Raw genomic sequence first — 71,344 nt, forward strand, 5'->3', positions numbered from 1 at the left:
TACATGTAGAATCACATATATATTTGGGCCCACAACAAAAAAAAAGATCTGGTAATATAATTCCTATAACCTCAGAACTGGGTTTTCTATCCCTCCCACTATTTAGAAGTGATCTGATGTGATCCTTCTTCTTATTTCTACAAAGCCTAAAATAAAGGGATTAAAATCATAGTAAGTGTCATGGTTTTTTTGTTTTAATTAATGGTGATCTGCAAGCAAAGCAAGTACAATCGAAGACACCAGGCTTTGCAACAGGATGAAGCAGAGTGTCTCCAAGTAACAGTAAATTAGGATAATACCAGCCTCCTTTGAAAGTACCTAATGCAGAAGCCTCCTGCTCAGTAGGAGCAGAGGCTATTGTCGTAGTTGACTCATAGTGCTACAAAGGTTCAACAAAACAAAGCAGATGACACACTGTTAAACTTTTTCAGGGTACCTTGCACACCACGCACCCCAGCATCAGCTCAGCTTAGTATGTCAGCTCTGCTGCACAAAAATTGCTCCCCGAGTGCAGCAATCACCTTAGCAGATCTAACTACTGCCTCTTAGTTATTCTGTGGGAATTTGCTATATGCAACGAACAATCATGACAGGCTTCAAGGGTGGTCTCTCTCTGCAGTGCAACTGGCAATGGAGAAAGATCTGTGCATGGACTTCTGTGAAAGAAAAAATTCACCCCCACTAACAAAGGAAAAAAATATCGGTACCTGATCTCCCTCTTGTCTTTGTGATGGTCTCTTTGAAATGGCCGCTGCAAACTGCTAACAGAACAAGTGCAGCATTTCTGAGCATGTGCACTGTCTCTTTTTAACCTTCTCTGAAAGAGGTTATTACTATGGGGAGATTTCTGCCATGGCAACAATGCAGAGCACTGCAGCACACAGCACAGATTTAAAGAGGAACACTGTGTCTCCCAAGTCCAGGGAAAGAAAATTCTGCCTTGACATGTGAGTTCCAGCAGCCACTTACCTGCTCCAGGTAAGGTTTTTAAAGCTGGGCCACTTGATTCATCTCCCTGGAAGTCTGCTGAATGGTTCTCCCAAAGTCTGCTCATCTGGTGCCTGATTGAAGCAACTTGCTTCCCTAGTGCCTGAAAATAACCATGACAAATTACACCTCCTTCACGTGAAACCAGGAAGAGCCATGGGGTCCCACTCAGGAACTGCAGGACACGTCACAGGTGAGACTTTGTGAAGGCTAGGAATTGTTCAGCCCAGTCTGCCATTCGAATGGTTCTGAGTTACAGGGGTCATAACCACTCACGCCTGCTTTCCTGGGTGTTTCTGTCATCCCAGTCTTGGGGCTGCAGGAACAGCTGCAGGAGTGCAGACCCTTAAACTCCCAGTGGGACTTGAGGCCGAACCCAGAGTAAACTTCACCCCCCTTTTCCATCCTGCATCTCTGTTCCCCTCTGCTTCAGTGGCCCATGAGCTATACTCCAGAACAACACCAACAGCGCTTGTGCTGAACGCAATACAATAATGGAACAGAGATTATAAAAGTGCTTTTGTCAAAGCAAAGCAAAGCTAAGTTCAGGGGTTGCATCTACCCCACAAAACACATTTCCCATCACAAATGAGACACTAGCAGTTCTTGTTCCAGAGAGAATGAGCACAGCTGAGGGCAGACACAGCACTGAGGAACATGCACAGAACTTCAAAGTGACCGTGCTCTGTATTTGCTTTAGCCAGTTCAATAGGGACTCAATCTTAAATGCTTTTATGGTGAGAGTTGGGGGCACTCAGTGTCCAGGAAGGTCAGGCACACAACCTTTTTTTTTTTATTCATGCAGAAGCTTCTTCTCAGAACTATGACTAAATTGCTGGCTAACATTTTTCTTATCAGCATGCTCTATAAATTGTCTCTCCTGTACAGCCCCAGGGGAACAGTTTGCTCCCATTAATTCAACATTTTAAGATTCTAAAATCTCAGGTTGTTCAGTGTGTAACCATGCTGCTATATGAAGTTGCAGTATCCATAAGCAGAGTCAGGAGGGGATTAATTATAGTACTGCCATCTTCATACATCACAAAAACAGAAAGAAGGAGAAAACAATTTTTAGAGGCTGTTCTTTTGGGCAAACAAGATTTAGCGTTGTTCTTGCAGAGATAAGCACACAGGATTTGGTCTGATTAAGTATCTGACTATACATAAATTACAAATACAGAACTTTATTCATGATCATTCTCAGCCATCTAATCTCATACCTTGGCCTCTCTTCCTGATAAACAACATTGATATTCACACACACACACACACACACACACACACATATATGCCTTTTCTTAACCTGTGGACTTGATCATTCCCAGTAAATCTTACCCTGTTCTCCCAAATCCTGTCCTTTCTCTATCACAACACTAACACCAAGCAGCCAGCTCTGGTAGCTTGGGTGTTATCACTGATTCATTCTTCTAGACCCATGCAATGGGCTTCTGACTCCATTAAATACAGTTTAAAAACTCTATTTCTACCATTCTCAGCTGTCAATTTCCTTGTTTTAAGCATCTCATACAAGCTATTGTGACCTCCCTTTTTTAGCTTTGTTCTAAATCTACTTGTCCTGCAAGGAACAACTTCCTTTTCAGTGATTTAACCACAGTTCCTCTTTATTCACTTCTCCCCACTCAGTACTGTGTTAAGCTTCACTGAAACTAGTATTTTCTGAACTGGAAAATAACAGTTTACCACTGAGGAGATTTTCCACAGAGGAGGTAGAGAGTCCATTTTAGGATATTCCTTATTTGAAAAATGTTTTGAAAAAAATTATTTTGACAATTTTCAAATTGATAATTTCTGGCTTTCTGTTTCAAAATTATTTTCTTTTTAAACCTAAACAGGGTATAAATACATTTCATGCTCTGTTCTTGGAATTGCGGCATGGGAGCAGCTCTTTTGTTAAGCGTATTGGGGCACAACCCCATCAGAACATTACAACCCCGATAAAATCTTTCCTTCTCTTATTTCCCTCATGAACAAAGCATGAGTGGTATAGATGCGAGCCCAAGGGCGCTCCAAAACTGGAAGTACAGACCAGAACTGGGACAATATGGCACCTGCACAACCGCCCTCAGTGGCGAGTTCACTCGTGTGCCCAAAGTTGCGCATCGGTGGTGGCCGTGTGGCACTTTGGGCTGAGCGTGAAAAGTGACAACTGGGGGAAAGCTGGAACGTCCTGACTCCCGTGCTGCCCCAGGAGACCGTTCATGAGGTAAGATGAGAGAATTTATAGGTTTTTTTTATAATGAAGTCAAACACAATGGAATTTTTTTCTGAGATCACCACCAGCTAAAAAGCATCAAAGCACTGTTTCTGAGATTTCAATTTTTCATCTTGATAGCACGTGTTTTGATACTATAAATATTTCTGTGGGATTGGGAGAAAAGCTCAAGCCTTTACCTCTAAGCCTCTCCGCTGCTTGGTCTCTCCTCGGCTCTTAAATCTAATACCCTGTCACAGCAGAAAATTTTCTTCCCTCACTAAAGATAACAGATTCTGTCACTTCTCCTGCAGACACTTTTATGCCTTCTCACAGCCTGCCCTCTAAATCATGGTAAAAATCTCTCCACAAGGTACCATCTTGTCTTCCATCAAATCCTCTTTTAAGCTTTACCTCTGCCACGAATCCTACAAAGCGCTGCTGCCTGGCAGAGCCTGGGGAGGACGCTGGCTGTGACTGCTGATGGTATGTAAATGTGCTCGTTACACTGATATCTCACTGCCTCACACCTCTCTGTGAGTCCCCCCCTTGTCATCCCACCATAATCCCAGGCAGCGATAGCTGGAGGGCAGGGGCTGTGTTTGCACTTGCTGGCACAGCACCACAAGGCTGCAGCGTTGATTGAGGCCTTCAGGCAGATGTGATGAATAATAATGTCAAACTACCTAAAGCTGATCACATTGTCCCACACTCTGATATATGAGCTATTCATAGAGCAAGCCTCTTATTATTCTCCTTCCAGTTTACAGCTCCTGGGAAGTGTCAGAGTGACCAGATTCAGAAATTATGCCTTCCTTTGTTCCCTGAACAGGTCTCGTGTATCTTGGCAGTGGCAAATAAATGCAATTGTTCCTCCTTCCATTTTACTCACCAGTAATTCTAGGAATAATTTCCTTGTCAATAATTCAAATTCCTGCAGTCCCTATCTGTCAGAGTATGGCTCATCTGAAATCATTCTAGGCCCTAAAAATCTTGAGTTTCAGTGCAACACTAAGGCTGGGCTCATATCCAAGTCTGACTTTTCCACACAGCTCTTAAGGGAGACCTGCACTGTCAGAACTACTTACTGCTTTTTGGATGAGATGCTAAACCGAGGTCAAATCTCTCAGCACCTCTCTGGGAGTTGAGAAGCATTTAAAAATCCCATGGCAATATTCAGGAAGGGTTAGTGTTAGCTGAGCTATCCTTGGCTTGCACTGTCCCTATCCACTGTCCTGCACACGCATCTTTGGGGAAATAAGCTGTGTTCCAAGCTGTGCATGAGCTATTTCTAGGTACAACAGTTGCAACTATAACTAGTTTGTTAAGTCCACAGGGATGTCTTGAGTACATTGCAGCAACTACACAAATACGCACGCATATGAATGGGCTTTGAACCTGAGGGGAACAAACTGCTATCTTTCCCAGCTCCCCATTCTAGAACCAGACTTCAGAGTCCAGGGGCCTCTTCTAACATGGGTGGCCTAGAAAAGAAAAGACTTCTTAGCTGAGAAAGCAGTGCACCATTAGCCAGTTTCCTTGCAAAGGCTGCCTTGAAAACTAGCAACTGAGGAAACTAAAGGAAATGAGACCACTAAAATTGGAAGCTTATCAATGACCCTTTTTTCCCCAAAAGATATTTATTATCCAAAGTTTGCACAAGGACTCTCAAACTTCAGAATCCAGAAGAGACATAGTCAGAGGGCTCCAGTTCCATTCCCTGCTCTAGGAATAAACTACTTTGCAGTCACCTGAGACTGATCCAGGATGACTTTTATGACAGCAATACCTGGATCTCACTGATAATCAATCATTCTGACATTAATATCTCTATGATTTAATGGCTCAAAGATGCATGTATCTTCACACATCTATGTCTGAAAACAGTATCTTTCACCTGAGTTCATGTTTACAAGGTATTTGCAAGCTGACAGATGTGGCTTCTCCTTCTTACAATTTTTTTCTCCTTGTGACAGAGCCACAAATTGCAAGCTGGTTAGTGCAGTACTATCCTGACGTTGCACTAACTTACTTCACAGTTTCCAGCTCTCATGTCTGCCTTCTAAATACCCTGTGAATGAATTTCTCATTTGTGATGCAGGGATGTTTTTAGACACTAGTCAGTAACAAATGAGCAATTAATGTTCCTTAAGTATCATTATAGTGGTCACAATCTTGAACAAGATGCTAGAGAACAGACCAGAACCCCCTCTGGTAAAAACGTGGCTAGTTACAGCATAAGCGACTGAGTTAAGAATCAATGATCAGAGCTGAGACAGACTCCCATCCTCAGGAGGTCTAGAACTCGATCTAGGTGGGGATCAAGGAGTGACACACACTCCTTAACAGATTACACTCCCTGACTCTTCAAGCTCACCTGGTTATCATTATAAAAGGGAGACACAGTGTCCACCAGGGAAGAAAGGGTTATTTGTTCCTTAGAGAACTTTTTCTAACTGTTGGCAAAAAAAAAAGTGTAGGTCTACAACCCTCAAAACAACAGTTTGTGTTCTTCTGAATGAAAAAGCATGAAGAATTCTATGTTAGTCTTCTCATTTACTAAGTTACAGTTAGTAGTACCAACTAATGCCAACCTGTTTTAGCATCCTCAGTGCCAAACATGCTGTCCAAATGCACTGCAGGGCACTTCCCACCCTGGAGGTGATCGCCTTCCTACACTCTGACATCAGGCGTAGTTTCTAAGCAATGCATTTTTTAATTTCTAGCATACTGGCAAGTATCTTTGCTTTCTTCCACACCTGTCCTCCTGGTTATGTTATTGGCTTTCACTGCACACTGTTGTAAATCACATGAATTTATGCAGAAAGATAGTGTCTGGGCTCTAGATAGTATAAGATCCCCATCCAGTTTTAGGCAGCCAAATCCATAGCAGCTCTGCTTTAAGACTGTTCATTTGGGGTCCACTTCCAACACCTGTTAGAATACACAAGGCAGTAAGTATCTCATGACCCAGCAATATCAAACCCACCTTATGAAACACAACAGCAGTTCAGCAGCTCTGAGACTATGCAGAATGCACTTTAAGACAGCTGAGAACAAATCAATCTTGTTGAAGGTATTTGTCTGCACAAGTAGTTTCAGAAGAAATATGGTGAATCCAGTCTGACCAGAATCAGAAAACGCTGAAAAATCTTTCTCTCAATAAAAGCCTTTCAATTACCAGCAGCCTCCCAGGAGGTTGAAATGCTGAAATGCTCCACTGAAATTCTTTTTCTCCTGAACTCTTTCTAATCTTCACATCTACTCACTTAAAAACCAGCAAAAATCCCTACCATGGACAAAAAGCTGTATTCTAAGGGGCTGAGGATGTAGAAGGGAAACAAATATGCCCTGATGATAAGTGTACTAAAAAACTCTAAAACAGATGTATATATATTAAAGCCATGCTGGATTGCACTTTGAGCAACCTGATCTAGGGAGAGATGTCCCTGACGATGGCATCGGGGCTGGACTAGATGATCTTTAAAGGTCCCTTCCAACCCAAACCATTCTATGATTCTATGATTAATAGATGGTAGAAAATCTTAGAAAACTGAAAATCCAGGAAACGGAGCATTTTCCTCTTATGGACAAAAAATAAGAAGCTGCCCATCCATATAAAGAAAACTCTTTGTATTCCCATCCCTCTCCATGGAAGGGCAAAATTCATCTATGACTCATTTACTGGTATGAGAAGGACATAACAATTAATTTAATTTTGTCAAGTAGGCTGAAGGACATGTGGGGAACAGCCCCACATACAGGTCAGATCGAAGGGAGATTTCGTTTTGTGGAGAAAAAAGCAAGAACAGTCAAGCAGGATGCAGACAAAAGGGGGAAGCTGAAGTTAACATAGGAACGAAGCAAAAGTGGTATGAGGTAAGAAAATAGGTTGGATAAGGGAGAGAAAACAAAAAGGGCTAGTTTAGCTGGAAAAGTGGAGGAAAGATCCATTTTCTTAAATGTTTCAAGTCCTCGGATAAGATTGGTATAATTGTGATGGACAAGAATGCTTTATATTTGGAGGTCAAAAACAAACAATTTTTTTTTAGACCCTCTCAGAAATGTCAATTGTGATATACAGCACTCTAAGGAAGAAACAGATATCCTGACTTTGAAGGTCTAGAACTGATGCATGAACGACAGTGTTGCTCAAGGGATGTAGACATCAGGCGACACATGATAAGGAGTGGGATGTCATCATGTACCTTTGTTGCATGACGTACTCTAGATATGTCCCATTACCATGACTTATGTGGATTACTATTTTTAGAAATGTAAACCTCAGTAAATCAAGAAAAACAGGATTTTCACTGTTATACTGGAAACCAGAACTGTTAGAAAGCCATAAACACATCTGTCTGATAGGTGAATCCACCTGCCAAAACAGCTGAACACTTCCTCCAAAACTCAGCACTGCCTGAGTGGGAGTTGGACAGGTGCTTATACAATTTTAATAGCTTGAAACAGTGCTTATGTTTAAAAGCAGGAGCAGGTTATTTACAATGCAGCCAAATTTTCAAGGTGAGGAGGAAGAGAAATCACAGAAGATACTTTACTGGGTGCTTAGAGATGTGCACAGGACAGTACAGCAGCTGAGAGAAAAGGAAAGAGGTGTCTGTCAGCTAAACTCTTCCCTTTCTTACTTTGCCTCAGTTCCTTTCCTATATTCCTCTTGTCTCTTACACAACATCTGCCGTAATTATTCATTCTCTCTATCTCTGACTCTTAGTTCTTTATCCCCTGTTTCACATTCTTTGTTCTCTCAGGCCCTGATATTCTCCTGCAATCCAGTGCTCAGCTGCAGCGTGTGAATACCGACCCCTGGTTTGGGCCCTCAGCTGAGTGACAGCAGTTTAGCGACCCTCCAAAGAACCAGTTTCTTATACATCTCTCCACCACCTTATCCCTCTGATAAAATGCTATTGTTCTCTAGAAAGATGGCTGGAGCAAATGCACAGGCTTCTCATCCCCTTGTAGTTGATAGTCTGGCATAGCATGCCAGAACAGATCATAGAATGCTTTGTAAAGGGCAACGTGGAGCGTCACTGAATGACTACACACTTGTCCCATCTGCCAGAATTAGCATCAGCTCAGATGGCTTTCTACTCCTAACATGGCTAGCTCCAAGCAGTGCAGACTGTAAACAAGAATGCAGATGAAGGTAAAACAAAGAGAGGCTCCTGTTTTTAAAAGTCATGTAACCACCCTGAGAACTTCAAACATGAGTGGAGGTCTCTCAAAATATTGTGGAAATCATCGGTGGCGTAGGTTCCCTGAGATCAGTCAATAAATCAGTACGGGTACTGGGACTGTGCTGAATCAGTGCGTATCAGCTACTTGGGACAGTAAGACACAAACATACACTTTTTTTAAAAGGAATGTTATAGGTAGGAGGGGGCTGAGAGAAAAATCTGCCCAAATGCCCCAAAATAAGAGCTGGCTCCAAGTCATACCCCCAGCTATTAGCAGGCGGCCCTAAGGTGCTGAAAAGGCCCTCACTAGAGGTTCTCCACCTTTTCCACACTGAGACCCATTTTGTCTTTTCTAGGACTTTCTACTTATTTTTAGGGATATGGGAAAGACGAGGCAGTAACCACCTGGTTATTCCTCTTCATTCCTTCTGGATGAGGAGTCTGCAACAGGGAGGACTGCCCTGTCCCCAGGAATGTGGGCACCCCACTGCACCATCCTGAATTATTTTAAGTGCTATGTTTGAATCTGTGATAATGCACAAACTATTTCTCATCTCCACATCTCAAAGAAGGAAAGAAAAGAACAAGGCAGAGCTCTCAGTTGCATAAATACTTTTCTCTTGGCAAGGAATCTTCTCTGGGCAGGCATCCTGCATTTTTATCCCAGACAGCAGCATCCTTTCCTCAGAAAGCATGTATCTTTAACTTAGTTTCCCACTACATTCTGGAAATTGCATCAGGAGGGAGAAAAAAGAGATTATGTGAGGGTTAAAAGATCCAATTTTTCAGAGCATAAATTCCTGCAATGTCTATGCTAATGGTGCACTTGTGATATGCTAATTTTGCTAACATGAGCAGCCACCTCTCAAGAGTTCCTGTGTAATCTAATATAACCCTAAATCACTATGAGGCAATGTCTCTCATCTAGGGCATGTAGTTGTCATATGGGGAGATTTTTTAATAAGCAGTTTGAAATAAATATCTTTCAAGATTTAAAAAAAAAATACGTTAGCGGATTTATGTCAACTTTACAATATAGTTGAGGCAAAGAAAGGTTTTCAAGTAACATTAGATGAAGCATCCTTTTGACAAAGGGGTACTAGGGCTCTACAGTGTTTGAAAAAGCACGCACTATACATGGCAGATAAATGTGGCTACAGCGTACTAGGATGTTAAAACTGAATTAGATTAGAACTTTGTGATCTTCACTTAACCTCTCCAACCGCTAATTCTTTCATAGACTGTCCCACAACAGAAGCTCATTGAAGGAAATCACTTTTAACACTGTTGCACTGGTGTGAAAACAAAACAAGCCTACCATTCCTCCTTGGTTCCAGTGGGTTTTTTCAGCCTGAAGCATTCCCACTTGGCTCAGCTGTTTTTGTATTTAAACTTGAATGGTTTTCAGTCAAAAACAAAGAACATCTGTTCGGCAATTTTAAAGCTAGAAGTATTTAACATTTTTCCCTTGATGTGCAAGATTTGATTCACTGCCCTGTTGTATTGATGTTACTGGAGAGGCTTTACACATGATTTAGAAGACAGATCAGCAATGCAGGACACCCAAGATGGCAAGCGGGCAGACAACATGCTGCTGGGCCAGTGCAGGGCCAGGAGGCACGTGCTTCTTTAGAGAGGCATTTGTGAGAGGCAGTAGATATCAGTTCAAATTGAGTTCTGAGCTCAGCAAGAGCTGCTGCCTTCCAGAGGGCTAGAGTACCTCCCATTAACCAACTGAAGGACTTTGTTTCCTTGAGAGGCAGGATTGCCTGGTTCCAGCAAGGTTTCTGCAGGAATAGATACCCTCTTTTTGAGGAGATAAAAATGAAGCACTTCCAGACCAGCACTGTAGCCCTCTTTACTCTGAAGCTCAGGAGTGCCTCTCCTCATCATATCATTATATCACTTAGACCTCCAAAGCTGCTTTTCTGGTCCAGGCATGATGAAAAAAAAAAAAAAATAGGTAAAAGCATATGCATATTCTGAAATTTAAAATTCTGAAAGAGAGGAAAATATTTGCTGTTTTACTATCAATTATTTTATTAGTTGAACTGTTTCTGCTTACTCAACTATTTTATTATTGGAGAAAGTGTCAGATGTATCTTTTTTAAAAGGATGTAATTAAGCACAGTCAGGAGTCATTAGATTATTCAAAAAGCCTGCTGCTTACCATTAACTAATAGCAACTACCAAAACAAGGGGCTTTTTTAAATGGACTAGGCCTACCTCTAACTGCAAAAGTATCTTGGACGGCAAAGGCACTTAGAGATTCCATCTTTATGCTATAGAATGATGTACTCAGCAATTAGTTCCCTCCAAGCTGGAGTTGAAAATTGCCTTTCCAAACACCAAAATTAACAGAGGATTAAACTGTCATGTTTTGCATAAAAATGAGCTTTGAAGATTGCTTATGCCGTGAGTCACTTCTTATCTTGAGATCAGCCATTTAAATCTGATGCAGGTTGTGCTTTTTTGCTAGTACTTTTTATCTAGGTGGAAAAGAGACTGGATATTGTGGTGTGGGATGTTTCTGAATCAGTGAATTCTGGCTTGTCTGTCTTCCAACCAGTGATAAACTGCAAATGCCATTGGAGAAAAAGGAGGGTATAACGGTAGCAGAAGTGGTAACTCTCCAGAATAAAGCAAATACAGCATTAAGACCCCATCTTCATCTGAGACAGACAAATGTTAAAAAATACCTTTGTTGCACCAGCAAAAAAAGCCATAAGAAAATGTTTGGGCGCTGTTCATGTCACACCATACTATGTTGGCATTTCCATTTGACACGCAGACTTGTCAGTTTTGAGCGTAGCTGTGAACTACAGATGCTTTTAAAATAGGGATAGAGGAAAATAGATTCCCATTCAAAATAGAACCTGTGGTGAATGTCTATTCCAGGGCTAAAAAGGTCTGAGATTTACTACTCATACAGACAATTTTCCAGCTGCACTAACACTGAGGGAGGGAGAAAACATACTGAGGTGCTCTCTGTCCTTTATCTTTCAAGCTGGTTTTGAAATCTCCGAACAGAAATATTTCCTCTGTTTCTAGAGACCAGCTGTTCAATGAGAGGTGGGAAATGGAGGGAGCAACAGACAAGCAGCTTTGAAATCTGCTCATATTGGCATGACTGAATTGTATTAACTCATCCCTTGGCTGACAGCATGTAAAATATAAGACAATTCACAGAGGATTTTCCCACTTGTGCATTTGTAAGTACACAGAACAAAATTGGTTATAGTCCCTTTTTGCTGTCTCTGCAATGACAGACATTAAATCAAGTGTGACTGGTGAGGGGCATCCTTCGTTCTGAGTAGCAGATTTGCAGTGGCTGGGGCCCATCATGCGTGCCACCTTTTGCTGGTTATCATCTCCTTCAGAAGCCAACACTGACCCTGCGGAAAGGTGACTGAACTGAGGATAGATTAAACAGGAGGGCAAGTTGCAGGCACTGACAGGCCAGGAGCAGCCACTCACACAATGGAGAGCAACAGAAATACTGCACAGCAAAGCACCCACCAGGTACTGTGCTGCTGAGGAGCATCTTGATACAACCACCACATCACAATCTTCCAGCCTCCCTCGAGGGCATCTCTACTCATGACAGACCCAGACTAAAGCCTGGAAATCCTCCTCCATATGTGCTTTTAGATGGCCTCATTGCTATGCATATTTTAGTACTTTGCATTCGTGTGCTGGGCCAACATCACATAAAATCTTCATATAAGCATTCTTGTCCCTCTTCTACTCTTATGAGGGAGAATGTGATATTTGGGGAGCTTTTTTAGTTAAGTGTATGATGCTTCTGTGTCAGACACAGCAGGCCAAAAACTTGCTTCTCCATTTGGAGGGATGAGTAATAATTTAAGATGATCCTTAAGTCTGTGAGCTACTCCCCAAAAATGCATCTACGCTGGCAGTTATGACTGAGATAAAGGATCCCATGCTCTCAGCCACCTAAGCAACCTTCCCTGCATCTGTATCTTGCTTGTCAGCAGCAGCTTCTACATCCTTCTCCTTAATTCTCCATCCAGCCCCATCTACAAATTGTCTTTCTCCATTAAGTCTGATGGAGAGGAAAGACAGGAGGTATAGTGCCATGTGGGATTGCTGCTTACCCCTACTCATACTTACAAGCTGCAGCACCCAGATGAACTAAATATATAACTTCAGAAAAGCTTCTGGACTCAGACTGGATGGCTGCTGAGGCTTGTACTTAGAGCACTTCTTTATAAGCATCTACCAAGTTGGAGCTTGAAAGTGACCCTAAATTTCTCTGTAATTATCAGATATATTCTTACCCTTTCTGTACATTTATACTTCAGCTGGCAAATGGGGCTAACTGAAGTTCTCAACTCTCTCAAGTTGAAAGGCTTTGTTTACCCTTGTGGTAAAAAGCTTCATAGCCCTCAAGAACGGTACTGTTATCCCCTGCCAGTGTCATTTACAGTTCCCAGGCCAGGCTACAGAGCAAATGGGAAATCATGACTGAGACCCTGAGTTTGAGTATGGGAAGCCAGTGTAGAGAGCAGAAATTGGTTTGACATGCGTGTGGGTGTTTTGAGTTAAGGACACATGCTGCAGTGTTCTGTAGCAGTCAGTCATGTTTCCTGAGGACCTGTGTCATTGCGCCAAGTATACAGTACCGCTGCAGATCTGAGAGCATGTTACACTTCAGAATGCTTTCCTCTGCCTCCAGATCCCTTTACCGGCCAAAATGGGAAATGGGTGCCTCTGGGCATCTTTCCAGAAGCCTCTGATGCATTCATGCAGCAAAATTCAGCTTGTACATTCATGTCCTTTTCACCTTGGTATTTGCACTGCATAGCATATTTGCCCTACCTTTGCTTCTCCTTTGGATGCCCACTGGCCTTTTGTCTATTTACCAAAGCATGAAGTACCCAAGTAGGAACAAAACTGAGTTAAAGTCTGGCAGATCAATAGTATCTGCCAGATAATATTGGCTCAGGCTTCTTAACAACCATTATTGTTAAGAAAAGTGTTAAGCTGTACGGATAGGTGTCCCTTCTGAAGTTATACCACTGAGCTGAAATTTAACCCTTCTTCACATTTCCAAAAGTCAATCAGGCTGTCATTGAAACAGCCTTTAAATAGAAACAGGAATAGATGAAGGCCTGGTGGTTTTATTTTGTTGTAGCAATGACAGTTGATTTCACATCAGAGCTCATCAGTGTTCCTTAGTCAGCATGATTGTTCTGGACTTCCTGTCATTCCCACAAACTGAGCAAGTAAGGTTATTTAGGAGCTTAGAGTTAGGATAGAAAGGGAAAGTAGACAATATGCTGCCACCTTTTGGTTATACAAATGAGAACAGGTATTATCTGGATAGATCTATCTAGTGGAAATTAAAAGACATCTATGCTTGTTTTCTGTAATAAAACAACCTGAAAGTCCATATAGTGTGAGATGCATCCCTTCATGTTCTAAACTGTTGCTACAAGCTCAGCTCACATATTTCACATTTGTTCAGTGTTGTTTGGGCTATTTAATAATTATCAATCCATAATTAATAATTTCTCTCATTTAAAACACATAGGGTTGAGTTCACTCACCTAAAACTAATGCTTTGCATCACTAAACTGATTTGAGGAACATAGCTGCAGAAATAGAAGGTACAAGATCTCATCAATTAGTAGCTTGTAAAAGTAAGTCACTGCATGTCATAACTCCCATTTGGCTACTTATATGGACACACATAGTTAAGGCAGCCTGACACTTTCATCACTAGGTTCGTTATCAGTACCATCAGTACGTTACAACTTTTAATCTTCACTGTTCAAGCCAGATTTTCTGGGCTGGTTTGACTGCTGAGGACCTGAAAGGTATTTTGTTTGCTTGTTTATTGAAACATTATTTCAGCTGTCTATGAGCATAAAAGATGGAAGAACACCCATCTTAATAAAAGTGCAAGATTGTTGTTAAAAAGTTTGTGCACCTTCTAGTTTGATGCAGAGCCTCAAAATTTAACAGAGGAGCTATCTGTATCAGGGATGTGCTTCTCACTGCTCCTATGAGTCACTGCACATATCTGAGACAAGTGAATAGCCTTTGAAAATCTCAGTTCAAATATGTTCTGTAAAGGCTTATTGGAGCTTGTGAGCTCAAGTCCATGAATGTTCAGTTACTCTTGGCTCCTACGTGCCAGAAGTTCTTTACACTTACTGTGCATACAGATTCACTGAGTGTGCCCCATCCTAGGGCACAAAAATCCATCAAATACTTGATCTTCTGTTTCTCAGTGCTAGCATTGAGTTCTCAATCTCTTGTCCTGGCATATGAGAAAAGTAAAGGGGGATCCTGACTGCCTGTAGTGCAGAAGGAACAGGAATTCTCCAACCACCATCAGAACAGCATTGGTACGGCTGTAATGCCCTATAACAGTGACACATCGGCCCTTGAGACCCGAAGCCCTTGACAGCCTGCAAGATCTAGCTCTGGAAATACTTGATAGGATGCTGAGGGTCCCTCAGGTGGAACACCAGGACAATATACCCTAAGGGTGTCTGGCTGAGAGATCACCTTACAGGACACTGCTCGTGGAACCTGTGCAGACTGCACTTTGGTGTACCTCCCACCTGGAGTAGCCCCAGTCACTCAACCATGAGCAAAGCTGTGCAGCAGACCTGAACCAGGTCTCTATGTCACATCATGCCGTTGTTACACTTCACACATGGGTGCTTATGCAAAATATCCCTGTCTCAGGGAAGACTTGCAGACCTTTAATATACTAATGGTGCCACCCTACACTGTCTGCTGCACCACACTGCAAAAGCTGGGAGATAGAGCACTCCCTTGTACCTTGAGGAGTTCTAGGCTCTCCTGCCATTTGGAAGAGTACCCAGAGGACCACAGATGTGAGAAAAACACTAGGAATTATCTTGTTTATGCACTGATCACTCACTGACAGTCCCAGCAGAGGCACTCAACAGCTTCACAGTCAGTCATATAAAGATCAAGAAGCTGAAGGAAGCCTACAAGAAGGCTGCCGGTAGGAATTTTGAGGCAAAACAACCCCCACCTATAGGTTATCACTTCTCCAGGGGGTTTAGCTCCATAACCCATCAGGAACAGGAAGGGAGGAACTGATTTTATCTTGCTATTTTTAAGGAGGGAAGTGGTGCATTGATTTACGGTTCAGTCTTGTGCTTAACCTCTCAAAGTGCCAGGCATCCTGTTATCCTTCACAGGTCAGGATCATGCTATTAGCAGTCTGGGTCAGTGGTGGGAAACAGCAAGACACATTCTTCTAGAGGTAAACGACGACTCCTTTTCCTACCAGTAAATTCCCCTAAGCTTCCTGGCAACCAGAATTCCTTCTCCCCATCTCAGCATTCATCCTTCACACACCTCAAGAACTGTTTTTTACCCATCTTCCAAGGGCAGGTTTTTATCCATTTACCCTACAAGCTCAGCACCAGAACAGGCATGCTGTTGACCAAAGCAGTCCCTGAAGGCACATCAGGTTAGAGAGGCAGGGAAATACCTGGACCATCAGGCCTGCTAGAAATACTCTCAGAGATGGGATTTTTTTTTTTTTCCTCTCTCTTCCTCTGCAACTTTTCCATTATTTTTAGGGAAGCATATCTAGCTCATTGGTATAGAGCTGTAAATAGCTACTCAGTGCATAGAATGGACCATTGTATGGAGATGAGTCAGGATTGTGTAATGAATCAGATCTTGTCCAGAGGATCCTGGCTCTTCTGTTGCACAAAGTGAACACAATGACCACAGGAAGAAAAAAAGTGTTTGCTGGCTAAGGCGCTTATATGCTGCTCAGAAGGACTGGATTCTACTTTTGTCTTTTGCACAGACTACTAAATTAGCCACTTAAAACCTCATTTTTCATAGGTGGCAATGAACTAGGTACAGGGTTTTGCTGAAAGCCTAAATTTTAACCTTGTGCTTTTATGGCTAAAAATGTAGTTGCGATGTAATGTAATTGGCTGTAATGCTATCTTCTTACTTTACAAGGATGTTATCAAAATACATTGAAATCTGTTTGTGAAACTCTCAGCTCCTACACCATTGTATACCACTGAAAGGTCCGTAACAAAATTACTAACTCTGTCTTCAGAGCTGGATTTGAACAGTAAGTAGTAAGGCATGGAGTCCCGTATCAAGCATCAAAGAGAAAACAAAATATTGAATAGTTGCTCATTAAATGACTACCAGCCTTTCTGTGCACTGAATGGGCTCATGTCATTAATGACTACCTTGCAATCAAATGCAAGGGAAGGCAAATCAAAGTTCTGCAAACAACATGAATCCTGGCATTTTCTAACTTCAGAATACTTGGCTTTGCAGCCTTAAAAGCTTTCATATGATTTTTGTGTGGAATTTAAAGATACATTATATAAAACAAAGCATTAAGAACCATGAAAGGAATCCCTGTAGATTAAAGTGTATTAAGACTGACATTTTTGAGACTTTAACCCTGATTATTGTGGATTAGTTCAAATCTATGCATTTATCAGAGCAGGCTTTATCATAATATTAGAATTGCAAAAAGGTCCACAGAGTTTTGAACTAGTTGAACTAAGCTACTGTCAAACAGTAATGAGGCAGTGCAACTCCATGTATAAACAGACTTAAGATAATGAGAGACATTTAAACAGATAGGGAATGTGTAAATTAATACAGAGTATTTTGGTATTTTAGCTAATTATTCCCTTTGGAACACTACACTGATGAAATTATGCCTGTAGCTAACATATTTGAATATCTGTGTCCCATGCTTCGGTGCATAAAGATGACACACTTGGCCCTGTGTCTGTGACACTGCAGTAGGTTGGTCTTACAGCTCCTTCTCTATATTCATCAGGATATGGGTTGTTTGAGCTGTCAGTAACAGACCCTGCCGCTTAAATTCAAACTGTTGGAGGTAAAACACAATCCCAATACATCAGCCTAGAGGACAGGACCACACTTGCAAATCAGCTATTAGAACACTAAGGATTTTCATGTTTATGGCTTTACACAGAAGACCTCTCTACACCCACATTCGTCTGTCCTCGTACCTCAGATAACTGCCAGAAATGTTTTCTAAAGACGTTTAACTGAATTTACTCAAAGATCTAACAATCCTGTCATCTCTGCACATGTGACTGAATTGCCCTCCTCTGAGCTTCCTCCCTGGATTCCTGCGAGCTCCTCTGAGAAGCTCGTTCTGGAATCAATTTTGTAAAGGTTTGTATGTGAATCATCAGGACCTCTCACATTTAATCTGTGAACATTTTAACAGTGAAAAAGCAAATAGCGAATGACAGTAAAACAAAAAAAAAACTTTAATCCACCATTGTTTTCATGTTCATCACCACCCCATGCTTGGCTTGGGATCAGCTTTCCCTTTGCTTGCTCGTTCCCTGTTCTGCATTTTCCTGCCATGTTGTCAAATGTGCAAAGAACTGATTTATCCCTGCCCCACCAACATCAGCATTTTACCACGTTATTCCCCCAATTACTGTAGAAAGGTTCTGTGTAGCCTGCAGGTTAGGACTGTGATATTTCTATTTCAGTTTCAAGGCTTGCATTGTAAGGGCTAGGATTACACAGAGATCTTTACAAGGTATCTGGCAGCTTTGCATTTGGCAGTTTGCAAAGAAGCTGGGTACCTAGTTCAGTGGTGGAGTTACTTTCCTTGTTCTGTATCACTTGATATGTAATTAAGATACAATTGCACTACTGGGCTTTCCGCATGCCAGTGTACAATCTGTTCCATTTAGTCACAGTAAATTACATACTCATCATTGTCCTATGAAACAGCATAGTATCAGCGAGTCAATTATACCTGACGGTCAGACTGCCCTGCATTCAGTGTCTTCCTATTCTGCCTGATTGTCTTGCCATTAAACTCAGTGACGGTCTCCTACTGATTTAAAAAAACTAGGATTGTAAGAGATTTTAAGAAATGATGTGAAAATTGCTATCATCAACTTTTTCCAAAACATCTACTGAAATAAGAAATATTTTTCATAATTACTGGGGTTTTTTTTATTTTCTCCTTGTTTTTCTCTTCCCTCTTTTGCTCTTCTCACTCCTCCCCTCCATCAGTTTGAAAACCTAAGTCCATAATGTCGCCTTTGAAAAGGGCTTTGAGAGCTGTTGATTAAAAAACTCTTCTATGTAAGTGTTAGTACAATCCATTTCAAAACATCTTTCTTCAAGCTAATTTACATCACCCAACAGTAAAAAAAAAAGGATTAAGAGATTAAGATGGATTTAAACATCCCTCTCATTAATACAACTGAAAATTGGGAAGAGTACAACATTATTTTTAAGTCCAGCTTTCTCCTCCTTGGTTTAGCCCAGTTAAATTGTTAAATTTCAGAAGAGGAAAAACGTGGAGTCAAAATTGATGACTAGATGCTGGAGAGTTGAGTTAAAGACTTGCATCATCTAGTTTTCTTACCTGGACCTAAGCATATAATTTCTTCTATCCTAGTCCTTAGCTACCTCCTTGTCAAAAAGGATAATGTGCAAAAATCTCATAAAACTCTGAGAATCCTTTTTATCGGGGAATGAGTCAGTAAAATCCAATGGCAATTAGAACCATACCAACAGATACAAATAGTACACGTAAATCAAATTCACGCCTTCCAAAGCTCCCTGTAAATGTGTCCATTGGGACATCACTTCAGTTACTAGAATACAACAAAAGTCTTGCTAAAGTTACAATTTTTAAAAAACAAGAAAATTCTCAGCACATCATAGTGAGACACATAATACTAATCCAAAATCCATGGAAAATTAAAATTGTTTTAAAAGTTAATTTACTGGGTCTACAATGATCATACAATATCAGTGTGTACTGAAACTAGCAATAATAATTCAGTAATTCATAAACAATCACATACTAAATACTGTAAGTTTGTCTGCAAAGCCTGCAACCCTCTAAGTGATTATTACAGTTCTGGAGGAAATCCAACCATGCTGAGAAAATCTGTGCTGAAAAAGAAAGATTGTAAGGAGAGGTAATATGTTTTATTAGATGAAATCAGACCAAATACAAGGACTGTAAGCCTCAAAGCTTGCTTATTTTTCCAATTACATCTGATAAAATATAATGTCTTCCTACATGCCTAACCTTTCTTATAGATTACAAAAGTTTTACTTTAGAAGTAAAGCATAGTAAAGAAACACTTTACTATGGTTAATAAATATTAACAAACAAATGAACATATGAAATAACATAATAAAACATGTCCATTTGGAACCTTTCCTTTGCCAATAAAGTCCATGATAACTTATAACTAAAAAAAGTTAGATTGATAATAATTTTCACTGTTCTTTACACAGCTCTAAAACTGTGTAAAGCTATTATTTTTTCCCTACTTACTTGGATTTTTCTCATAGCAATGAAAAGAACGAAAATAAAAAACTTTGAAGAGTCATTGTAAAAACAAAAATGGGTGGAAAAAGTTCACTGGCATGAAAAAATTAAAAAAGCTTTTAGTTCATTTTATCTTTAAGTGACTATAGTTCAAGTTCACAGTGTCCCTTAAACTACTAGAGATGTTTTGATTTCAGTCAGACTCTTTAGTTATGCACATCTTGTCATGCTCTTTGGAGGTCTCTCTATTCTTTTCCACTAAAATCTGTGGTTTTCAAAAAGACTCCAGTTCTCAAAGCAGTATCTGAACTAACACTAGAGATCTTAATTGCCAGGCACTAACTGACACTTACTGTTTATTCAGACAAGCTGGAAAGTGTGTATGCATTTGAAATTTATTGTGGGTGAATTTGTATAATTTTATGATTAATGATTTGCATCAAACGATTTTATTTTTTTTTGGTGTGGGAATTCTCTGGCTTTATATGCTCTACTATTAGAACTTCTTTGAAAAAAGTATTACTCAAAAAATGCCCATTAGCCCAAGCATGTCCTACTGAAACACTATCCTGAAGCTATCATTCTGCAATTGCTAAGGGTTCCACTGATAAAAAAACCATGATTTTGCTGGCTACCTGGACTGTCCTTTCTGACACTTACTAGTTGTCTCCACAGCCTGAACTACTGGTATTCCTACTTGTGACACATCCCCATACCAGCAGACCTGTGTCTGTACAGCCAAGCCTGAAATGTCAGTGTAGTCTGGTACCCAGCTCCTGATTTCATTGTCCTCAGAAAAAGAGTACATGCTGTCCCACTGGAATTCTGCCCAGCAAGCTGCACAAATACAGAGGCAAATACCAACAAATTAAGGAAACAATTGGAACATAAGCAAATACCACCATAAGGAATCTCTCTTTTAATTATAAGAGTAAGAAATACATCGGCAGTAACTCTGGAAAGCTCACTTGGTCAGGAGCTACCATTAAAAGCAGGAAATTTTGTCTGTGGGAGTTATCAACTTCTAAATTCAAGTACTTCTATCTTGTGTTGCTACCAACGTCAATACTGACCAGGATCCAGAGCACATAAAGATGGGCTATGAATCCGTGTTCTTCATTGACTCATAAATATGGAAAGAGTTTCAAGCCCAGATACCTACATCTTGTAAATCACACCTAGAACATCCAGTTGTATCACACATGGAGTCTCTCAAACAGTCGTATAAGGTATGTACAATACAATATGACTTTATGGTAAGACTTAGATACCATAATTCCTGTCTGGATAATTTAGTGTGTCCCTTCTATGCCTCCTGCACTTTTAAATCTTCTCAAAGTACTCAATGTGTGATCTATGCCAAAAAATTCACAAATTTTCAGTTTTCTTCAACTTTAATTTATACAGTGACACAAAAATGGTCTTTTCTGAGAAAGCATGGGCTGGGCCACCAGTCTTGTCAGATGGTTTAAGAATTGGCTGGACCGCCAGGCTCAACTGGTAAAAACAAATCGTTGACATGTAGCTAGTGAAGAACACAGTGTTCAGCATCTAGATCGGAGGCCCAGATGATGACACAGAATGCGCCCTGTGCAAATTTATGGACACCAAATTAAGGAGTGGCTGACATGAGGACTGGCAGAACTTAATCCAGAGAGATCTTAATAAATTTGAGGATTAGGCCAGCAGATACCTCCAGGTCAATAGAGAATAACCCCGAGCGTCAGAACAGGCGGGAAACTGGCTGAGCATCAGCTCACGAAAAGGATCAGGGGATCACGGTGATGTCAGGCTGAGCATGAGCCCATTTAAGCCAACAGTGCACTCACCCTGCAAATAAAGCAAACTGCACCCTGGACTCCATTGAGAGAAGTGTGGCAGGGAAGGCATTATCCCACAGTCAATAAAACTGAGAAATCAGGAGTGAAAATTTTCACAGAAGCCGACAAATTCTACTTTAACTAAATGCTTATGCAGTATGCAAAGAAAGAAAAAGAGCACTTTTTCATAAAAATGGTCATAATCTAGTTGGGAAATTAGAAGGTAGCAATCCTCACCAGACCAATGAGTTTCTGGAATAGTTTTTTGCCTTCAGTAGCAGGGTAAAATAATCAAGCTAGTTGCAAAATTGAGTTAGTTTATAAAAAGACCAACATAATAAGGTTGCACATGACAGCAAGTGGTGATGCAGGAGATCTCATCCGGTCCTACATTCCTGAATTCTGCATGAATAAAAAGTGATTAAAAAATTAAAGAAGTTTCTGAAACATAATAAAGAGGGAGAGAAAAGAGGAGAGAAACATATGGGTGTTGGCAAACGAAGTTTCTGGAGGTAGTGAAGAGGGAAGCAACCTTCCTTGAAAACTTGGTGACTTTCTTGTCATAGATGACATCTATGACAATGTGGTCTCACAGTGGTCTGATGCCACCGCCTTTAATACCCCTCATTTTGCAGCACAATTTTATTGAGATGACTGCTAGAAACATTAGTGCTTCTAGCAAAACAGCAACACCACATTTTATACAGCATATGTCATGTAACAGATGACCCTGAATGATTCCCTTGAATCCCTTATGTACAAAGCAAGGCTCTTCTACCATTTGGTCGTATCATCATAAGCAGAGACGATTTGAGGTACCATGCATAGACAAATACATGACTCTAAAAGAACAAGTTTATCTGTGTGTAGCACTTCGTGTTTTAGGTCCTAGGGGCTTTTTAAAACCCCTAATGGTTTTTAAATTTTCACATTGTTATGCCTGATTAATGATATTTGTACTGCTCACAGCAATTCTTGTTTATTAAAATGTAATTGAGAAGTTAATTGAGCTGTGCATTCATAGTTTTATGTTTTAAATAACTATTTAAATGCCTCCTTTTGTTACAATAATACATTAAAAACTTACTAAAATCAACAATGAAAGAAAGGCAGCATAAGAGGTGGCAAAGGCAAGTGCTGCTGTGTCAGTGGAAACAGCAGATGTAGACAAAGATGCCCAAAACCAGCTGAAGGAATACTCTTCAGCCAGGCCCACCAGCCCTGAGAACAAACACCCTTTTGATGACCTCTGAGGTCAAACATGGGAAACAAGTAAGACTCTAGTGAAATCTGGAAGTCCCATTAATCACCCCATATGCCCTGCTAGCTAGGAGGGCAGCACCTTCTTCAAAGCAGTACCTAATCATGAAGGCAGGGCAACCCTAAGGATGACGCACTACCATCCCACTGATTAGCTGCTGCTGAGTGACACATGGAGATGGGGGAAAGTAGAAGGGGAGTTTCCAAACAGATGGCTGTTTCCTCAGGGATGGGACCTGCCACATAGGTATGCCGCTCCACATAGACTTCAAGGAAATTGTTTCACCACTGCTGATAACCTTTAATTTTCAAGATCTATTAGCCACTACTAGACATCAAAGCCCAAGAGTGGCAGTGTATCAAATAAAATTGTTCTAGAGCAAGATAGAAAGGAAATTACTGTTTTGAGTTCTGCTTCTCACTCTTCATGGGCCTTTATCATCTTAAATATGAAATCACTACACCATTTTGAAGTTTATTTGGGGAAAAAAATAATCACAGAATCGTGTGGCTGAAGTCATAAGAAGGTATGATGGCAACATAAGCATAATCCTGGACACAGGTAGCCAGATGGAACACCATCACAATAATTACTGCTCATCATGACATGTCAATTCACAAGAGAAGATATATTCAGGACACTTTTCATAGCTTTTATCTTTATTTCTGCCAGAATAGAGTTATATCAGTTTCAAAGTACTTTGCCTGACAGGGAAGGTAGCAGGCTGTGTCGCAGCTGACACAAGGGGTTACTATGAGCAAGCTTCCCATTTAACTTAAGGAAGTCAGACAATCTGGTTTTGTTTGAGTAAATTCTCAGTGTTTCCTTTCAGGCCCTATCGCTACAACAAAGTTTTAAGATGGGACAAATAAACTCCCCCCAAAAATGATACAGCCATACAAAATGAAAATGCATAAACTCGTAAGAAGCTGCATCAGTATTAAAATGTATTGACAAGTATTAAAACTGACAGTAAATAAAATTTACTTTTACTTTTATGAAATCAACTACTAACTTAATTGTGTATGTAAAGGTAGTGAAATGGATTTTCTTTATCATTATGTGCAACTTATACCCACTGACAAAACTCTGCTGCCAGTTAACATAAGGGATATTAGCCTTTTACTACTACTAGTTACTCCATTAGTGCCTGACAGCTCTACAGATTTAACTACACAGATAACTTACGTATCTACCTGATACCACAGGATAACATTTGTCTTATTATGCTTTGAAAACCTAGGAAACTGCACTTCAAAAACATACTGAACTATTGAATGTACTAAAAAGTTGCAGTGTTTAGAATTCCAGTTACAAACATGAAAATTAAAACCGCAGAAAATCTCATTTATTCAACCTTAATGGAAATGTTGGGGGGTGGGAGGTTGTATTATATGGTAATCCACAATCTACTGCTTTGTCTAACTTCTTGGGCTGGCCCCTGTCATCATGGCATGAATCACAGCCTAAAGCCTTGTTGGCTCAGAAACTGCCATACTTGCCATTGCAGGATGAGATGCCAGTGGGAACTTAGTGCCACTGCTAATGCTAATGTTGTGTTTATTGTGCATGCCTCAGTGCTTCCTAAAACACAGTAAAAGCAGCTTCTTGTTCACTGAGAGCTCAATGCCAACATCAATCTGAAATCTCTGCCTATCAACGTACCACTCCTTGATGTGGGTGCCCAGCTGACATGCAGCACTGCTTTCCCCCTAATGAGGAGAACTCCGGTGTCTACCCTGTAATGTCCTTCTGAGTATACACAATTATTTGGAGCCTGATGGTAACACAGCACTCTGCCCTCAGTACTGCAGGGCTAATTCACCCCAGTATATACATATTTCAACAGGGAATGAGACAAACTGCAGGTTAGGAAATTCCTGGAGCACTGATTTTGGTTTGAGATAAAGTCGTATCTCTCTTAAACCACTTAGAAAGTAGATTCAAAGAGATGAGTCCTTGCCTATGTCTGGTTTTTATTTGAATACTGTTACAACTGATCAAGTGAATCAAGGGTGTCTGACCCCAGTTTATCTTGTAGCATGCTCCAACTCCTCTCAACAATCTCATGCAACATCACCAACTTTGAAAAAGGGACTTGCAATTTACAGGAGAAAATATTTGCAGACAGTTAGCTGTGCAATGCACCATCATGTGGGATATAAAGCACTTCTAGAGAAATCAAGAACACCCTCTCTAGCTTGAAGAATCAGCACTGTTGTATTTGCTATATTATTCTGAAAATCACTACTCAAACTAAACAAAATTTAAGTTCATAAATAAAAAACAGAAAGTTCTAGTAGCTAGACAGGACAAAATCATGCTCTTACGGCTAGCTGCCACTTTGTCTTAATCTCCACAGGGTCTGCATGCCCATTCAGTTAACAGCTGATAGGGACAAATTTGCAGGTGATAGGACTGGAGACAAATTGACTATGTAAAACCTTATATTCCAGTTACATATCACAAAATAGACCCCCTTTTCAAGTCACACTTCAGATAAGAACATAGAAGTGGTTACAGTAGCTCAGACTAGATGGCCATGCAGCCCAGTGCTTTAACACTTGACAGTGTCCAAAAACAGTTGCCTTGAGGAAAGCATAGGGATAATGAAAGCATGTAATAATACTCCCTTAGCTTCCATCAGTGTGCAGTTTGGCATTGCCTGAGAAAGCCTAATCCCACACAAAGTTTGCCAGAACAAAGTTACCCTTTCAAGAAACGTTCAGCCCGTGTGAACTGGTGGAGCCAGGCTGTACAACTGCACACTTTGCACTATGGAGTTGTAGAGCATTTATCAGGTCTGATGCTTAAAAAACATTTGTGCCATCTCATGGAACCAGGTTAACTCTCTGTGTTAGCTACTGCTTGAAGACAACCAGCTGTATAAACCATTGCATGTTCTCTGATTTACTTCCTCCAACCCACATTTAAAAGGAGTTGGTTACTTTTGTCCTCACATTTGAAGGCAAGAACACTGCTAGTTTTCCTTGCTTAACTAGATTTTTTGGTGATGTTTTATAATCTCCTGGATTATACATTTTCAAAAGTAGCTGTCAGCAGAAAGCAGATTTAAGGATGAGATATTAAACTATGCCTCACCAACAGGTTTCGGGAATTTTGTCACAGTTGTGCCACTTTGTACTTTTTTATTTTCAGAAAACTTTTTCACAGCACAGTCCATACCCCAAAAGAAAATCAGACCTAAATCTATCAGGGGCTAAGTAGGGTACAGGAACACATGCTCTCTGCTCCAGGTAATCTGCAATCCAAAGCTCACTCTCCTGACATGAAACAAAAAGTTCCAGTGAACTCGATAGGATTTTGCACTACAGTGTCATGGTTTAAACTCAGCCAGCAACTAAGCACCATTCAACTGCTCGCTCACTCTTCCCCTCTCCCAGTGGGATGGGGAGAAGAATAAAAAAAAAAAAAACAACCCAAATTCATGGGTTGAGATAAGAATGGTTTAATAACTAAAATACAATAAACAATAATAAAAATGTAGTAATAATAATAGTAATGAAAATGAGTAAAAGAGAGAGAGAGAAATAAAACCCAGGAAAAGACAAGTGATGCACAATACAATACTGCTTACCACCTGCTGACCAGTGCCCAAAGCAGCAATTCACCCCCCAACAAACTCCCCCTAGTTTACATACTGAGCATGAAGTTCCATGGTATAGAATATCCCTTTGGCTAGTTTGGGTCAGCTGTCCTGGCCATGCTCCCTCCCAGCTTCTTGCACATCTGCAGGATAAGCACTACTGAGCAACAACTAAAACATTATTCTCACAGCACTGAGACCAGCTACTAGGAAGAAAATTAACTCTATGCCAGCCAAAACCAGGACATGCAGTCAGGCATCCAATATCAGTGCCTACTTTAAACAGATGGGTATAATTAATGGAGGGTAAAGGTTATCAGTGACAGTGACATGTTAATTATATGTCTAAACTAATACCATTCCTTTACAACTGTTTTTTAAATCTTTTATTTCCTACTCTGTTTTCAGTGTAATCATTTATCACAGTCTCTTAATATTTTTTTTCTGTACGAACTAACATAAATAGTTACTTGTAGATAAATAATTCTCCTACAGCTAAGTACTAAACCTGCATACTGAGATAAAGGTCTGGACAGAGCAATTTATATGTTAGATAAACTGTTTCAACTCTGATTTTGCTGTTCTAAAATGTAAGATGACTGTATACACAAGTTTTATCTTAAATCACATTTGAGTATACATTGACAGTACCAATAAAATGCATGTGCATGCATTTGCGCACACATTTAAAATGATTAGCTGTGGAAAAAAAAAATCTCAATGTAGTAATACATAATTTATTCACATAGAAACTCTTTGCTTTAAAACACTTCCACACTGATAAAATTCAGTGTTTCACAGCACCCAACAGCTGCACTCACCATTTTGGGTATTAGTCAGTTGAGAACTAGAATAAAATGTGACACTCCACAATACGGTATTAAGGAAATAAAATGCACCTCAGCAACAGTTGCTCCCTCTCCTAGAGAAATTAGGTTGTAAACAACCTCCTTGAAAGGAAGAATGTTGTAAAGAAAACGTTTTCATTAAAAAACTTGAGATGAATTTGCTATCCACTCCTACAACTCCTGTGCTTTAATTTCTGTTAGAAAGACAGCAAAACGAACCATTTATGTAGTACTTGAAAACCTCCGAGTCTTCTGGGATTTAGGCAATTGATTAATTTTTCATATTTAAATAACAATGAGCTGAATCACAAGGGAATATGAATGTATGCATACCAACCCGCAATTTCTGAGTGCCTACCCCTATTGTTACACTGATGTAGCCTCCTACATCTCTGAAGCACCCAGCACAAAAACTTCTAGGGAAAATTATGAAAAAAATACTCTTGTCAAATCGTAGCACCACCGGGGGGGTTCACCATCTAGCACCACACCAGCGAGTTGCCCTAGCTGGTTTGGGCAAGAAGAAAGCCAAGACCTGAGGAAACCACGGAGGTGGGTACAGTTTAAGGTGTTACTAGCTCTAATAAACTCCCCACGATGCTAGGTGGGGAAAACGGACTGCCTTTTGAACACAGGCCGACCAGAGAAAGAGCAGAAGGGGTGCAGACAGGGGCCTGGTGCGCCCAGGCCGGCGCCTGTGAGGAGACTGGGTTACCCGCCCTTTCGCGGACACGGGGGCTTCAGGAAAGCAGACGTGGTGCTCCGCCAAACGCTCTACCCTGAGGTCGCGGGGCTGGCCCAGCCCCGGGGAGGAGGGGCGGTCTGACAGGAGGCCCCTCAGCCCTTCTCCCGCCTGCAGCCGCAGCCGCTCGCCGCGCCGGGCCAGTGAGGCGGCTGCCGGACAGGAAGGCGGGAGCCGGCAGCTGTGGGGAGGCCAGCGACCGTGGAGGGGCGGGGCGGGCCCCGGCCTGCCTTCGAACCGTGCCGCCCAGCCCCGCCGTGGCTCGGCCCCCCGCTCCTGGCGCTCGGCTCTTTTCTGCCTAGGAGACTCCCGCATAAGTTAGGGCGAACTGTGAGGAGCAATGAGTCAGGGTTGACAGAGAAGCTTCTTTGCGGTGAGGCGGCGCCATCTTACAATACGGAAGAAAAGCTGTGGCGGGCGCCATTTTGCACCTGAACGAGGAATAAGAAGAGTCTCCCTATTTTGTGCAGGTTGGGCGCCGCCATTTTAGGTTACGGCAGAATCTCCGCCTTTTTTAGCTGGACCTCATAGGGCGCCGCCATTTTGGCTTACGAACAAGACGGCGACCCGCAGGGGTCCTCACCCCTCCTTTCCTCCCTTTAGGTGTCTCGTAAAATGCCCGTGGAGAATCCTCTCTTTTTTCGCCCCGCTCCCAAGATGGCGTCGATGCGGGAGAGCGACACTGGCCTGTGGCTGCATAACAAACTGGGCTCTACAGACGAGCTGTGGGCGCCGCCGAGCATTGCCTCGCTGCTCACGGCTTCGGTGATCGACAACATCCGCCTCTGCTTCCATGGCCTCTCCTCGGCCGTCAAACTCAAGCTACTCCTGGGGATGCTGCACCTGCCCCGCCGGGCGGTGGATGAGGTGAGAGCTGGGTAGGAGCTTGCGCGGGAAGCTTAAGCGAAGCGGGGTGCTAAGCGGGGGGCGCGAGGGGAGAAGTGGGGTGCAGCGCCAGCCACCACGTCCCTTTTCACATGGAATCTGTGGCGAGGGGAGAGCCCGGGGCGCGGTGCCGCCTCAGGCCGGTCGGAGCGGCAGCTCCCCGCGGCAGCTCTGAGGAGGGGAAGCCGAGCAGAAACAACTCCTTAAGGGCAGGTGCCCGCCCGCTCTCGGCGGCGGGGGGGTGAGGGGGAGCGTACAGGCTGGTCCCCACAGACATCCCCACTTCTCCCTTGCAGCCTTTCTTAGGCGGGGGGGAAGGTGGTCTCGGCCGGCAGAGCGGTCCTTTGAGGCCCATCTCGGAGGACTCGGTCCTTGTTGCGGGGAAAAGCGCTCAGATTCCCCTCGGTGAGGAAGCGAGTGGAGTGGAAGCTTCGCTGCTGCTCCGCCTCCTGCACTTCAGGGAATCTTTGGTTGGCACTAGACTGCCTGAAAGCAGTTGCGACCTGAAACCCCTCTTACGCCTCCACATGGACTTGTACGGTTGTGTTTTGTTACAGTTTGGGTGCCTTTGGGGGAGAGGGCTTTCCTGAGGCAGTGGCTCTAGGATTAGGACAGAGAGGCGGTATCGTTTAGGAACAGTTCTGTGTGTTAGGCTTCCTTTACGCTCCTTCCTTAATACTGGCAGCTGTGTAGGTGTCTCAAGTCATAACATCTCAGCTTTAGGAAGGACAGCAGCAAGTGCTGAAACTTTGGGAATGAAAGATCTGGGGTCTGCACTCAACAGTGCTTTTCTCCGCTTTTTTGCATTATGGTCATGCATAAGGAACACTATCATGCTTGGGTTTTGCTTCTCTTTACTTTTCTGGGAACAGCTGGTACTTTACTGGCCTACCCCAGCTAATAAGCTGGCTGGCTTCAGTCTGAGCTGGCTCTGGAAGCTTATTCACTTGGCCCTGGACCATACCTCATCTGCAGCAGACTTATTCTTACCAGTAGGCAGCTACTGATGCTTGGGGCAATAGTTGGAGAATGACTAGCAAACATTTAAGTTTTTTCAGCCAGGTTTGAGGAATTCCTCCTACTTCCACCTTGTATGGTATTGGTTGTTCCTGGTGACAATCATGGAGGTGGTGCATAGTTAATCCTTTGCCTTCTTATGTAGAGTATACTCAGCTGTGCTTGCAGCAGTCTCTTGGCTAGGACACAGCTGCTGCTTAGGCTTAGTATACATATATACTAGGCAGGGTGTGGAGGGACAGTATGTAACCTGGATTATTGTATGCTGAACTGTGCTGAGCTTCTGTGTACTTCTGAGCTGAAAATGCACAAGGATCATGTTTAAGCAATAGCTTTTAGATTGAAAAGAGCTTAAAAAAGCTTGAGGACCTTTGTAAATAACACTGATGCCAACTCTCTGAGGGAGCAGAATTCAGGCCAGCTGAAATAACTCGTTAAAATGCTGTAAGAGTGCCCACTGGGTGGGTAAAAGAACTTTTAAAACTGATTCTGAGGAAGATGGTAACAAGCAACTTTACTTGACCTGTGCTTTTGTTAGCCACGGAGATAAAGTGTGTGTAAAGAAGAGCGTGTCAGTTTCTGTGCCTTTTAGTGTATTGGTAAACTGATCAGTTGTGTTCCAAATCTAAATCTTTTGTTACTGCTGTAACAAAAAATATTGTGGGATTTTTCATTTCTTTGGCAGAGTTTGTGAATTCAATCATAAACTTAATCTTTCACTGTAAACAGCACACTTGATAGAGATCTAGGGATTGAGCATATTTTCAGTCCTTTGCAAAGTACCTGTAAAATTTCAGTTATTTCAGGGATGTGTGATTTTTTTTTTTTTTTTTAAATGAGAGGAAGGGCTTAAAATTGTTAAAAATTAAAAACTCATGAGGCAGAAACCCATAACATTGCTAGTAGGTCTGCTATTATCATTATAGACTTCCTTCTGTAAACGGTAAAAATAGCTGGTGTAACCAAACTGCTGACAGAAAGGGATGTTGTCTTAGCTACACATAATTTGTGGTGAGTTTGATAAAATAGGTTGTATTAGTGAAGATTTGTTACATAACTTACTGTCAAGATTTTTGATATCTTAACTGGCATTGGGTATTTTACATATGATACCCAGAACATACATATGCATACATATATCTTTGTGTTCAGTATATCTATGCTGTGTAGTTCTCTGCAGTATTCTCTGCTCAGTGTATTATGGAGTACTGAACATGGTGTCTTTTTGCTAGCAAAAGTACACCAGTATAGGGTACCTGTAGCTGGAAGTGAAATTTGTCATTTGCAAATCACTCCCGTGTCTGAAAATTATTAAACTTAACTGTGAAAGTCCTTCATTAGTCTCTTTGGAAAGTCGTATGTATTTTCCATGACATGTACTAGTCTATATTGATCATGTATGAGGAGCACTGAGCTGGCATTTGAAAACTTAATAGTATTGGAAAATATATTGTATCGGCTTTGTAAAGCTTTGGGAATCTCAGTAGTGGATGCAGGATATGTTACTGGTTTGTTATATAGTATGTTAAATGATACCCCCCTCTCTAGATAACGGGTTTGACTTAGTTATTTTCTCTTCAAAATCTTTTATTTTTTTCCTGTTTTCTGTATCACAGCATTTTCACTAAGGCATAGAATAACATGGAAACCATTTGGGGAGCAGACATCTAAGTAAAAAACTATGTGGGAATCAAGGAAAGTGTGGTGATATCTGGTTTAGAAGGGGTTTAGTTGGCTGCTGGTCGTTTCTAAATCTCTTTGAAAGCTTCAGTCTAGACAAGTGAATCTTCAGTGAGCTCTCTTGAAAGCTCAGTGCTTTACTTAAGTGTTTTTCTTCCTCAAATGTAATATCCTTCAATTTTTATAATGTTTTCATTCAACACTCCAAATATTGTATAGATCTAAGTGACTTAATCCTCATAATGCTCCTGTGGGATAGGTAATAAACCTAATTTTTTATCATGCTGTGAACCTCATTACTGCTTGTTTGTTCCCACTGACTAATAAAAATAATTGGCTCCCATTTTCATTTTAAGTTAAGTGTGTTTTGTAGGCAGTTATCAAAAATATCCTTTCCTGCTGTAATTCTCCTGGCAGAACTTGCTAACTCTTGAATCTCCCTGCCCCCCAGCTTTTCATCTGCTATTTTTTTTTCTAGATAATCATGCTTATTTGAAATGATGCCTAGAGCTCATTGTAGTGGTGACTAGAGTTTCAATTGTGAATTTGGCAGAACAATTGCTTCTGTTTATTTTGTATATTATATTCTTGTTAACCTGATTCACAATGGCAAGTGCAAGTTTTCTTTTTGTGCCAGTGTTTAATTTATTTGTTCAGGGTTAGACTGTGATGTTACAACCAAGTCTGGAATGAGGATTGTGTGCTGCTGTGCTCTGAATTATCTTGGAGAGATGCTGTTTATCCCCACAGTGGTCTGCCCCTTTATTACAGTAGCTGCAAGAGAGCAAAAATTAATACTGTTTCTTCTTGCTTGCTTGTGTGAATCAGGAGTCCTCTGTTCACACGGGTGGGAGTTGTAGAGTACCTGGTGTGAAGGAATAAGAGGGCACATGACACTTGCCTTTCTGTCCATGTTCAAAACAGGCAGGCTGCTATGCATCTTTCTGTCCAGCATCTAGTGTTCTTAATTTTTCTGTCATGTAATATGGTATATTTTAATCTAATATTACTCTTGGCCACTTCTACTCTTTTTCGCGATTAAGATACAAAACATACACAATAGTGATATTTGAACTGTCCTAGTTTTGTATCATGTAAATATTAATACAGTACTTTCAGTCCAATGCTTTTAGCTTAATGAAAATGCTCTATAATAATACAGATATCTGTTAAATATCACCTTTTCTATGGCCCCTGAAAGATTAAAACTTGGTTGGGTTTATTAGCCAACTGTTGCTGCAGTTGTCTAAAGGTATAATCACATATATCAATTTAGTCGTAATATAAAGCAAGTAAAAGGGAATTACTTGCAAGAAGTCATCTTGAAGCTATCACTTTGTGTGTTTCTAGTAACATTTCTGGTTTTCACCCCTTCCCATAGTGCGGTTTATATATTCTTCCTGCACAGCCATTATTAATCTCCCTTTCTCTGTTCCCATACTTTTTCCACCCTGCCTGATCCTTTCTTGTTAGATGTTTCAGGTTGTGCCCTATGCTCTGTTTTGTTTTTTGTTTTTTTTTTTTTTTTTTTTTGTTTGGTTAGTTGGTTGGTTGTTTTTTGTTTGTTTGTTTTGTTTTTTGTTTTTGGGGTTTTTTTTTGTGCCAGCAGGCTGAGAAAAATACTTCATATCCTTAAGTTTTAGCTGAGAGAAATGCCAGAACATGTTGCATCAGATCTTGACATTCATGCTTAACAAGATTCTGGTTGGGACTGATGGGACTCTCACTGATCCAGTGTTGCAGTCTTACACAATTAAGAGTTTGGGATTAAGGCTGTGCTCTGTAAAGTAACAGAAAATCTCTATGTAGGATTCTCTCTTATTTTGAGTTGCATTTCATGCGTTCTCAAACCACAAGTGAAATTTTTTTTTTCAGCTGCCAGTTCCAAAGTGAACTGGGAATATATATTCATATATTTAAATTGCCATTTGACGACAAACCTGAGTCAAAACTCAAATCAAGGCTTGTTAAATGCAAACCCATATTCAGGCAAGGTCTCTGGCTAGCTCACGGTACATGTTACTGTGCTTTGCTTCCCTGTGTGACAGCGACTCTTCTTTTCATCGTGTTCTTTCTGCCATGAGGCTTTGTGATGACATTACTCGCTCAGTGCTAGGAAAACAAGTTGTTTGTGAGTTCCTTTCTGGAGGAAACCAAAGTCATGTGAAATGGTGGGTTGTAGCCTAAGTAAGTTGCCTGAACTTTAGCTGTCCTGAGAGCAATGTGAATGTAATGTGCCCAGAAAAAGAGCTCCATAGGAACATACATAGTGTAGACATGGAGCTCTGTGAATTTTTGATACCAGTAGAGGTTCTGTGGAGCACATGTGAAGGGTAAATTGGGAGGATATGGGAGATATCTCTACTCCCAACTATTGCCTCAGTTTGCTTTGATAGAGGCAGTTACAGTCTATACACTTGCCTGCATTAGTGGTATCCACATAAAAGCTTGTAAAAGCTATAAATAAACCATAGCTTTATCAACTCTCATGGCGTGTTTTAAATTTTAAGGTGTTTTGTGTAAATCAGTACTGCAATTCCTATGTGGGAGATAGGAGAATAAAGGACTTTTGTTTCGATAGTATTCACACTCATCCTCATCCTCTGTAGTAGAAGTGACTTCTGATGAGCAGTTTAGGGTTAGAATAGAGAGATTGACAAGTCTGTGTGGAGTTGAGGTAGTTTTTTATGTTTACTGAGAAAGAAGCGAGCAATGGAAGATAGCAAAGGCTAGAACCTTTTAAATTGATTCTCTCCATTGGATAAGTGTTGGTTAAATTTGACAACACATTAAACTGTGTGTGGTTATGGTTACGTGGTCAGTTTAATCCAGAGCAAATCAGTAGTGCAACTGAAGGGGGTAACTGACTGTCTTAGTGTCTCCTTTCTGCTCCATTCTTTTAGTGGTTTCTAGTGTTTGTGTGACTGTAGTCAGCTGCATCAAGGGGCTGATCAAGCTTAAAGTTATAGAGATGTTAGTTTTCTGTCAGATGAACTGATCTGGTTTGTTTCACAAGTAAACTACTGTGAGTGCTAAAACATGCAAGGGCTAAAGGACAAACTGCCCCTATAGTGCACTTGTAAACCTTTCCAAAGTGAGAGGGCAATAACATTGTGTGGATGAAAGGAATTGAGAAACGTGTTTGTCTGCCTCTGAGCTTTAAAAGTGCTTGGGGGCAAAAATGGAGGGCAGAAATTTTACTTTTTCTTAGAGTTGCATGAATAAGCTTATTTTATTCAACACTTTCGTATAAGAATAGGCTGGTTCTAAATAAAGGGAAAGAAATACAGTATAAAGGTGAACATGAGTCTCTTGCTTGTCTGCCTGTGTTCAGAAACATCTAGACTGTAACTAAGCTATATGTGCCACAGTGGGTTGTGAAAAATCAAAGTTCAAGTATTTCCGTACACTTGCTTGTAAATTCTTCAATGTTAATACCATACAGATAGAGTATGTCTAAATACTTTCCATAATTTTACTGTTATGTTTTGTGGCTTGATAGATGCACAGTATATATCAAACACCTTAATTCTGTGGAGCTAATGCTTTAATGCTTATGGTTTATGTGAAAGTTTACTTAGGGGGGAAAAAAAAAAAAAAAGCAAGTGTTCAGTCTTTATTTGGAGGGGTTTAAGTTTACCAGCGAATGAAGTAAAACAACTAATTGAAGAGATTCACTGTGTAACCCCCAGACTGTAGTCACCTAGATTTTTATTTCATTTCATTGTGCCAGCAGATATGTTGATCAGTAGTTTATAAAAATAAATTACTGTGACAATTACATTTTTTAAAAATTAATCTTATGCATTATTTCCCCTTTTTTCAAGATAGGTGCTTAAAGAAAAATAACTGTTTTCTGACTCTATAAACTTTGGGTAGATGGAAAATCTTGTTACTTGTGGCATATTAGTGGGCTGAGTCTACTGTAATACATCATTTTTGTCAAACAATACAGCTTTGATTAGCATAAAACACATCATTTTGGCCAAGCTTAAGTAAAATTTTGAGGATTTAATTTATGTTCATATGATGCAGATATGGTCTGTCTGATTAATTATTCTGTAGCCCAGAAAGGGGTACATCTTCTGTACTAAATCATTTGTTGTATTCTAATTGCATATTCTTATCACTGAGTATAAGGTGTGGGTACACTGGGAACATAAAGTGTAGAACATAAGGAGCCAGTAACATAAGAATCTGGTCTGTTGCTTTTTGTAAAAATGTTCAGTGCTAAACAAAGCCTTGAGCTGCCAAAAGCTCAAAACAAACTTGGGTTAGATTGACCGAAAGTGAGATAAACAAATTATCTTGGTTCATTCTTTACTTAGTTCTAGAGTTAATGTATAACTGTGTTGAAGCAGTCTCCCTCTTCCCTTCCCCAGTAGTAAAACATTGTGCATGCTTATGATAGTGTCGTCTTTTTTAAATAAAAAAATCCAAATATAACCTGTTTAAAACTGTTTCAAATTGGCTGATTTTCTTTTTCTTTTTTTGTTAGATGAAAGGGGCACTGACTGAAATTATCCAGCTCGCTACCTTGGATTCAGACCCCTGGGTCTTAATGGTAGCTGATATTTTAAAATCCTTTCCAGATACTGGCTCCCTTAACCTTGATCTTGAAGAACAGAATCCCAATGTTCAAGATATTTTAGGAGAACTTAGAGAAAAAGGTAAGCCTTTTCTGTTGGTGAAAATTACAGAAATATGATGCCTTTTTGCAGAAATAACCTGTCATTTCATAGGCAGTCTTACAATCTTCAGAGTATTGGTATCAGGACAAGCAGTATGTCTTGTCTCCTAACTGCCACAGTTCATGACCTGGCATGTTACTGGACTGAGAACTGTGATATTTGAGGAATGGTAACTTCTTAAATTATCTTTTCACACATCGTCAAAACTTAATGTCAGGTATTACCCTGAGCGTTTGTGAAGGGCAACGCAGAGGTTAATGTGCATTCATTAGGATTGTAGACAGGCTGTATGTGCACTGATAGGTAATAACTAACGTACTGCAGCTTAGTAAATTGAGGTTTTTCATGTATTGCTCTGTCTCGTATGTTTTGGTACCAAAGATGACAGTAAGGCTCTCTTTCTGCAGTGCTTGTGTGGGCAGCCTTGTGTGTGGAAGCACCACTGGTGTACTGGGCAGGTGGGGTGCATCTCTGCTGGAAGCCCTCCTCTAGGCAGCAAATGATAGGGGCTGTAGTGGAGACTGAGCACAAGAAGAGTTACGCTGCTGATGTCTGTCTAGCAATGGATTGCCTAGCAGCTGAAAATATTGGCTCGGGCACTGGCACAGTTACTGCTTCAAACAATGTAGTAAATGATGCAAAGCTACTGCTACTTCAGTGGGTTTGGTTTAGCACATTGCCTAGAAAAGACCCTGAGCCATCAACAGACAGACACAGTCCTGAAGTTAGGATTGCAGCAGACCAGTAATCAAATTACTTGGAGGTGGAAGCATTTTGTTTTCTTACTGTAAACAAATGATCATTTGTCTGTTCACACTTTCTGTTTGGTCTTTTGTTTATTAATTTTCTTTTTATGTATGATTTTTAAGGAATCTGAGAATTCAGTCATTTTTATCTTTTATTCTGCCAATAGTAGCATATTTAAGATTCCTATAATTTGACTAGGTATAATTAACATGGAAGCTCTTGTGAAGCTAATGTGAAAAACAAACATTGTAATAACTGGTTATATACTATGTAATAATTAGAACTAATTACTCTTGGTCTTTAAATAAGTAATCTAAAATTTAAAAACACCTGTACAGTCTAGTTGTAAAATGCTTTGTAATTAGCTATCAGAGAGGTGCTAATACCCATGTATACTGTGTTAACTCTTTGTGCAGTAAGTGAATGTGAAACTTCAGCTATGTTGCCGTTGGAATGCCAATACTTAAACAAAAATGCCTTGACAACACTAGCTGGGCCACTTACTCCCCCAGTGAAACACTTCCAGCTGAAAAGGAAACCTAAAAGTGCCACTCTCCGAGCTGAACTCTTGCAGAAGTGTAAGTAGTATTACAGCTGGCTGGTAAGATTAAGTACCAAATTAAATGGTGAAGGAAAAATTTATATTCAGTTTTATTCTCCAGTATGGGGATATACACTAAAATTTTCTGTTATAATAGCTTTGCTGGCTGTTTTTTTTTTTTTTCCTTTGATGGACTGATACATGTGGAAGAGTAGGTGCAAGTCATTCTGGCCCTGATTACATTAAAATGCTAATTTTGACTTAAATGCTGTTCATATTTCAAGGCATACAAAAAACTATCTTTTTAAAGCATAGATATATTCTCTCATGGGTATATTTAAGTCAGTTGTGAAGACTTGTGAGGGACAGCTTTGGTTAAAGCTTCTGAAACAACTGAAATGAGAACCTACTTTTATTTTGCCATATGTTTTTGCAACAGAGAGCAAGATCTGCTAATTAATGCTTTCTTTTGCTCAGTATGGCTATATAGGGTGTGAAAACCAAGAGGGTTTTTGCTAAGGAAAGGCACCATGTCTGTATATATGTGTTGGTAACTACTTGAACTGAGCGATTGTAAAATAGTTTACTGTACCTGCTGTTCTGTTGCAGCAGCTTGCTTCTTTCTTACATGTGACTTGAGTAGTTGGTCTGGTTAAATACAAGATTTGTAACTTTTTATGATGTTATATAGAACTTTCTTTAATTATTTCAATCACTATCAAGTAAATTGTCTACTCTGATAATTTCTTTCAGTTTAGACCATCTTGTCAGTTGCATAGTTATATTGATTTTGCATTTTCTCCAAATACTGTGTTTACCTTTCATAAACCTGGGGTTTAATTAAAATATAATTCTTCCTTTGTTGCTATTCCTATCTTTTTATGTATTAGTTAATAACATTTTATATAAGAAGCAATGTATTGTATTTTTTCAGCACAGGTTCTTTAATAACTAAAGCCCTTTTTCTTTATAGCAACAGAAACTGCACAACAGCTCAAGAAGACTGCAGGAGTGCCTTTCCATGCCAAAGGCAGGGGACTGGTCAAAAAGATAGATACGACAAGTATGGCTTACTTTCATCACTTCCCAGAAAAAAAAAAACATTAGAAAATAGCCCTGAAGAATATTATTACTGTCTGGTATATACAAAAACTTCTATTTGAAGCAAAGGATTTCTGCCTTTCTGCCTCCCTCTCTCCTGATACTTAAGTTTCTGACATGTCTTGTCAGAAAGAACAAGTGTGGGGTTTTTCTTAAATGGCAAGTATATCTGCCATGCTTCTAAAATGTAACAGCTAGATCATGCCTGTAGACTTTGGTAAGAATTTAATTTGCATCACTCCAGGAATAACTCCTGACTAAACCATGTTGCTCAAAAGGGAGCAGAGTAGATCACAGTAATCTGCTCTGCTCTTTGAAAGGCTGTGAAGTAGACTAAAAGTAACTTGTATTTGTGTAATTCTATGTGGAGAAAGAAGAGGGGACAGTGTGCTCTCTACAGCCAAAGCTGTGAAGTGGCTTCTATTTAATGGACATGACAAAGATGTTATAATCATTCTTCAGCTTTGCATTAATAGATTTCAGCTGTTTGCTGAAGTTCCTGAACTGCTTGAATTTTTCAAATAAGTTTTTGACTAGGAGCAAGAGGACGGTTCAGAATTAGTTACATACTTTAAGTCACTGCAGAGGTATAACCTTACGGACCACTGATACGGTGCTGAGGTATAAAACTTGAGTTATTTCTTGGTGTGGTGGCTAGAAGCTATGAAGTACTTTGTGTCAGTGCTATTTAAGATGTGGTTTTTAGCACCAAAGTTTGGCCACGTGTTCATGCAGGAAATGCAAAAACTGTAGTTGCAATTTGAACTAAAAGTTGTCTCAGTATTGGAATTGACCATTAGTTTTTGGCATTCTTTTTAGCTGTTGAACTAACAAAACTATTTTTTTAGACTTGGCCTTTAGAGCCAGGTGGTCTTGAAATGACAGTTATGGGACCAGCTGGGATTTACTCTGCTGAAACTTAGGTTGATCAGAGAGGATTGTCCTGTGGTGAAAAGGTTTTCAGTAGAATGTATAGAGGGATACAGAGTATCTAACCTCAAACTATATTTCCGTGTTTATCATCAAATTGTAGGGAATGATAAGATTGTCAGGAGGCTCAAAGACCTGATCGATATGTATATTTATCCCTAATTTTTTAGCAGTTGATGAATGAATGCTGTCTCCAGCACTTACCCTTCTACTTCATGTTTAATGTAACAGTGTAAAGTTGGGGGAAAACAGCTTCTTAGAGGTGTAGCAGTTTCTACTGAGTAGTGAGACAACAGGTTTTCTGTTTGCAGTATAGAACCAAATTGGATCCTTCTCCTTGTGCAAACAGCAGCTCCAGAATTTGACCCCTGTGGGAAGCAGTAATTTACCTTTCCAGTAGATTACAAGCCCTTAGCCCTGCAGAAGCGTGGCTAAGATTCTTTGATTAAATACCGTTTTACCAAGTAACTAAAGTTCAAAGAACAACTTTGGCAATAATTGGATTCAGAAGATATTCATGCTCAATATCTTTCTATGTGTTCAAAGTTTTTTTTGTTATAGTAGAGAAAGCATCAGTATATGAAGGAAAATTATATTTTGATAGCAGTGTACCTGTTTGATTACTTTATGTAGAATGGGGTGCAAGTGTTGGTTTAGAGACTGGCTCTTACCCCTTGTTTGCAGGATAAAACCTATTCTGACCTTTAAGGGACATGTAGTATATTACAGATAGTTCCTCATTATAAACATTTGGAGTTAAAAGGGAGGGAGTGTGTGCTTTAAGGAGAAAGCCAAAGAACTCCTTATTATTGTTTTTCGTAACTAATTAAACCTATTACAATTATTGCCTTTTTTGATCTGTCCTAAGCACCACTCAAAGGCATACCAAAACAAGCTCCGTTCAGGAGTACTTCAGCACCTAGCGTATTTAGTCCTTCTGGAAACAGAACTCCTATTCCTCCTTCAAGAACACCTTTGCGCAAAGAAAGAGGAGTAAAGGTAGGTCTGCTCTTTCTTAGTCTCTTTTCTGTTAAGTTTTTCCTGATCTAAAGTGAATTTCTGATGCTGTTTTGAAGCAAGTACCAGTATATTAAGGAAAAAATTAAGTACAGGATTTAGAGATAGGCTATGTAAATTTAACAATGGTTATTAAGTTTTCTATGGTTTTTCTTTTTAGCTTCTAGATATCTCTGAGCTGGATATGGTAGGTGCTGGCCGTGAAGCAAAGAGAAGAAGAAAGACATTAGGTTGGTATAGCATGCTACTTAAAAAGGCGGTTAATGTACCTGCAGATAAGATCCAGATTTGTAGTACCATTTTGATCGTCATTTGTTAAAACTTTTCTTCAGCTACACTCTTTTAAAAAGGGGAGAAAGAAGAAGAAAAAAACAAACTAACCAACCAAAACATTAAAAAAAAAAAAAAAAAAAACAACAAAACAAAAAAAAAAACCAACAAAACACAAACAGAAAAAAACAAACAAAAAATGCTTTAAGGGATGTTTTTTGTTTGTGCTTTTGTGTTGTTTGTTTGTTTTTGTTCCCCCCCCCCGCTCCCAATCATATTGCCATGTGCCTAGGTAATAACTCAGTTGCACGAAAGGGTTAAACTAGTTAGTTATGCTTTGGGCAGCACATAGATATATGAGTGGCTTCAGCACTGGAATTGTTCTGAGATACTTTGGTATGCTTATTTTTACTGGACATGTGGCTGAGTAAATTAATTGAAAGTAAAGTCCAAAAAAAATTACAGCATGCTCCAAAATTCTGGCTGAGAGATCTTAACAAGTGAATAGTATCTGATATACTGCTCTTAAGTCAAGTGACAGTGCCATTCTCTACTTAACCATATCAGGAAAATATACTAGGCAACATTTGCCCCAAAACAACCTTTTTGTATTTGTCACCAAAAAAATTAGTACCATCTCAGAACAAAATGATAATTGCAATTACATTTTTGCTTGGGTTTTGATGCTTTCTAATATCACAAAATTAGCCAGTTGTACCTAATTACTTAGTTACTCTGTCTTGATATACATTGTGGTTCAGTTCATAATTGGGTTGATTATAAAATTGTGTCTGAAGATTACTGTATCTGCCAACCTTTCAACATATACCTCTTTAAGCATATTTTAGCAGATTTTGAGAAATTAATTTTTATGTCTTTGTTTAAAAAAGTATAATCCAGTATTTCAGAAAACTTCCTTGAATTGACTTCTGTTTTTATGCAATAGATACAGAAGTTGTGGAAAAGCAAGCCAAAGAAGAAACAGTAGTAGAAAATGCTACCCCAGACTATGCTGCTGGCCTTGTGTCTACACAGGTAAAACAAAACAAAATCAACCAAAAAAAAAAAAAGAGGAGGAAACCACAATGCGTGTTATTCTAAAACATTTAAGCACTGTAATGGTATTTTACTAACTTGTTGAAATATGCCTCTTAATGTAACAGTCTTTATGTAATTATTTCAAAATTCCATTGTATTTTCACCAAACTAGATAAAAAATTCAAAGCAGGATGAAGGTAAAATTTTTGATTGTTTTCATGTTGATATTTTAAGTTTTTGATGGGGTATGGTATCTCTGTAACTGTGAGGACTGTAGTCTTCTGTCAGAGAGGAAGGGGATAGGAGGGGCTCTCGGCCTGTGGAGACGTAGAATCATTTTCAGGAGGTCCTGCAGGTTTCCCTCTGTGCCCGTGCATACTTTGTGACCCTAGAGGAGTAGTGTCCACAGAAGTCTCAGTGAGGAGCACTTGTTGGCCTGTGCCCAGGAGGGATAGTTGAATATAAGCAAACAAGTAAGAAAGAAGTCTTTACAACTCACCTATATTCTCGCTTGAGAAAAGAACGTACACACTAGTATCCTTCAGTGGTTCTTTTCTCCCTGTTTTCGCTTGTAATCTTTGAGAATTGATACTTGATCCAGAAGGCAGCTTTTTCTGAGATCTCCAAACTTGTCTGTAACTAAACTTAGCCAATTCCATTCCTAATATAAGAGGAAGATGATCAAACTGAAATTGATCTCTGTCCAATTTACCCATTGCTTATAAATCTGTGCTGCTTAAAGCCCATAAATTTCAGAGGTGGGCCACTCCTTCTCTTAACAGTCTTTTTTGTTTTTTTAAATCCAAAAGTTGTTTAGGATCTATGGAAAAAGCTAACCAGTTGCTAGAGGTAGTTCAATCAGAGAGTGAGAGGTGGGGGGGAGGAGTTGTGTATAGGGTTTTTTTCCTCATTCTTTCAGATATGGTGCACTGGAAAAACTGCGATGCGGCTTTGTGATTTCTCAGTCATGACCTAACTTTTACAAGAATGTTAGGTCCTCCCCCTGTTCTGAGTTAGAAATTGTCTGTTCTATTCTAGCAAACCTTGGCCTGGAATTAATTTGTGCAACTGCGTTCTTTAGATACTAATAGATAATTTGGGGCTGCTTCACCCAGTGTTTGCAAGCCTCTTGCGATGATATAAATCCATCTCAAATCTTAAGTGTTGTCGTGTTCCAGATTTAAAGTTGTCATGATAACCTTTGCCTCTTTAAGTCCATATGTTGACATTCAATGCTTGCCTTCAGAAAGCACTCCATTTGAAATACCTGTGGTTTGATTGGTGAGCCAAGCATTTTTTTCCTCTAGAGCCTAATGGTAATCACTGCAACGTTAGTCCCATGGTTATGGGGGTAGCAATCAATAGCACCCATGCCAAAAACAACATATAGGCAAATATTGGTAGACCTGTGTCAGGAGTGAAGGTCACTGCCTGTCGTTCTGTAGAATGCTAAGAGTTTCTCTTTCTGGCAAGCTCTACATTCCACAGAATGTCCATCTTACTTTTATCTAGTAAGGCTCCCTTAAATGATTTGTCTGCTAGACTTACTCCCTCAAAACTTCTTTCTTCTGTCAACCCCTTATGTTTGTAAGGCTGGACTGGACTAAAGTGGAGATCTTCATAGGAATACTATGCTGTTGTCTTTATGATGTGTGTGCAATATCACGTATAGTTAAGTACAAAACGTGGCATTTTCTTTGGCTTGATCTTAGATGACATACATCATGTTGGTGTTGACTGTCTGTTTCATTGGAAACAGGGCTTTACCTGTGCTTTTACTGCTGCTTTCTGCTTGCTTATGTCCCAGAGGCCTTTGCATTCTCCTGGGTGATATTTTAGGAGGCTTTTTGCCCAGGGATGAACAGGTTGCTGCTTGCTAGTAGTGAAGAGCATATTTGCTCAGGCAGAAGATCACATTTCTATAGTGTAATTCTTCAGAGTACCATCTGCACAAATTTCATTATCTAGTCTCCACACTACCAGCTGAAGGAATGGGACAAAGGAACAGCAGCTTGACTCTCTTTGCAGAAGTACATTCTCCATAGTATTTTGTTTCCTGGCTCAGACTGTGCCTTTGGAAGCAACTTTGATCTGAATTAGGGGAAATAAAAGCTGCTTTTTCTCTCCTACAGTAATTCTAATATCTGAAGTTTGTATAGGGAGTTAGGGTTGAAACGGCAAGCTTGCCCTAACAAAGCAGTCCATAGTTAACTTCCCAAAAGGAATATCATAGCAGAACTAATGCTGAAATTGTATTTAAAATGCAGACACAGTGCATCAATATATGGCATACAGATATAACACTTCATTTTCTGTTTTACAGAAACTAGGCTCGTTGAACAATGAGCCTGCACTACCTTCTACAAGTTACTTACCTGCTACCCCCAGTGTGGTGCCATCCTCTTCTTATATCCCAAGCTCTGAAACACAGCCAGGTAAAAGATTATGCTTTTGGGACCTAATACCTCCAACTCTATACAGTTTTACTGTCTAGCTCTTCTTTTATTTACAAACCTGCTATCTCCCAACTCTAGTGAAACTTAACCTTAGTAGTCTAAAGAGCCATTGCAGGAACCCAGCCTTTGGGCTTGGGGTAACCAGACATGTCATTTAACCTAAATAAAGAAAATGCTTGTTGGTTTTAAGTCTTAAAATGACTGCTAATTAAGTCAAGCAAGCAAAACAATTCACTGGTTGTTTTTTTGTTTTGTTTTGTTTTTTTTTGCCTACTGTGTAATAGAAAAATCTAGCGATATGCAAGTCTAGAGTATTACTCCATACACACATCCATATATATGTACTTACAAAACAGTTGCTTTCAACAGCTGAGCTCCTACATATTTTGAAAAGTTATGCATTATTTTCAATTCTAGGCAATTGTCTATAATAAAAAATAGCATTTGTACAAATCTTGTATTTCTACACCTTTTATTTTAACACACCTGGTTTTACCTTTCCTTCCCTGCTGCGTTTAAAGTCTTAAAGGAATGTATCAGTTTGCAGTAACAGATGTGCATGACTGGGATTCATTACCAGACCTTGTAGTTAACAGAGAACCGACACTTCCACTTAAGGCATTATTTTTCCTCTTGCTTGTTGTGATTTGGTACCGTAACATTTGTCTTTCTGAGCTGTGGCATGTTGGTCACTATAGAAAAATTAATATGCAAAAGCTGATCACTTCACTTAGCCCTGAAACAGTTCAGAATCTCTCTGAAGGCCCATGCAAATCTTTCTCTGGCAGAAAATTGGCATCTCCAGAAGGAACGCAGCCAAGAGCACATCAGTGTTGTCAGCAGCTACTATTATTTTCCAGAACCTTGGCATTGTATTCCACAGCAGGAAAAGCCTAGTTTAAAATTCTCTATTGTCTTTGTTCTCTATTTTTGCCAATTTTTTCCTTTTGGAGTATGAGGTATCTATCTTTTCTTGCAGACAAGGATTATAAAACTGGTTCCTTGATATAAGGTGCACACAGAAAATCCACAGATTTGGTTTCATATAATCTGAGGTTGCATAATTAAGACGTTACTTTATGCAAATCAGTTATTCTGACATGAGAGGAAGCCAGTAATAAAACTGAAGAGATTTGTACAAAATTAAGGGGTAACTAATTGTTACAAATGTTTATCCTCTCAAGTGTTCACTGTCCTGTTCCACATCTCACTGGATAACAGCTGTATTGTTAAAACCAATGCTGTGTCTGTGACTCGGTGTAGAGTGGTAGACATCTCATTCTCTAAAATCTGATCTGAAAGGCATCAGTGTAGCTCTGGTCTGTATCTGCCTTGTAGTCTGTTGTGAACACAATGTGGATAGGTTAACTTAAACCTCATGAGATTTGTGAAAGGTGCTTAAGCATCTGTGCTCATGTCCAAGAGCTGCAAAAGAGTGTAACTGGCTAAACTATGCACTGGGTAATTACTGTTTGCTGGGCAGATAGTAATTTAGGAAATCACAGTAACCTGATTATATATGTAATCTCCACCTGCAGCCAGGTTTGGAATAGTAACTCCCTTAAGTGCAGGTGAATGGATCAACTTTGAGAAATAAGTTAGGACTTGTCAATACTGCGGGATTTTAACCCTCTTAGCAGTTAGTGTTTAAATAATGAGCGATTTGTGAAGACTATTTTTAATTCTGTCATCTGTTAAAGTATTTATGTATTTTCAGTATTTGTTACTGGCTGAGTCTTAATTGCCGTTTCTTTTGGAAGTTTCTGCCACATTAGGTAAAAACAGATTAAATATTTTTATGGTTTTGGCTTCCACATAACTGTACAGGAATAATCCTGGTAGGGTCAGAGTACAGTTGTTATAGCAATATAAGCTAAAAAGTAAATAAAACTATTTCAAGCTAATAAATCTGATATCCATTAAACATAAAATTTTATGCTAAATATAGTATAATTGATATTGGACAGCTAGTCACTCAGTTGTCTAATTATTGCTAAAGATAATTGAGTGGAGAGAGCGCTAGCTCTTCAGTTGTTCATATAGATATTAGATGACATACTGAATCACAGTGCTGAAATGGAATAATCAGAATTTTTAGTTTTCTTTAAAGGCTGTTGGTGATGCTAATCCCTGTTTGTGGGTTATAATGTTTTTAATTGTCGTGACTGGTTTTTGCAGCTGGTTCTGCACGAGAGGCCTTGCAGACTAACAGACAGACTGAAGAACCTGCCGCTCCAAATGCTACTACAACTCTTCCTACGCAATTCAAACAAAGAACACCCATGTACAATAGTAACTCTAATCCACCTGCGGCTACACCTACCTCACCCCTAACACCTACCACACCTCCTGCCATTTCCCCTGCAGCACAAGCACCACAGGTGGCCCCCCAAACTCAGCAACAGCCACCACCGAAGAAAAGCCTCTCTCTCACAGTAAGTAAAACTAGGTTCTTTTTGACTGCTGCTTTTGTTGTAGATTGGAAAATGTACATTTTCATAATTGATCTGATTTAGTATGTTGGCAGTTCCTGGCCTTTGGATCATGGAGTGGTTGAGGCTGCTTTTTTGTAACCAAAGATAATAAAAATGTGTTGTGGCTCTGTAGCATTGCTGTCTTGGTGTTAATCACAACATTTTTAGTTGTGCAGCGTTAAGGTCACAGTAAGCTGTCTTTATTTACTGCTAATTGTTATGTAAAACAATGTTGTGTTGCTCATGATAAAGAATCTGGGGAGAAAGGTGTATTTCCAGCAGAGCTGTTGCCCAGCCAATTGCATATAAGGATCCTGTTGTTGCCATGGTAGGAGAAAAGATATCAATAGATTATTCTAAGGCTAAAGCCTTTATTTCTTGATCCTCTCAGTTCCTCATTATGCATCTATTAAAACTTAAGAGCGGGGAGGAAACTAAACTCGACAGCAATTACATATTTTTGTCCTGAAGTTTCTTATTGGTGCCATGTTGGTATTTATTATGTGCATGCTTGAAGTTAAGCAGGTAATTAATTCAAGATGCAACTGATTTGAAGACTTTGCTAAGCACATCTGTAAGCCTGGCTTGCAAGATCTGAACTTTAAGAAGCTGGATGACTCTTTCTTTTAAGTATCTCTTTTCAGAGGATTTTTTTTAATAAATGAAATTATTGTAAGCCTGGCTTTGTTGGACTGTAGAGGAAGCATTGGGGTTTTTTCCTTTTTTTCTAGTGTTATAAAGAACACAAAATTGATATGTAAACATTAAGTTTCTTGGCACCTGTTTCCATAACTATTTAAAGGTGGGTTCTTTTCCAGTTTCAGAATTCAGTTATTACTGTTGTGTTAGGTGTAAGCATTAAAGAGGAAAAGCCTTGAGGCTAAGGCTTTTTTGTTTACTTTTTGTAGGTGTGCGTACTTCCACCATACTCTTTTATGCTGGTCTGTGGGTATTCATACAGTATCTGTTGGCAGTGTTTTCTCCACTGGAATTCCTATTTGTTGTATCTGTTGCAGAGGGAGCAAATGTATGCTGCACAGGAAATGTTCAAGACTGCAAACAAAGTTACAAGGCCAGAAAAAGCTCTTATACTTGGATTCATGGCAGGATCCAGAGGCATGTATTGAGACTAATTTAGTTTGCTTTTGAATACCCAAATCTGAAATACAGCCTAGCATTTATATGTGTGCATATATGAGAGCAAGACTCTGCTTTATCTTTGCTCTCTATGGGGTGGACTCTGCTTTACTCTGGACTGTACATAGTTTTATGGATTGTAGTTCTGACTACCTGGAAATGGGTCTTTAGGGTCTGTTTTCATTGAGTCAAAGAGTGTGTCAGAGCAGTTGCTAAACACAATATATACATAACTGAACACAGGTAATACAATGGCTTACGGGTTGAAGAGAAACAAGGCAGTCAATCAGAACAGTAGACAGACTGGTTAGGTTCTAATAGTCTGTCTAGAAGACCAATGAAAGTTCTGTAGCAAGTTGAGGTACAAATTGAGTGGTACAGAGTCTCCTTGCTAATTCCTTTACATTAGAAATGTTGCAACTGTCGTTTTGGAGACTTTAGTTAACCACAGGTGCTGCGAATCACTGGGAGATAAGCTGTGTCATAGCTAGATTCTGTCATCTATTGGCCTTGATAGACCAAGGCTGTTTCACCCAGAAGATTACCAGATGTAAGATGAGAAGGGGCTTAAGAGTCCTTAAGTGAACTCTATCATTGCACTAGCTCTGGTTTCTTTCTTGGTATTTGAGGGCTCTTATCACTGGAGTGCTGGAGCCTAAATGTGGCTCATGCATTTTGGATTAATGCAATATATTATTGAAGATGACCAGAGTAGAGTTACTGTGGTGATCCCTGGGCTTTAAGAAAGTTTTGTATGTCTTGCATTAATGATGGTGCTCTTAGTACTAGATGCTACTTCAATTTGCAGTAGGAAGATGTACTTCAATTCTACATTGGTAGTGTTTTGTAATGCAAGGTAAAATATTTTGGTAGTGTGCACATGTGTATTACATATAGATAGATAGATAAGTATATACAAATATTAATACCTTCAGTAATAACATCAGGTGAATAACTGCCAACTAAGATATTTTTGAGCTTCTTGAATACCAATTCCAGTACCTTGAAATGTAACATTTAATACTTTTACTGGCATGGAACTGAGTCTTGAACAAGTGATGTTGGCGAAGCTGTTTCGGCTTCCAGAACAGCTGAAAATTGTTGAGATTTTTAACTACAAAGTATATCCCAAATAAAGTAACTCTGGTAGTTTGAGTTTACCAACTCCCATTTAAATATAAGCTTCTCTTATGATTTTTCAAGCAGACAGAAATGACACTGGTCTGCTTCACTCCCCTGTTGTTGCTTCAGTTACTTTAGCCTTGGGGTTCATCTTTTGAGGTCTGGTTTTGTTATCCTTCAAGCTCAGTTGGTGATATATGGAGGGAAGAACAGCTTTGTGTGACTTTAGGGACATTACTTGCTTGGTTTGGAGTTTGGGCTTTGGGTTTTTTCAGCATAAGATAAGAATCTCCATCAAATGCTCTTTGCCTTTTCTAATACAGTGTTGAAATGTATAATTTGTTCCTATTCTTGTGTTCACAGAGAATCCTTGCCAAGAGCAAGGTGACATCATCCAAATTAAACTTAGTGAACATACAGAAGATTTACCAAAGGCAGATGGCACTGGCAGCACCACTATGTTGGTTGATACAGTCTTTGAAATGAACTATGCTACTGGTGAATGGACCAGATTCAAGAAGTACAAACCTATAACTAATGTTTCGTAAGAGATGCAGCAACAGCAGACTGGACCAAATCAAGCTTAGAGTCAACCAGCTCATAGAGTATGTCAACTGTATAAAATGGCATTTGTGTGTACATTTCTTATAACCCTTCAGAGTAGAAGTTGTGGCTCTTCAACCTAACTGGGCTCAGTGAACACAGAAGATGATGGTGTCAAACTTGCTTCTTTTTTTTTTTTTTTTTTTTTTTTTTAAATCTTGGGAGAGGGAAAGGTGTTCTGAGGGGGGAGAGTTGGTGTGTTTTTGTTTTCCTACAGTTCAGGATGGTGTCAAAGGAGATCGCAACCAAAGGATTACAGATGGGAGCAGTTTACTTCTGGGTACCGGAAGAGAAGACTACTGCACAGTCATTCACGGTTTACCATTAAATGAGGGCACAGATCTTTATTGTAAAAAATATTTTCTTTGGTTACATGGGTTCTGTTGTGAGAACGGACATTTAAAGCACTACAGGTCAGTGCTTGTTTATTTTGTAGTTCAGCTGCAATATCACTAAATATTGCAGATGATAGGTGTCCAGTGTCTAATGGTACCCACTGTATGTTTAGCTTATTTATGCTTGGGTCATAGGATGGGATTGAGAAGCTTTGTTAACTTGCTATATTGTCAGTGTCCATGCCCAGCATGTGTTAATCTATTTGGCATCTTTTGAGATTGAGAGGAACTGAATATTGTAACTGTCTGAATTAAACCATCAAAATTAAGAAAAAAATAATGGTGGTTTGGTACTGCCTGGCAGCGATAGCTCTTTGCCATGTAAATCTTAGGGTAGAAGTTGATCTATGGCTCTTGTAGAGCAAGCCCTTTGAACATCATAATTTACCTGGAAGGAAGCAAAACTATTACATCTCAAAACCAATTGCAGATTAAGTTAAAAATGGCCCTAGAAATGGTTGAGTGACACATCCGTATATAGATGGTTGGGAAGATTTTGTTGTCTTGAGGCAGTGTTAATATGTTTGGTTGTGCAGTCATAATGTGTTTGATTGACAAGCCCTGATCTAAAAAATTTTGAACGACTGTAGCTGTGGTTCTTACCAGTGTAGTTATATCAGTATAATCACTAATGTGGCCACAATTATACTGGTGCATAAATGTGCCTTATACTTGTCCCCTTCTAGTAAAAGCACATTTTTATCTATATAACTGTGTTCACACCACTGGTATAATCTGGCTTTAATAGTACAAATAAAACTTACATTTATTGAGATGGCTTATGTACATAGTTCAGGATTCATCCTTTGGAGACTTGGTTTCATCATTTGAAGGAGACTTGGATTAAATGTCTGGTTTCTGCCAGTACTTGTATGTGGAGCTGTGCTTGGTTGGGAACAGTGCTTAGAAGGAAGAAATACAAGGATGAGTAGCACAAGGGTTGTTTGGTGCTGAGGAGGTACCTTGCATTGACTAGAGGTTCATGTTAAAGCAGAACTCTTAGGATAAAATGAGGCGCTTTTATTTTTTTTTTTTCTGAAAAGAAAGCAGACCAAATCCTGTAAGTATCCTTATATACTAACAAAGATGTTTAGATGATTGGAGTCTTTTTGTATTTTGGGGCATTTTTATTGTATTTTATTTTTTAAAAAAACATTATCCAACATGACAGGGCAAGTATAAATAATAAGAAAATCTCTGTTATACAGTTTTTTAAGATGTGACCAAAAGTATAAATTTCTTAACTTCAAGCAAATACACAGAATGTTCTAGCTTCTTTAGTGGGCGAGTTATTTGATGGTACCTGCTACCATTACCGAGTGTTGTGCATGTATTAGTGTGGAAGTTACTCACATGTAACTGTGACACTGGGGGCTCTGCTCCACATAACCCCATTTCAGAAACAATGTAGATCGTGATTCTGATTGCGATTTTTTCTTTAAACTGCTAGAAACCAGCCTGACAGGCAATGATGAGTAGTGGGTTTTAGTTTTTAGGAGTTCAGTAGAGTGCGTTTTCATGGTTATAACTTATTTGATTTATAGTATGTTACACAGTAAGGGCTAATGATAGAATATGAAAGCGTTCATCTTTTAAAAGAAAGGTTTAAGGAAAAGTGACATTCCTTTTCTTGTCTGCATTCAAATTTTTAAAGTTTTCTTGTGATGACCAGTTTTCTGTAAAGATGTATGATACTTCTGTCTTAACTGTTCCTGCTTGCTAGATAAGCTGCAAGTACCAAATATACTTTTTAAGAAAGAACTTTTAGGAAAACTAGCTGACTTGAGCGGCATGTGCTGTCATTGTAAATTGTTGATGCAAGACTCTTTGCAATTCAATAGTTATCAGGAGCTGCTGTGTGATGGCTCTCTTGGCTTACTTGAGATTAACGGGGGGGTCCCTCGCTAAACTTTCTTAGTCCACAGAAGTCTGCGTTTTAGACCTGTGCTGTTGTGATGGGGACAGTTGTCCCTCTCCTCTTTGGGAAGCTCTTCTAGAATGAGGTGGGGTCATTTGAGTGCAGTAGTGTATAGGAGGCTTAACCATGCTGCTACCTATTTTTATTTGCTGCGTAACAAAGTTGGTCTCCAGGCCTGATTGTCTAAAGTCGGTCATATGCAATAAAATGAAACTTTAAATAGAAGCATAGTATATTTTTAATTCCGTTAAGTCATTAGGATGAGACAGTTTAACACTGCACAAATAATTTATTTTTAAAGTGACTTTATGACCCTCGATACCAGAGCATTACTTCAACTTGATCTGTGAAACTAGAAAGGTTTTTTTAAATGCCTAAAGAAAAGGAAGTTTTTGCACCATTGTTAAAATGATATGGTTAGAAGTTAAACTACATGGAGTTCTGTGGTTCAGAGAATGAAATCGTTGAACCGGTGGCTTGGAAGTAGGGATAATTCCAGACAATTCAGAAAGGGCAACATCAACATTTAAATTCCAATGTAATGGAATTGTTGCAAGCAGAATAAAATCTGGCCCTGGAACTTAATATTTTTTGTCTTGAATATTCAGTCACATGGCTGTTAGCTGTATTCCATTGAGTGAGGCTCAATGTGTGCTGTAAGATTAACCAAAAACATTTGTTGATTGTAGAATGACTTACAGATGTACTGACAAATTGACCAGAGTAGTAGTTGAGTTTTCTTAAAGCTTTGTTTGTGTCCTTTCCTCTTTCCCTTTATCCAAGCATGAAGTTGTAGGAAGTAGAAGGCCCAAACTTCCTAAGTGCATTACTGCACCTCAGCAAGGCAGGATGTCCCAGTTTCTCTTGCCCATCCTTATAAAGAAACACCTTGTCTGTGCAAGCCTAGGCATGATATGAATTAGCGTGTTTGATTTTGAGTGTGGAGTACTGGAGAAAGACATTATTCAAGTGGCTTGTGTTTATCCCTGTCCTGTCCAAACTTTTTAGGGGAGAAAGAGCACATACCTATATACCCAGGCTTATTTAACAACTTGTCCTACAGCAAAGTGTTGGGTTTCTTCAGGCTCCATTTACTTTCATGAGTGCCCTCAGGACCAGGAAGAATAAAATGAGTGTAATGATGAAGGTGAGCCCAAGGAGGATGCTGAGCAAGAGTTCTGATCACAGATTCCATCTTCCTTTTCAACAGAACATTTTTTTCCTACTTGCACTCTGTAGTTATCTCCATATGAAACAGTCGAGGCTTAGTACGGTTAACACTCTAGTATTGGGCCAGTATTTTGTGAGTTAACTTGATCTTCACTGGTAGCTTTGCCATTTAATCTTTGCATTAAATACCACAAGGATGCTGGGTGCGATGGGGAGGAGCCTTTGGTAGTTGCTTGACATCTTCATGTGAAATTGGTCACTTCTCTCACTAAGTTGTGTCAAAGTGCAGACCATTTGTCTAGATGAAAGAAGCTTGAAACTTTGGCATTATACAGTTTAAGAGTGAATTACATTTTCATAGTAAGATCTGACTGGAAAAAAAGACTAAAAATGTTAAGCCAGAGCCCTCTGGGAATCTGGTGCCTTTAACAAGAACTGTCATTTTGTAAAATGTTACATCTATAGCATAGCCCGTATGTTTTCTATTGTTTTTTTGTACAGTTGTAAATTCAAAATATTCTGTCTTTGGGTACGTATTTTCAGTGTAATACAGTATGTATAATAAAAATTTAGATTTTTCTAAGGAAATGGACTGATAATCTTTTTAGTATCAAGTTGCGTATTATACTAACAGTCGAACTGGTGGTGCGTACCACTTGCCTGAGATCAAACAGCCAAATTGCATGATAATACGTATCCATTTTAGATTTATGTCACATGGCTTCTGTATTCTGCATTTCAAAGTTGACATTTCAGAGTTGACATGTGCTAGTTTTGCTGGTTAGGATATTTGTGAGTAGGAGGTTTACCAAAATACCTGCTCTTGCTTTCTGCACAGATTTGCTGAAAACTGATTAACCCTGGGTGATGTGTCTCCACAGTGTGCGGGTGTGCCTGTACCGAAGCACTCGAGCCACAGCCTAGACCTCATGGTACAAGGAGGGTTTGTCATGCACAGGTTCCGTGGATGGCCCATGTGGTTTGAAAGTGTGGATTAAACCCCTTTTGTTTTTTTTTTTTTTTGTTTGTTTTTTTTTTCTTTAACATAATCTTTAGCTGAATTACAACAGTGCCTTCTCTCAGTTTGAGTGCTGCAGAAGGTGGGTGTGTTTTGATTTGGGGTTGATGGTTTGGTGGGGGTTTTTTTGGTTGGTTTTTTTTTTTTGTTTGTTTGTTTTTGGTGTTTTGGTTTGGTTTTGGAGTTTTTGTGGTTTTGTTTTTTGGTGTTGTGTTTTTGTTGGGTGGTTTTGTTTTTTGTTTTTGTTTTTGTTTTTTTTACCAGAAACTGTTTCATCTTCAGATACCCTCTCTGTGGTCTAATTTACCCTGTAATAAACATGAAGGCTTATTTTACTATGTTGAATTACATGGACATGTGTGGCTGGCCTCATTCCAATTTTCTTATGCACAGCTCTGTGACATGGCTCTGTTACACTTGCCTGTGCTGGTGCGGTGCCAGATACAGTCTGAGGTTTTTCTTTTCTGTATCAGATCGACCTTATCAAATAGCAGGGAAGAGAATTCGGTTCCAGGTCAACTGCTCTGGCAGAACACTGGGGACAAAGCTTTGAGAGGAGGTCGAGATGCACGTTTTGTTTGTTATTTCATAGGGCACTTGCTCTGTCAAAGAGATTTCCTGGTGTCCAAATGAGTGGCTCACTGATGCGTGTTATGTGCCACTTTGTCCGTCTTCTGAGAATGGCTTGTGCAGAATCAGACCCACCTATTTTTAGTGATCTCTGTGTCACTAGACATTTTGGACAAGCTTAGCTGGAACAAGCATGTAGGTTTTTTAATGTTTAGGGTACTGCTTTAATGCTAACTCTTGTGACTGATGGTTGACCAAACATTGACCTCTTTAAGACCTGGACAAACTAGTGTCAGATATTATCCTAAAGCTGTCTCGTATTACTGATGCCTTTGAGACGTTTTGGGTTCTGTCTAGACTTCACCCTTCTCCCTGCTCCTGCATGCAAGAGTGCACATGTGGGCTCTCCTGAGAGCAGGAAAGGAAAAATAAGGCAAGAACCAAGAAAATGATGGGGTAACTTTGTTTTCAAAACTTGCTGTGTTTCAAGACACTTGCATGGTACCAGACCTTCTCCTGAGGAACTTGGGGAGATTCTTTCACCTGGCTCTCTGAACGTGGTTCCTGAGTAGCATTTGGTATTAAAATGTACTTATTCCTTCCAGGTAGAAATCTAATGAACAGAATCAGAAAACAATCTGTTTCCGAGTGGTTGACTCAAATGCTCAGTAGCATCTAAGTTTGGTTCTAGTTGTCTGATCCATCATTTGGTGTCATTAAAGTCCATAGTCTTTCTTCTTTTTCCTCTTAAAATAATTTTTGAATTATTGGCTGTTTCCTCACGTAGCAGAGTTGGAGACATGAGCTCTCATGACTGATCTCTTGCTTGTGCTAAAATTTTTTCGTCATCTGCCTTGATGTAGAGCTGTTGGCTAGATGGGACCCAAGCTGTACCTAAATTGTATATAAACCTCCTTTCCTTCTTCCCTCCCTCAGACGCTGCAACACTGACAGCAGAAGCATCACTGCCTGCACTGGATTTTAAATGTCTTTCTCCTCTTTTGGGTACAACATAGCTCTTTTGGAAAATATTTCAGTCTTTTCTGCAAAGACCTTGGTGATGTCTGTTAAAAGCTGTTCCATTGAGTTATAACCAGATTGTTTCCTGCATCTTCTCTGATACAGTGCCTGTGAAATCCCCCCCTGAAGTATTCGATTTACTCTCATAAGAACCACCAGCTACCCTGTCAGCATTCCTGAAGTTCGGGGCCTGCTGTCCCGTCCCATGCTGTGGGCTAGGGTGAGGTGGTTTTTCATTCTCTGTGCGCTATAAGGAGTGACAATGATCACGCAAAAGATTTTTCCACATAGCAAGTTTTTACTTGAAATTCAACAATTGCACAACGGATAGTGTAGTGGCTAGGCAAAAACTCAAATAACGACCAAAATTTGTGAATATGATGAAAACAGTGGCTGAGGCGAAGCTTACAGCATATGCTCACAAACCATCAATGCACCACCCAACCGTACGACGTGTAACAGATACCAAGAAGCCTTAAGTTTTAAAACATGTACCAACATGCAGAAAATGGAGAATGGGAGAGAAGAAGAAAAGGGGGCGGAGGGTGGAAGATTTCACCAGCCCTGGTTCCAGCGTTCAGCCTTGAGGCCCAGCTCTGGAGAGGCACCACACGGAGCTTCCATTCTCATCCTTCTGCAATCCCTTGCTGCTCCTCCGGTCGGGTACTTGGCTTCATTAGGCTAATTAGGTGTCGTGTGCAGTTCATACTTCTAGAACCCTCTGGGCCCCGGTGCGTGTGCAGTTTGTACCCTCTGAGCATTCTGGAAATGGGTCGGTGGGCTTGGGGGTCACTGGGGAGCTGCTCCCCCCTCCCTGCAGGCATGACTGCTGTCTGACCCTTCCTCTTGGCGCACACGTTGTGAAAACAGCCTCTACACAGGCTCTTCACAGAGTCACTCAAGACAGGGAAGTCCATGCTTGGAAAGGTGCAGTCTCACCTCTGTGGGACCCTCTCTTCTCACCACATCATCCCGTCGCAGCTCCAGCATTTCCCTAGAGACCATTTCCTTTACCAAAGTTCTCTCTTGGATGTTTGAGACATTAGCTGTGATTTCCTTGGACTGTCACACCTGGGGAGATAATAGTTGGAGCTGTAGACATGCTCGATGTAAGAAGCATTACCAGAGCACTTCATGCAGCTTTAGGTGGCTTTTGATGGCTGAAAGCTGCCCACAGTATGAATGTGTATATATGAGCAAGGACGGAGGAAAATGAAAGGCACCTTACCTTGAGATTGTTTGAGCTAGGTATTGACAAATGCTTCTCCCCTTCCACACAGTCCTTTGTTTGGGATTGTGGTTTGAATCCAGTAGAGCTGGAGCACTGTTGGAAGGCCCCATCTTTTTATACGTGCTGTTCTTTCAGAAAGGAGTTGGGTTGTTGACATGCCCTGGAAATTGCTACTTGAAAACCCAACATCTTTGGTTTGGATGTTTAGGGATTTAAATCCCCACAGGACCAACAAGAACATGGGCAATGTGTTAGAGTCTCCAGTTGCTGATGAGTGAGCTTCCTGACTCGGTAATGCTCTTAATGTCTCAGCTCAGTCTGATCCTAGGGAGTAGTTGCATTTCAGATAACCACACTTGCTCCCTTTTACCTTTATTTCATTAAAACATTATTCTGTGTATTCCACTCTAAGGCAGCTGAACAATTTGTATAATTTTTCTGCCTAGAGCACTAAATGGGTTTGACCTGTATCCTTAACACTGACTACACTCAGGACACAATGGTCCATTCTGGAGCCCTTTACATGTTAAGACCCTCTCTTTAACTGATGGGGACTAATTAAGAATTAAATATTCAGTGCTGCTTGTGAGAAAACAAACTTCTGGTCTCAGTTCATATATTATCACAGTTGGATAAACCATCAGATCTCTGCTGCAGTACTTCACCTTTCCTTTGGTTACCTATACTTTTTTTTTTTTTTTTAAGTATTATTATTCTTTCTAAACCCAAGCACAGGAGAAACACAAAAGAAGAGGTTTTAGTTATTTGTTTCAAAGTGACTGTAACAACCCTTTTATTATTTAAATTCCTTCAGCTCCCTTTTGTGGGTTTGTTATTTCATCTACCCGACACTTATGATGGAGATTTCTGCTGGTGCAGTTTGAGAAGAGCAGCACTACCTTTTTTTGGTTAAGAGGGTTTTAGTCTTGATGGAAGCGTAGTGATGTGTCCTCGCTGCCAAAGCTGTGGTGCCATCATGTGGCCGTCTGGTCAGGTACAGGTTTTAATGTCTCAGCACCACGATGTGTGCATTTCTTCAGGAGCACTGACGACTTTGGCTTGCTTTTTTCTTTCTTACCTGTGTCGAAGTGTCTTGGCCCTCCTCTTGGGCACAAAGCTGGTTTCAGTATCGTTCAGGAGCAGCACAGTATGGCAGAACTTCTCTCCTTACCTGAAATTAAGGAAACTCCTGGTGGCCTCCTTCCTGATCCACCTTCAAGATCTACCTAGAACTGTTGAGTTTGGTCATAATTCTGTAGCAAAGGCCCTCCTGACTGGGAGGCGCATCCAATGCACATGCTCAAGATGGTTTTGCAGGTGAGCTGCTGATGAGCCTTCAGAGGAGAAACTGCATTTACACTGCAGACTTGCAGACTGTTGAGTGGCTGTTGGACTGGGCTCCTGAAGCCTGAGCTCCTGTGCTGTTCTGTGCGTCAATTTATATACCAGGGACTTGAAAGGATCTTGCATCTGAAATGGGGTTCTGGAATCGCAGTTGCTGCCCAACCTAGCCCAGGGGGGTAGCACATCCCGTGGCTGTCAGAAATGCCTTGGTGCTTTTTTGTCTGTGAAGAAGCAGGTGGTACATGCTGGCCTGTACCTCTTCTATATGCAGCCAGGTTTTGATATGACTTGCAAGCTGCATTGCTTGAAGAAAAGTTGTTTTCCAAGAAAAGCACCTGTCGGAAGCCAGCCCGCAGTTTGTCTGAATATTTTCCTCTCCCAGGCAATAGCTGCAGCCCTGCTGCCCAGGTACTAGCTCAGCAATGGGGTGCAAACCAGGAACACGCTGCCAAAGGGCCATAGTCTTGTCAAATAGCTGGATGCATCATTTCCTCTGGCATAATGGGAACAAGATAGTTCTGCAGTAGCTTGCTCGGAGGGGTGATCACAGCCATTTGGCTCTAAAACAAGCTTCTCTTATGCCCAAGACCCTAGCAGTGACTATGGAGTGGTGGATAATCATGGGAAGAGCCTAAGGATACAGGAATGCAGTGATCTTTCTATTCTCATCTGCTGGCATTTAATAGGGACTTTCTGACCTTAGAGGTTCACCTAGTGATGGACCTTTTTCAGTCTGATGGATATGTCCATCTACTCTCAGCTCATGCATTCCTTTCCTTTTTGTTATCTTCACTGCAGGTTAGACCACATCTGGGGATTTTCACCCCCACAGCACTTACTGTCTCATCTAGTTAACACAAGCTGAGGTAAATGCAATTTCAAGCATGAGCTGCCAAGAGGGCTGGTGTTTGAGACACTGTTCCTGCTCAGTGTTTCTGTCATGGTTTGAGTTCAGAGGGCAACTGAGCACCACACAGCCACTCAGTCCTCCCTTCTTTCCCAGTGATGAGAAAGGACAAATAAGCCAGGCTTGGGATTTGAGATAGGACCAGGAGGGGCAGATCACCCATTATGATCATGGGCAAAAGGCAGACTTGTTAGGGGAAGGAAAAAAACATACATTTATTACAGGTACTAACAACAACACTTAACAGAGTAGGACAGTGAGAAGCATTGCCACATCCTGAGAACACCTTCCCCCCACCCCTCCCTTCTTCCCAAGCTCAGCTCTGCTCCCGATATCTCTACCTCCTCCCCACAGGGGCAGGGAATGGGGGGTGCAGTCAGTGCTGCCACTTCTTCCATCTTTGGTGGGGGGAGCTTCTGGAAGTTCTTTCCCCTGCTCCATCGTGGTCCCCCTCTCACAGGAGACAGTCTTCCACAAAGTCTGCAACGTGAGTCCTTCCCACGGGCTGCAGCGTTTCCTTACACTCCTCTGGTGTGGACACCAACTTCCTCCGACTGGAGTCCCTCCCACGGCTGCAGCCCTTCCCGAGCTGCTCCAGCGTGGGACACTCCCGTATGCTGCAATCCTCCCAGCGCTGAACTACAACAGTGGGGCTATTTTTTCCCACAAGATCCCAGCTTCCTTTGGGCATGGTCACCTTGATCATCCATGCGAAACACCTCACAGGCCATAAATCAGTGTCTGCTCCACCATAGATCTCCATGGGTGGCAGGGGGGGGCTGCCCTCCCTTCTCACCACAGGATACAGGGGGGTCTCTGCTCCGGCACACCTCCCCCCTCCTTTCTTCCTCCGTTCCTCCACTGACCTTGGTGTTCACGCAGCTGCAGCAACTCCTCCTCACAAGTCCGACTGCCCGTCACCACGTCCCTTCTTAAATACATTATTGCAGAGGTGCAGCCGATTGGCTCAATTTCCCAAACAGAAGTGGAGCTGGCTTGGAGCTGGGGGAGCTTCGAGAAGCTTCTCACAGGGGGCCACCCCTATACCCCCTTCCCCTGCTACCAAAAAAATTCACCACTCACTCAAACCCAGGACAGTTTCTTATTTAATAAGTAGCTCTCCTTGTAAACAGACAAGTCACTTGGTTACCTAACACCCAGGTGACTTGCAGCCAATCGAAGCAAGGTCCTGTGATGGCCCTCAGGTTTGTAATGCCTGGGTAGCTCAGAAATCCAAGTCTGCCCTCAGCAGATGAAATCTCTGATAGCACCTCCTTTACTTGCCCGGTTTGGATGGAGGTGCAGTACTGGGCAGCCTTGGACAACAACTGTCCTCTTCAGGCTGGGCGCCACAGGGAGGCTCAGACTGCCACCGTGTTCGAGCAGGATGCCACGTTCTTGGGAGGAATCTCGCTACTGCTGCCTCTGCCCTGTGAGGAGCCAGCCAAGTTTTGAGGGTGGAGGGCAGTGTCTGGTTTATTTGCAGACTCAAGGTTCACCACCCGTGGAAGAGCAACTGAATTGACGAGAGGAGGGCCCTGTGGCAGCCTAGGGCATCACTTTTGATCAGCCATGATGCTGTTTTTTTTTTCTCTGTGAACCAACTAGCAAAAGCATTCAATCTCAACAGAGACAAGCCAGGGCAGGTCAGGAGTCTCTAAATTAATTTGTACCTCTGTGCTCTGAAGTGTCATCAGACTTTTCCTGTCAGAAGAATATTTCCAACTTGCCCAGTTGCTAAAGTAATTGAGAAGAAAGCAGCCTGCCTCACCTCCCAGCTGGACTCTAATCGCTCATCCAAAAAAACAGGCTTCAAGGGCAAGGGGAAAGGTTTAGGATGCAATTTCCCTTTCTCTTACAGGCTGAAACTCAGAAGTGAAAGTACTGTCACAGTGGTGAGTATCAACATCCAGTTCTTAAGTGCTTTTCCTGTTTGTGTGTGTACTTGTGTTGCTGTAGCTGCTCAGGAAATGAGTCACTTGCTCCTGGGACTTGGCGTGTAGGGAAGGCTCTCCACAAATGAGGGGTGCAGCTCGTGGTATGGAGCGGACTGATCTGCCGTCAGCTCCTCTAGCAGAATCGATCTCACGGGGGAGTTGCCGGCAGTGTTTGATCAGCGCCCAGGGCTGCTTCATCCTGCAACGATGCTTCTGCAGAAGTTGTCCACCACCGCAGCTCCTCAGCCCACCGCCTGGGCTGACTCATGGAGTGCTGGGCCTGGGTCCTTAAGTCCTTAACTGTGCTTGCTAGCAGTAAGTCAGTCAGGTTAAAGTTTATATTTGACAGTGGGAAGCCAAGTGGTCGCTGGCTGGCCTATACCCACCCCAACTGGTGATACCGGAGTTGAGGGGCCTGCCCTGTCTCCCTGCAGCGATGAGGAGGCATGTTAGCATCAACAGATTGTCACTGCTGGAGACAGGAGGACGAGAGTGTCACTGGCAGAGCTGTGGGTACCAGAGAAGGTCCCTGGGTAGGGAGTGGCAGGTTCTTGCATCTCCCCTAGCAGGGGCTGTGCCTCTCCGCGGCTCGCGCGGGAAGCACCGCTGGGCTGTGCGGACAGGGATTGCATGAGAAGCTCCCCTTGTGCAAGCTCCAGGCCCGTGCAGCGGCCGTGCAATGTGGGGGAGCAACCACGGTGCTGTCAGGGCACTGCGTGTGATGCCAATCCGAGGCCACCCGGGCCGCTCTGAGGAAAGCCTGGAGGCTTGGGTTGGCACACTAACTGTTGGCTCACCGTGTGGAGCCCTGTGGAGGATTTTGGAGCACAAAAGGCACAGGAAGAACGTGACAGTGCCCGAGCTGCTCATTGAGCATGTGGCTGGGGGCGGCTCTGCATGCTGAGCACCCACAGTCCTACACAAGTAGCCAGGTGTTCCCCAAATTTGGGGGAAGGTGTGATGTACGTGAGATGTGGCATTCAGCTGTAGGCAAAAGGAGATCCTCTGTCGCAGTGGAGGCTCAGCAGTGCTGATTGCTAACTGATGGGGGCGGAGGGAAATGAGGGGAATCTTCCAAAGCAGGGCTGCAAAGTGAGGAGACCATGGGGACATCCGTGTCCTTGGGCAGCAGGGGCACAGGCAGGAGGACCCAGCCTCAGGGCATGAACAGCAAGCAGGATAAGCCACCAGATAACACGGGGGAAAATGGGATAAAGCCTTGCTAAACATTGCACTCACCTCAAAATGGTCATCATCAGGATCACCGAGTCTGATCCTGATCACTCTAACTTGATGCATCAAGTCCGACACCTTGGGGGCAACAAGGGGGTAGTTAAATGCTGATTGGGAAAGTTCTGTGCCCACCAAAGGGTGAATTTTGGTTATGGCATGGTTGATCTCAGTTAAAGTGGGAGCTGCTCTGAACTGTGGATGCTTCTGGGGTTGTTTTTCTTCTTGCAGGAAATCCTGGGTGTCTGAAAGTTGAAATCCTTTCACTTGATGAGGTCACGAGGGGCTGGCCAGCAGCCAGGCACAGGGCTCCTGCGCAGCTCTGCCCACTCCTCTCTACGAGTCCATCACTTCCTCCAGGACACTTCTCTTGCCTATATTTCTGCACGCCGCGAGAAGAAGCTTAGATTTGCTCTTCTGGTCAGTGTTTGGCTTGCGCTATGCTTTGGGAAGGCCAGTAATGTCTTAAGACCTGTTGCAGCCTCTGAATATAAACCCCCCCTTTGTTGGGGGGAGGTTGGCTTGACTGAGCTGCATGATCAGGGTCAGGTGACAATTTTAGGCGCACAACACCAGAGGAGAATTAACAGTTGGGTGTAGGAGATTAGCTGCTGATCTTGCCTTTTAACAAGCTGTGTTTCTCAGGGAAAAATGAGTGCCTGGCCCTCTCCTCTGCTTTGGAGCTTAACCATGGCGTGTTTAACAGGTAAGTCCTCCTGAAGCAGTGTTTTTCTTTTCTGGCTGAGAATGAAGGTGGGTAAAACCATAATGTTTGTGAAAGCACGGGGCTTCACTGTCCTAGGGTGCTGTAGAAGGGCAGGGCAAGAGCTGGGGGGAAGGCAGGGAAGGAAATAAGTGTTGAAAGATAGGCAGTGTTGGAAGTGGGCTGAATATGGTAAACAGAAAAACTTACTTCTACAAGGGAAAAAAAAAAAAAAAAAGAAGGAAAAGTAGAGCCTTGTTACTCTGCACATTGAGGATTTGCAGTGGCCTCTTCATAGTTTTGTCATAAACACCAAGGAGCAGGATGCCCCACTATACGCACTTGCTTGGGGTGTTTTGGTAACTGGGTCTTTATAAGAGAACTAGCATATGTAAAAATGCCTAAATATTTTTGTGATCATGCCTCTGTCTGCTCCTCTCATTGTTCTTCTTAACTCTTTGTACTGTTTACCTATCAAAAAAAAAATCTGTGTTCTTACAGTTAACATTTTTGCTATATGGGATCTGCAAAACTCATTGCACTTCAGATCATGCACCCTCCAGGGCAAGACTGGCCCCGTGCAACTGGGGGAGCTCCTCGGGGTGAGGTGCTGCCCTGCTCCCTTCCCACTGCAGACCATCTGCATTCAGGGGGTCGGAGGCTGCCAGGGGCCCTGCAGCCACCTCCTTTTTTGGAGTATGAACCCATCAGCCCTGCTAGAACAGTTTGCATTTTACAGAGTTCCTTGGCAAGGGGCAAAGCTGCTCAGAGCAATTACCTGCTGAGCCTCATCTCAGCTGCATGTGTCCAGGGCAGCCTGGACACCTAATGAGGTACTAGCTGTAGTCTGGCACTCATGAAATTAAATAATTTGGGGAAACCCTCCATTTCAGGACCCAATTATTCACCTGCTGAATTCACCAAAGATGATTATTATCTTCACCTAGATCTGTAACTGTTGACTTGGTTGCATTTTATTTAGCTTGAAGGATTAGTTTTTTCAAAATGTCAGGCTGTGCAGTTGTGCGAGACAAAAGAAAAAAATAAAGGAGTATCTACCCTATTTCTGCATATTGTGAGTTCCCAGGTGGTGTCCATGCGCCTTACAAGTCTGCAGGGCTGCCTGCCTTCTAACTCAGGAAGGGTTAGCTCTGTAGTTGAGTTCAGTTACCTTCCTTGACATCTTCAAGGCTCTTGGAGTGAAACATTGTGCCAAGGCATCACACAAAATGACCTGTCCTTGCAGTGGCCCTGGAGATACTTTTATTGATTCACAGTGCCCCTAAAAACCCAAAAAGTCTCTAGAAAGCAAAATCACTGCTCCCTGGTGTAGACAGTGTAAGTGCAGGAGAGAAAACGGAGTGATGCATCTAAGGTTGGTTGAGTATTGTTTTTTCACATCTGTGATACTATAACTGGTAAAACAAGACATCATCACCCATTTTTACTAGTTGCTCAAAACTATTTTTTCCATCTTCACTCCTTTTTTTTTTCCTCCAGAAGTTGTTTAAATGAGTTTATAAAGTGCTTGCTACTAAAGGCTATTGATGGCTACTGGAGTTTTGCAAGCAACTCTTTAATGGATATTTTAGTAACACCGTATGAAAAGATATTTTCAATTAAAAAAAAAAAAAAAAGTCCATCTTAACAGTACCACCATTTAACACCAGAACCAGCCAACCAAGGAAAGCTTATGAAAAGGCAATATTAAACCAAAAAAATCTTTTAAAAAAACCCAAACAAACAACAAAATTCAGCCAGTTGTGTGCAGACCAAGGTGTTTAAATGTGCTGTGGTGCCTCTGGCTGGCAGAGCTGAGCGAATGTGTGGGAGAGGCTGCTCCGTGGGAGATCAGACTTTGATCCTAGTGGTCCTGAGAGCTTTTCCCAGGACAACTTAGTGATGCCCTTGACTTACTGCAAGTGCTTACTCTGAGATTAGCCTAATAAAAACTGGGACTGACTCATCTCGTTGCCAGGCACGAGGAAAGAGAAGCAAACTGACTTTAGCCCTTCAGACAGGTCAGTCGGATGAGGGAAACGAGGGAAACTGCATCTTCATCCTGGGCCAAGGCATGGCCAAGGTAGCAGTGTCCTCTGTGGGTGCTGCAGAGCTGCTCTCCCTGCCTAGGACTGGTAATTTGGGTTTGGGTCAAGCAGATATGCTACAAAATGATCACTGTTAAATTCAGTGTCTCTGTTTTGGTGGCTACAGCAAGAAAATGTGGGCAGCGGCCCAGACGGCTGGGTGCTTATCTCAATAGTTACAGAAAGATGGGGTTTTTTGCACTCAGCAGAATACAAAGCAGGCAGTATGCGATAGGAGGGAGCGCTCCCAACAAGCTCTCGCCATGTGATCCCAACTTTGTAAGGACTCTTTTATTCAGTGTCCTGATCTTGCTGGAGAAATTTAACTAGAGTTACTAGTCATCTGGGGCCTCATCTAGTTGTTTATACTATGGTGGTGCTAAGCACTGGTAACCACGGTGCCTGGCCTCGTGAGGTGTAGCCAAAATTGAGAGAGAAATCAAAGGCTGGAGGAGAAGCGGGCTTGGGCAAAAGCCTGCAGGGACCTGTGTCTGCAGCCACCTGGCACCTGTGCTGCTACCACTCGATGGTGCTGCCCCTCCGTGTCCCCAGCTTCTCACCCGGCTCGTGCCCTTCCTCATCCACATCCCGCCGTCAGGCATCGGCTGCGCTCTTTGGGCTCCTCAAAGCCCACCTGGCAATTTCTGAAAATAGTCCTTTCGCTTTCCGTGCCAATGGCCACCTGATTTCAGCAGGCCCTCTTGCTGTGGTGGCTCAGCAGATGTGTGCTGGTTGGAAGAGCGTGTAAATGCCATGTTGTCAGCCACAGTCACGTACCGATGCTGTATGAAGTTGGATATATTCGGAAGCTGCAGTTATTTTAGAGTAAATCCCTGCCCTGCGTTTCTGACCCAAGCTGATGTGACAGCTGCTGTGGCAGGAACTGGCTAGTTTGTTTTTGCTTTGCTCCCTTTGCTTAGTTCCACACTGCTAAATTAAAACCTACTTGCTACTTTTCATGTTTAGTTTTATGTGTTTCTCCTATGTTCGGAGACTGGAAGGCAACCCCTGTGCTTGTGTGCCAAGAGATGCCTTTCATCAGCAGACCTCATTTCAGTCCACTGTGTATCACAGCAAAACAACTTGAACTGCAGTAATACCCCTTTTTTATGAAGATTATAGCTGTCCCCGCTCTGATGGGGGCATTTCAGAATCCAAGTGAGTCTTGGCCCGAGGGTTCCCTTCTGGTTATTAGATGTATCTCCAGAACAGCTTAAAACAAAATCCCAAACCCATGACTTTTCTTTGCTGATCCCTTTAACGGAGATGGGATAAAACAGCCAGCTACTTGACAAGCATCTTAAATCAGATTGTTTAGAGATCTCAGGGTAAACTGTCTCAAGGAGCTGTTGCTAACAAAATTGAGTGCTTTGGGCAATTCTCACACCCTTTTATCTAGGTGAGTCAGACCTCCTGGACATTGGCATTTACTGAGTTGTGGCCCCATGGACCCACTAATTTATTTGCTTGACAAGTCTCTCGTGTGCCAGGGATGCTCAGATGCTGCCAATGTTTGCCTCCTTGATTCTGTATTGTTCTGTAATGGAACAGAGCAGAAGAGGATTTCTGGACATCAAACAAGGATACGTGAGCTAAGCAGTTAATAAAGACCTAATGGAAGCCTTCATTAAAGGGAGAACAATACTTTGGGCACTAATGATGTTTTTTGTTCTCCTAGGTATTGCTTTATGCCAGACAACCACCACCCAGGTCCCCGTTGCATCAACCCCAGCCCCTCCCAGTGCAACCACTACCGCGGCCTCTGCTCCCCTACCTGCCGCTGCAACGCTCTTGGCTGGAGTGGTGTCAACCACTGCAAACCTTGTCCTGACCACAGCAGCTCCATCTCCTGATCCAAGCACAAAAAAGCCTGCGCAGACTCTGCCTGCCACCACGGATGTGACCGTCCTCACCTCTGGCAGCACAGCCACCTCTCAAGCACCTACGGGACCGATGGCCACATCCACCAGCACCCCAGTGTCCCCTCCAGGGGTGACCGTGTCTCCGGGGGTCCCGTCAGCAGCTCCGTTCCTCACCACTGCCAAGCCCTCAAACTGCAGCAGGGTGAACGTGACAGCCTGTGCCCGCTGCTCCCCAGGGACGGTTCCCAACAAAGGTAAGGATCCCTGCTCACCCTGGCTCTCGCGTTAGGTGGCAAAGTGACTCGCCAAGGGAGGTGGAACCAGCACGTGTTCCTGTGCTGGACGCTCGGACAGGCAGCAGGAGTGGGAGTTAATTCATTGCACCTTTCGGAAGTTAAAGACTTGGCCTTTTCTGGCTTTGTGCTGTGTATTGGTCTCCCCAAGGGTTCCCCTGTAGCATGAAGAAGCAGCTGTGTTGTGACACGAAGTGTAACACAAGTGCAACCTGGTTTATTGGCAGGAGGGTGCCATTTTGAGGTACAGTGCCAAATATAAGGGTAGCTTCCAACTACCTGACTCGAATGTTTGAAAGAAAATCTCTGCTATAGAAGCAGCCTTTTCACTTGGGCCTGAGGAAGTACTCCATCAACCTCTGTTGTGGTCAGGAGTGCACAATACTTACTTCCCCCACTGCAGGGCACTTTTTAAAACAGGAATAAGCAGCTCTGATGCTTTAAGGTAGATCTGCAGAGGACAGGAGGTAATTCCCACCTCCCTTGTGAGGAGGATGTTCATCCACAGGGTCTTCTCCTCTTGCCCGTGCTTGGGTGCTGCATCACCAAGGACTGGTTCCTGCAAGAGTGGGCTGGCAGCTCTGAGGTGTGCAGCTACAGCAAATCCCACATGAGTACTCTGTGTGGCTTGGATCTGTTTTGTGGAGCAGAGAGGGCTAAAGCTTGTCTGGTGGGAATGCCATTGTACCTGTGCTCAAAGAAAAGCTGTTGCTGCTTAGGGCAAATCCTCTGCTCTAGGGTTTTACTCTTCAGTGCTGCTTCCCATAAGCCTAAAATATCAGTAATCGAAAGGAGTACATTGGGGTTTTATTCTTTTTTGTTTGTGTGTTGAAGGAAAAACAAGGAAAACCCTACTGGCCCCTCAAATTAAAAGAGAAAATGCAGTCATCTTAAATTACCAGAAATACACATTAATAGACTTGAGGCCTTAGACCATCTTATGGCTGTTCTTCAGCTTGCTAATGATGCACAGCAGCATTATTAGCATTAATATTACAGTTTCTACCCTCTAGGACTGTCTTGCTGGAGGGGTTGCATCACAACAGTTCTGCATTCGTGGCAGTGACCTGTCCTAATGACCATGGGGGGTTTAGGTTAAGTCTCGCAATCCTGATTCTGACTTTTTTGTTCCAATTTAGACACCTTGAGCTGCTCGTGCTGTGTGGGTGTCTCGTGCACAGACCCCAGTGCCTGCACCTCCTGCCCGCTGGGCCACTACCAGCCCGAAAGCGGGCAACCCTCCTGCCTGCCTTGTCCGCAGGGGCGTTACACCAAGTAAGTGACCGAGCTCCTGGGCGTGGGGTGGTGGATGAGCTTCCTCAAAACACTTCCCAGCTGGCAAAATCTCCTCCTTTGGGCCATAGGAAAAGTGCTGCCAGGGTTGTTTCTTGGTGGGAACCACAGGGTTTTGCATGCCCGAGAGAAAGAGCAGCTCAGGGCTTGCTGCCCCAGCACCCAGCCATGGTGCGAAGCACTCGGTGGCAGCAGCGAGAGGCTGTGTGCTCTCTAGCTTCTTGCGGGGCTTTGTGGCAAACTGGGTCAGGGGGCTCCTTGACTGCAAAGCCGAAATAGCTGCGTGCCTGTGAAACTAACCTACAAACAGTCCAAACTCTGGAGAAAGCCCCAGGCTGCCTTTGGTCTGCGCTTCAAACGAGCTCCCCGTGGGGCAGGTGGAGGTGGGGAGGTGCCTCTTCAGCACTGCTGAATTCTTCTCATCAGGAAACACTGGTGTGGATATCGTGTGCCAAGGGCTTCTCAGTGGTGGCTCCAGCTCTCTGCAGGCTGCTTTTTTTTTATTCCCCTCCCCCCCCCCCCCATGGTCTTTTGTATGCATTAGGAGGGGAATGTGCTTTTTTTTTTTTTTTTTTTTGTAATGAGGGGGATACTTGGGAGTGTCATGTGGGTTCATCTCCTCAACTTTTCTCTAGGATACCTTTGGCCAACTGGCTCCATCTCTGTGCTTTGCTCAGTTGCTTTCTCAATCTCTATTTTGTTGTCTCCAAGGGATCTCATTACATTTAAGTCACCAGCATCTAAAGCAAGGTACTTGGCTGTTATAGTGTGGAAAAGCTAGGATGGCATCCCAGCCAGAAGCCCAGCCTTGCAATTTCATCAGGCCACCTTGTCCCAGGGACACCGCACAAGTGTCCTCTGGCTGTGGGGACACACGCTTGTGCTGCTCTCACCATTTCCCATCGGGTTTTCCCTTGCTGCGTCCGACGTCTGTCGCAAACAACCGGTGGGGCTTTGTCCCTCGGGTGGCTGCAAGGACAGGAGGGGTGGTGAGAGCTTCCCAGGACCGTGTCCCTCACAGAGCGGCTCCATTCGGATCAGTCCTGGTGAGAGGGAACAAAACCTGGCTGCGGGGAAGGGTGACCTGACCGTGCAGTTTGTTTGCAGCAGCCCCTGAGTTTGAGGGGCCTTCGGCTTCCTCCTCCATCCTCCCACGCGTGCTCCCCCCTTGACGTTTGTGCTGTATGGACCTGCCTTAATTTATTTACCCACCAAGTGCTTTAAAAAAAATAAATCAGGAGCAGTCTCCAGAGCATCCGCGCAGATGCTGCTGTGGGGATGTTGGCGAGGGCAGTGCGGAGCCGGGGACCAGAAAGGGTCAGCGAACAGCGGCTGGGGGGGACGGGCAGAGGGGGGGATGCGGGGAGGGGAGGGGGCCCGGCGGGCGCAGCGTGTGCGTGGCCATCTCCGTGGCAGCTGCCCCAGCCTCGGGGCTGCGATGGGGTTGTTCAACATTTTTGCGGTATTTGGAGAATCCAGCATCCCCTGAGCTTTGGGCGGCTCTGGCTGGCGCAGGCCCTGTACTGCTTTGTTTTAAGCAAAGCATTTACTATGTTTCCAATTTAATTTTTTTTTTTTTTTTTTTTCACAAATCTTGCTCAGCCCTGGGGTTTCTGAAGGAATTAAAGAGCATGTCCTTGTTTTCCTCCAAAGCATCCCTGAGTACGTTAACAAATTCTTATACCCACATGCTTGTTGTTGGGGATTTGGCTCTGTTGGCAATGAATGCAATAGCTTTCCTCTTTCTCTGCCTCTCCCTCTTTTCCTCCCCCTCCTCCCGGAGGTCTAACGTATTACATCCCCTTTCCCACAGTCCCCGTTATTTAAGGTCAGGACTCTCACACATCACTGCCTATGGTTTAGCTCCTGACCTGACTTCAAACAATGGAGCAGCTTCTTTTAAAATTGCTGATGGATGCTGAACATCAAGCACCTTTCCAATTTAATTCAGTTTCCAATTGTGGATTTAAGAGCCTGACTTTAAACCAAGATTTTTAAGCCTGGTTACAATACATTTTTCAAGTCCCAGACTCAGACTGAGTTTCAGACTCAGAAACCTGTCCCCTTCCATGTAGCCCACCGGCACAGGATGTCTTTAGTGTTAATCACAGAATCATTTAGGTTGGAAAAGACCTTTAAGATCATGGAGTCCAACCATAAACCTAATACTGCCAAGTCCACCAGACTTGTGTAACAACACAGAAATTCTGTAATAATGCAGAAAACTTTATTTTTTCACTGGACCTTTAACATACGGGTGAGTTCAAGTTGTTTTTCTGCCTGAACTCCTTCGTTATAATTACCCTATTTCTAGACTTGTTAGTGAAACAAAGAATTGTGCTCTGCTCTCTCCTCTTAAAGTGGATAGAGGCTCGGGTGACCTAAAATAGCCCTCACCTCTGTTCCCTTCTCTCCTAGCCTCACAAGGAGCACCGCATGCCTTCCCTGCCCGCCTGGCCATTACGCTAATGAGTCCGGGGCTGCAGCCTGCAGAGCGTGTGAGAAAGGTAAGATTTGATTTGTATTCAACCCAAATGCATTTTCATCAGGCTATGCAATGCTTTTTCCCATGGCCAGATGCAATTACCAGGTAACTTAAAAGCACCGAAGAGTAAACAGGTTATTTTGTTCAGGC

General features: G+C 41.8%; 3 protein-coding genes across 7 annotated transcripts in view; 2 read left to right on the forward strand and 1 right to left on the reverse strand.

Annotated features, from left to right (window-relative positions):
• Positions 1–1,090, reverse strand: part of LOC104363001 (neuropeptide-like protein C4orf48 homolog) — a 10,267-nt gene extending 9,177 nt beyond the window's left edge. The window contains exon 1 of one of the 2 annotated variants that reach the window (XM_009969387.3): positions 970–1,090. The gene's annotated coding sequence lies outside the window, so the exon portion shown is untranslated. Of the gene's footprint in view, positions 1–707; positions 801–969 lie in introns of those variants that run through there. The other variant, XM_032987364.2, reaches the window with a different exon arrangement.
• A 26,726-nt stretch (positions 1,091–27,816) lies between these two features.
• On the forward strand, positions 27,817–54,387 carry NELFA (negative elongation factor complex member A). 4 transcript variants are annotated; one of them, XM_042808169.1, is made up of 12 exons: positions 27,817–27,832; positions 28,626–28,889; positions 36,103–36,274; positions 37,459–37,620; positions 38,557–38,646; positions 40,483–40,613; positions 40,792–40,861; positions 41,848–41,936; positions 44,263–44,374; positions 46,574–46,830; positions 47,886–47,985; positions 49,492–53,802. In XM_042808169.1, exons 2-12 carry the CDS (start codon positions 28,638–28,640, stop codon positions 49,674–49,676), a joined length of 1,620 nt encoding a protein of 539 aa, XP_042664103.1. In that variant the 5' UTR covers positions 27,817–27,832; positions 28,626–28,637; the 3' UTR covers positions 49,677–53,802. The 4 variants fall into 4 exon arrangements, 2 of the variants coding, with proteins under 2 accessions (XP_042664103.1, XP_032843280.1); XR_004406314.2 differs by lacking the exon at positions 27,817–27,832 and adding an exon at positions 54,053–54,387 and having other exon boundaries at positions 28,175–28,889; positions 49,492–49,733; XR_004406315.2 differs by lacking the exon at positions 27,817–27,832 and adding an exon at positions 54,096–54,387 and having other exon boundaries at positions 28,175–28,889; positions 49,492–49,733.
• A 7,166-nt stretch (positions 54,388–61,553) lies between these two features.
• LOC116960306 (flocculation protein FLO11) overlaps positions 61,554–71,344 on the forward strand; it is a 16,915-nt gene continuing 7,124 nt past the window's right edge. The window contains exons 1-5 of the mRNA XM_032987432.2: positions 61,554–62,891; positions 63,117–63,177; positions 66,940–67,377; positions 68,556–68,691; positions 71,128–71,216. Of these exons, the coding sequence (XP_032843323.2) occupies positions 62,742–62,891; positions 63,117–63,177; positions 66,940–67,377; positions 68,556–68,691; positions 71,128–71,216 (874 nt within the window). The 5' untranslated portion in view covers positions 61,554–62,741. The remainder of the gene's footprint in view (positions 62,892–63,116; positions 63,178–66,939; positions 67,378–68,555; positions 68,692–71,127; positions 71,217–71,344) is intronic.

The sequence above is a fragment of the Tyto alba genome, unplaced genomic scaffold, assembly GCF_018691265.1.
Source record: "Tyto alba isolate M040663 unplaced genomic scaffold, T.alba_DEE_v4.0 Super-Scaffold_6, whole genome shotgun sequence".
NCBI classification, from domain to species: Eukaryota; Metazoa; Chordata; class Aves; order Strigiformes; family Tytonidae; genus Tyto; species Tyto alba.

What these genes read in the sequence shown, in the direction of transcription:
- NELFA (XM_042808169.1), top strand. Translation starts at nt 28,638, where the DNA reads ATGCCCGTGGAGAATCCTCTCTTTTTTCGCCCCGCTCCCAAGATGGCG. An exon ending in CCCGCCGGGCGGTGGATGAG is followed by an intron (nt 28,890 to 36,102) that starts GTGAGAGCTGGG and finishes TTTTTTTGTTAG; the next exon opens with ATGAAAGGGGCACTGACTGA. An exon ending in CTGGCCTTGTGTCTACACAG is followed by an intron (nt 41,937 to 44,262) that starts GTAAAACAAAAC and finishes TCTGTTTTACAG; the next exon opens with AAACTAGGCTCGTTGAACAA.